This window comes from Herpailurus yagouaroundi, unplaced genomic scaffold, assembly GCF_014898765.1.
Source record: "Herpailurus yagouaroundi ecotype Mexico unplaced genomic scaffold, PumYag 29, whole genome shotgun sequence".
Lineage (NCBI taxonomy): Eukaryota > Metazoa > Chordata > Mammalia > Carnivora > Felidae > Herpailurus > Herpailurus yagouaroundi.
Window position 1 is genome coordinate 3,803,816 of NW_024412377.1, and position 72,089 is coordinate 3,875,904.

General features: G+C 48.2%; 2 long non-coding RNA genes across 2 annotated transcripts; one reads left to right on the top strand and one right to left on the bottom strand.

Moving 5' to 3' along the window:
- Window positions 1-13,743: 13,743 nt before the first annotated feature.
- On the bottom strand, window positions 13,744-27,358 carry LOC121042364 (uncharacterized). Its single transcript, XR_005796142.1, has 3 exons — window positions 20,944-27,358; window positions 17,606-17,871; window positions 13,744-16,114 (listed from the first exon to the last, which is right to left on the bottom strand). It is a non-coding gene; the product is annotated as an uncharacterized LOC121042364 (long non-coding RNA).
- A 3,913-nt stretch (window positions 27,359-31,271) lies between these two features.
- LOC121042367 (uncharacterized) lies at window positions 31,272-31,797 on the top strand. The gene is made up of 2 exons (XR_005796144.1): window positions 31,272-31,376; window positions 31,508-31,797. It is a non-coding gene; the product is annotated as an uncharacterized LOC121042367 (long non-coding RNA).
- The last annotated feature ends 40,292 nt before the right edge of the window (window positions 31,798-72,089 follow it).

Sequence of the window (72,089 nt, forward strand, 5' to 3'; positions counted from 1 at the left end):
GAATGGTCCTTAACTCTTCGTGAAGCAGAGAGAGGATGCCTCCTTGGACACGGAGTCGAGTGTCAGAGTGAACCTGGCCTTGTGGGGCCTTGGAAAAGAAACAGACTCTGAGGTCCCACCCACCTGCCTTCAACGGCTGGCCCTCCTACCACCTCCCATGTGAATTTGAGCATGAATCTCTCTTTGCTTCTCTTGTTAATGGGGAAAAACCCAAATATATATCCCCTGAGAGGTAGGGAGAGACAATAAATGCCAACAGGCTTACTAGAGAGTAAGTGCTCAGTAAATATGAGTTTCTACCTTTCCACTGTCTTTCTTTCCTCCCTCCCTCCCTTCCTTCCTTCCTTCCTCCTACATTCCTTCCCTCTCTTTTTCTCCCTTTTCCTTCCCTCTTTCTTCCTCCTTCCACAGAAAGGAGAGGTTTGGAACAGACCCTGTTACGAACATCAGAGGGAATCAGTATTTTCCTTTCTATATCTTTTTGCAAGCCCTGCCCTCACAACAAAAGCCACACAGCTACTGAGATGTCCTGCCTGCCATTCTTTCATACATCCCGTGTATTCATCCGCAGCCGTCCTGCTAGCTCAGTTTCATAAATAAAATTCCAGAATGCAAAGGATACATTGAGTATGCATTTATGTACAAGAGCTTAACTATGCAATTGCAGGCACCCTGTTGCCTTTGGGAAGAATCCCAATAAAATGTTCCAAGCAAATTAAAATCTATGCTCCTTTTAAAGACTTCCAGAAAATGTTAATTAAGAATCTATTCTGGTGTTTAATAACTCTATGTGTGAGGAAATCTTCTCTGTAAGTCCTCTAAACCCCATGCGCCGAGGTGAGAGTGCCTCCTTCTGAGGCATCAGCTTCTATCGAGATCCCTCTTGCCAATCATTATCTATCAAGTGTGTGACCGGAGTCCACACATGGTGTTAACGAGTCCCCTTCCGCGTTTTGTTTCTCCTCTCTGACAAAGAAAAATGACACAGTGTGACACGAGGCATCTAGCGGTCCACAGGTCTGCATGTGAGTCTGACGCACACCCTTAACTCTGCATCCTGGGGAGGAAATCTCCCTGAGTTGGTTGACAGTAAGCAGCTCAGCTCCCTGGCATCATTCTGAGTGAGGGAAAGCCCGAAAGCGAGTTTGGGGATTTGCTCAACATGTACAACCTGCCCAGTCTTGCGCTCTGCGGTGGGGCCGTCCTGAGGTCCTTCTCCGTCTATGAGACAATGACCACGTCAAGGACATGAATTATTCAGTGAAACGCAGCCCAGCTTGGGACACCATCCGTTCTTACTTCGGAAGGTGATGTCTCGGAGGTGTGTTGTTTTCACTTCGTGAATTATCTCAGGCTACCATCCGAGGGAGTTGGGGTCACAGGCAGGAGAAAAAGTGGCCCGGTCTGTGACGTGTGGGTCAGGAGAAGCCTCAGCCAGATCCGGGGTTTTGCTGGAGTCTTCCACAGTGAGCACGCGGCTTGGGTTGATGAGTCTTGTACTTTGAAACGTGTTTGGAAACACCAGCCACACTCTCCCTCTGTCCGCCATATTCTGCAGCATTTGTGGAATGACCGCGGAAACGAAGTCCAAGTACACATTGTCCTGAGCACGCCCCACCCACGGTGTGCCAAGCAGTCCTGCAGTGAGGCTCTCGCGGCCGCCGGTGTGCGGGCCACTCCATCCCCACTGGGCTCACCTCTCTGTTCAGATTCTGCATTTCTGAAGAGCTCTCCCAGGTGATGGGTGTGGCCCACGTGCTGAATAGCTAGGCTCTAGACGCTCCAATTAGCCTACACAAAATGAACACGTGTTTATGACATGCGCCCTTGCCACATGTTCATGTAAAATTTGACTTTCATGCTGCAAAGTTAGCATGAAATAAACTACACACACACACACACACACACACACACACACACGGAACATCTCCAAGGTAACCATACAAATGCTAGCTGGCTATTATGGGCACTGGAGGGTAGCTGGGAGGGGAGGAAAGACTTTTGAAAACACAAACACCCCAGCCACACTCCTAGAAGAATTCAGGTCGAATATCTGGGAGTGGGGCCCAGGCTTCGGCCAGGGGGAAGCTCCCCAGGTGACCTCAATGTATAGTCAAGGTGGTGATCCTCGGGCACGACATGGCACACATCAGTACTACACGCTCTGTGTGAGATATTAAAACCAAAGTAACTTCCCAGTGCTAGTTCTCCAAAACACTTAGGAACTGGTAAGCTTTTTCTTAATCCCTCACGGCCACTATTTCTGAAAACTGCCCCCATGAACAGCTGAAGAAGGGGGAAATCTGCCTGGAAGCCCCAATATTTCATTTTGCCCTGGAAGAGTTGGACAAAATAAATAAACTGAGTCGCAATTTGCAGTCATGTGTCCTTACTTTAATCTTGCGATTTTCTATTTCTTGACATTATTTGAATATTCTTTCCTCTACTTAGAAGACAGGCGCTCAACTGGGTGTTGTATCTCAGTGGTAAACCACGGGAATCTACCCCCAAAACCAAGAGCACACGGTACACCCTATATATTAGCTAATTTGACAATAAATTAGATTTTAAAAACAAGAAAGAAAAGAGGCTTTCATTTTAAAAGGACCTCACTGATAATGAGCTTGAGTCTATGTGTCAAAGAGCTTTTCTAAAGGTTCTCAGGAGAGACCTTGACAAATGACTGAGTGCATCGATCCCTGCCATCTTCCTAAGTTGAGCCAGGATCCTCTGCAAGTGAAATGTGATGCAGACAAGTACCATTTGGGCAAAAGGATGAGTCGCCATGTTTTGAGGTAGAAGGAGCAAGGGTAGCCCGAAAGGTTTGGAACCTGTGGTCAGGGTGGTAGTCAGGGACCCTGCAATTCCACTCCTATGCGCATGCTCCAAAGAAACGAAAACCCAAGCACCTACTCGCACACATTTATAACAGTACTTTTCTCAAACGCCAACAGGTAGAAACAACCCACACATCCAGCAATGCACGAACGAATCAGCCAGCCTGGGGCTTGCCACACAGTGGAATATCGTTCAGCTCTAAGAAGGAATAAAGCACTGGTCTTGCTGCACCATAGATGAACCTCAAAAACATTATATTAAGTGAAAGACACCAGAACCAAAAGCCACGTACATACGGTCCCACACAGGTGAAACACCCAGAATGGGGAAATCCACGGAGTCAGAATGTACCCTGGAGTTTGCCAGGAGCAGGAGAGGAGGAGGAAGTGGGGAAGACTGCTTCAATGGGTAAGGGGTCTCACCTGGGAATGACGGAAATGTGTGGAAATGAGATAGAGGTCGTGGTTGTGCAACATCGTGAGCGCGCTAAATGCCGCTGAATGGCTCATTGTGAAATGGTTGATTTTATGGTGCGATTTCAATTGGTTATTTTTTTTTAATATGGAGAATGTTTGGTTTATCTGATGGAGAGGAACAAAGCTGGAAAGGCAGACGGCGAATGGTGGTGAGGGTGACATTTTAAATGGAGTCACTGGGGAGGCATCCCTAAAAGCTGAATTTGGGTAGATCCTAAAGAGCAAGGGAGTGAGCCCCATGGACATGTCTGAAGAGACCACTGGAGGCAGGAAACCCCAGGCAGAGGGACGGCAGGGCAGCCCAGCTGGCTAGGCAGACGTGCCTGGAATCTAAGAGGCGCAAAGGGAGTTCCAAGCTCCGCTGGGAGCCACAGGGAGTCCAGAAGGAATCAGAGGCTGGCGACAGTGGGGAAATGAGAAATCCAGCAAATTATATGTAAAGCGTTGACTTTAGGTCTTGTTTGTTTTTTGTTTTTTGTTTTTTTTTTAGTTTATTTATTAATTTTGTGTTTTGGGGGTAGAAGGTTGGGCAGAGAGAGAAGGAGAGAGAATCCCAAGCAGGCTCCACGCTGTCAGCACAGAGCGAGAGCCTGGGGCTCAATCCCACGAACCATGAGATCATTGACCTGCGACAAAACCAAGAGTCAGATGCTTAACCAACTGAGCCCCCCAGAGCCCCTTCATTCTTGTTTTTAAAAGCTTTGTTCTTAAGTGGGTCACCGTGCTTTTACAGCTTGATCGAAACTTATGACCTGTTTTAATAATGACCCAACAATTAAAGAAACAGCATAATTAGGTTAGAAGCACTTTAATATATATTGTTAACTTACTGTGTTTATTAGAAATCAATCTCTTCAGGCCGTGGCCACCCCTGCGGGCCAGGACTAACTAAGCCTGGGTTCTGCGCGGACAGCACACAACAGAACAGCTGGCAAGAACACACCACCACCGAGGGGTGGCCCAGCTTGCGTTGGCGGTTGTGTGGCCAGGCTTTCCTAGAGGGGCTGGAGCCAGCTCCAGGGAGGGCCGGGGTGGGGGTGGGGGGGGCGGCGTGGGTTTCAAAGCCAGGAAACCCGGCTCGACAAGAGGGTATGGCACCCACTACCTGTGCAGCCTTGAGCACATGGGCACACCCGACTGAGCCCCAGACAGCTGGTCTGTAAAATCAAGCCACGCTAAACTCCAGACCTTGGGCGCCCAGCAACAAGCCCCATGCACATCGAGCACCAGCTTCTCTTACCTGCCCCCCCACCCTGCTTCCACCAGCTTCTCTGCTCCTGCTCCTTCCCTCAGCCCCTCTGCCAAGGTCATCCTCCCTCACTTCCACACACGCCCCTGCATTTCCAGCCCGCCTCCACTCCCTCTCTCTGCCCCTCCCGGGGAGCTGCTCCCCTCTGCCCACCGACCCCAGTCCTTCTTCCACAGACCCTTCCTGTTGGCCCAGCTGCCCCCTCCGCCGGGAAGCAGGTCTGCGTGGAGGGGGACCCTCTGTTGCCCTGCTACTTTGCAGACTCAGAGAAGCAGGTAGTGGGACGGCCGGGGTGCCAGGGGGACCCTTCAGCTGGTCTGATTCGACCCCAGACGGTCCAGGTAGGTGATGAGATATATTTAGGGAACGGCTAGATTCAAAATAGCTCTAATAACTGAAAACTGGTATTTTGTTTCTCAGAAACAAACAAATACCTCCCCCCAAACACAAACATGATTACGTGGCAATTCCTACCATTAGCCAGGTTTTTTGTTTTGTGTTTAACTGTTTATCACTTTGCGTACTTCTCTCAGAGCAGTGTTTCCCCTCCTGGTCTGGTGCATGAGGCTCTATGCCCACAGAGCTGCTGAGACCCGTAGACACAAGGGATTTACCTGGCTGACGTCTGGCCCCTGGGGCTTCCCCTGTGCGGCTCAGTCTGGGGAGAGCACAGCAGAGGGGGGGCCCTACTGGCCTGTCCATGCAGACTACCCTGGGGCCCCAAATCCCAACGGCAGGCTCACTCACTTTGGTTTGGTTGCACAGAGAACACTCCAGCGAGCCTCCTAGAAACCTGCTCTCTGTGACAACAGCAACATCACACAGCAACGTGCAGAAAGTTTCATGCTGGCCTCCTCCGTCCTTGGAGGTGAAGAGTACGCTTCTGTGAGTCCACTGCCCGAAACGCCCTGCCTACAGCTGTCCCCGGCGATCCTTCCTCACTGCCCTCAGGGCTCCGCTGGGATAAAATCTGGACAGACTCTCCCCGCCCCCACACTTCCTACTCCTGTCACCTGGCCTTGCTCAGGTCATAGAACTCACCACCACCAGACACGCCACACCCCCAATATCTGCTAAACCTACCTCTGTGTCTGCATCCAGGTCTTTGTGACCCAAACACATGCACGTACATTTACTACACTATACAGTTGACACTGAACAACGCAGGGGTTAGAGCCACTGACCCCCCAACTCCCCCGACAGTCAAACCAAAAGTAAGTACCGTAAAGGAAAAAGAATACAGTAAAAAAAAAAAAAGTATTGCGTTCTGACAATAAAGTAAGCTAGAAAGGGGCGCCTGGGTGGCTCCGTTGATTGGGCGTCCGACTTCGGCTCAGGTCATGATCTCACGGTCTGTCATTTCGAGCCCCACATCAGGCTCTGTGCTGACAGCTCAGACCTTGGACCTGTTTCGGATTCTGTGTCTCCCTCTCTCTTTGACTCTCCCCCATTCATGCTCTGTCTCTCTCTGTCTCAAAAATAAATAAACGTTAAAAAAAAATTTAAATAAAAAGGAAGCTAGAGAAAAGAAAGTATTATTAAGAAAATCACAAGGAAAGACATATATTTACAGCACCGTACTGTAGTTATTGAAAAAAGTCTGTACGTAAGTGGGCCTGTCCCATTCAAACCAGTGTGGTTCAAGGATCAATGGTTAAACGATGTTATATACGATATACGTCATTTATATGCATATATGGACGTTTACTATACAATGTGTGCCTACATAGGAAAGTCAAGTGAACTGTAAATACTCATATATTTATTGGTTTTCTGCCTCCTTTAAAATGCAAGCTCCATGAGAAAATGTCTTGTTATTGGTCCTCGTTTCCAGCCTGTGCTTACTTAGGCTCCCGAGTGATTAGCACCAAAACTTATTTCTGTAATGTCAGAAAAAAAGAGATCTCTGACAGATAGCCAAGATACAAAGATACCTCGAATGGATAGCCAGGTTTCCACACAGTGACAATTAGGGGGAAATGGCAGGAAGTAATTCAGAGGGGCTTTCAATTGGATGGGAGAGATTTTAGTTAGAACAGATGGATGTGAAGGGTCTGCAGCTCAAAACCACAGAGGACTAAGGGACAATTAGCAAGTGCGTAAGCGGTAAATGGCTTGAAACCCCGTGACAGACATTTATAAATGGGCACGCGTGAGAAATAAGGAGTTCCCTGTGAAGAGAGTGAAAACAGCCCCTTGCACTACTCCTATTAAAAGCCATCACCCAAAAGCTGGTGACGATGCTGTTGTGTTAAGACAGGCGACTGTAATTGCATTATTGTGTGCAGCCCATTGAAAAGCTTCTGGAGCAGAGGCAGAAGGCTAATTTGGAGCGGCGAGTGGGTTAGCATTCATTTCAGAAAGTCTTCTCCCAGACACACATGCTACGTCAAAATGGACAGCCTTGTTCTAGTCCGACTGTTCTATTAGATAAATTACCCACATTTGCATGCATGCTGTTTAGCTCCAGGCGGGGGAATATTTGCAAGTAACACCTGGTGCCTTGAAAGACACACACTGCCTACTATATCTTACAAACTTTATATGTTCTTTGCTTCCAAGTTCAATTAAAACACTCTCCAGTGAAGTTTCATTGATTTACTTTAATATATGCCTAAACCTCAGCCAGGGCGTAACTGATTTCTAAAGCACAATATCCTGTTGATGAACAAAAGATACCACAAAGTAACTGTCAAGTTCTGCTGACGGATCATTTTGCTCATGTTCTGGGAGACTTCTTTTTTATAATTTTTTCCCCGAGTGTCTTCAAGATTGCTGGTTTTGTGGTACAATCGATCACGTAATGTGTGCCATCAAAAAAAAATGGGGGGAAATTCCATCCTTCTGAAGAATCACATTGAAATTTAAAGTCTGTACGGTTTTCCTTCAAAGAAACTAATACGTCTACCCTTCCGAGATGAAGTTCTTTCTGCAGGTTGTCAGGGATGGGAACATTTCCCATACAGATCTGGTCGTATCAGTGAGAACATCCATGTTCCCTTCCCTTGACCCACAGCTCCGGAACCATGGACAGACCCCCGTTTCCAGGGAGCCATGCTCACTCTGACAGTGGGGCAGGTGATGAACCCCCCCCCCCACAGCACCGGGGGGTTACACCCAAACACAGAACCCACAGCAGGCACCTTACAGAGGCCTGGAAGGTCAACACACCACACAGGCATTCCATCCAACCGACAGGAGGGATTTGCTTTCCTTCTTTTAAAAAAATCAGGAAGTCAGAGGGCCTTCAGGATAAATCGCGAACCACATGATTCTGGAAGCTTTGCCTTGGTTCAGAGCCTTGCTGTGTGTTTGTTTCTGATAAGCGCACAGAGACACCAGCCTCAGGGAAGGTCCACAACCCACACTGGAAGTGAAAAGTAGTCCAGAGGAGATCAGCCACGGACTGCGAGCGTCATGGGGAAAGAAAAAGCCCAAGAAGCTTCTCAGGCCCCCACGTACGGATGCCTTCCCTGCCCCGGAGAGCTGGACCACGTGGACGTCTGACTGGGTGTGGCTCAGCTATCACTGCAGCCAGAGAATGACCAGGCTGCCCCTAGAAAAGCGTGTGCTCTACGCCTGCCGTCCTCCCACGAGGCCCAAGGTGGCTGCCAGGGCCGTGCTGGCATTGTGTCCACGTTTTGCCAGCATCTGCTGTAACCTACCTGGCATGTCGTTGCCAGCTTTTGCTTGTGTGTTATCTCTCCATGGGCTGGAGGTGACTGGAAGGCAGGGTGTTGGTTGTTACGGCTTCAGGCTCATGGTTGGTCCATCAATGCCTCCGTGAGTTCTACACACAGCGCATCGCTCAGGAGAGCCGTCGCCTGTTTTCGGAATCCTCAGAAACCGTATTGAAAGACCCTTAATAAAAGCCTCTACAAGCCAGACTCACATCTTAAAATGCCGAATGCTTCTGTTTCCTGATCTCTTTGAGCTATGTTACAAAAGGATTAAAATGAGTATTTTTTTTTTAATTTTTTTTTCAACGTTTATTTATTTTTGGGACAGAGAGAGACAGAGCATGAACGGGGGAGGGGCAGAGAGAGAGGGAGACACAGAATCGGAAACAGGCTCCAAGCTCCGAGCCATCAGCCCAGAGCCTGACGCGGGGCTCGAACTCACGGAGCGCGAGATCGTGACCTGGCTGAAGTCGGACACTTAACCGACTGCGCCACCCAGGCGCCCCAAAATGAGTATTTTTAAATCGCAAGCATGACTCTTGAATTTACAGCAGAATTCCAAATGCAGCCCGTATCCACATGGACTCAGCTATCTTACGGACAACCTTCGACCTCAGAACAGAATAATTAAATCCTCTGCAACACTACCTGCCTTGATCCTGTTCCCCAACGCCGCATTTATAAAGTGTTTGATGTGAAAAGCATGTCCAAGTTTAACAAGACCTGGTACCGCTAGAAATATTCTATGGAAGTCAAGACTTCCTGTTCTGAATATGGGCTGTAGCGTCTACAAGAAAATGAAATCAGGAGAAAATAGTTGGGAACCATTTGCGGAGCCCAGCTCAAAATTCAGAAAGCACGAATGGAAGCTAAAATTTGGAAAGGGCAGTTCCCTAATGACCCTCTGTCCCCTGTGCCTGGGACTCTGACCATCTTCTGGCAAAGACAGCACAGTTGTCTGAGCACAGGGAGTGACATCTCAGAGATGGGACACTTGCTGAGGTTGGTTTGTTTATTTTTTTTTGTTTTGTTTTTACTATTATGAACAATGCTGCTCTAAGCATTTGTGTCTTTTTATTTTTTAATGTTTATTTTTGAGAGAGAGAGGCAGAGTGTGAGTAGGGGGAGGGGCAGAGAGAGAGGGAGACAGAATCCAAAGCAGGTTCCAGGCTCTGAGCTGTCAGCACAGAGCCCAATGTGGGGCTTGATTCCATGAACTGTGAGATCATGACCTGAGTAGAAGTCGGATGCTTAACTAACTGAGCCACTCAGGCACCCGATTTTTTTTTTTTTAACATTTTTAAAAATTTTATTTTAGACAGAGAGCACATGGGGGAGAAGGGTGGAGAGAGAAAGAGAGAGAGGGAGGGAGGGAGGGAATTTTTTAAAACTATTTTTTAAAGTTTATTTATTTTGAGAGAGACAGAGACAGAGTGAGCAGGGGAGGGACAGAGAGAGAGGGAGAGAGAGAGAGAGAGAGAGAGAGAGAGAGAGAGAGAGAGAATCTTAAACACGCTTTACACTCAAGACCAGATGTGGGGCTTGATCGCACGACCCTGGATCACAACCTAAACTGCAATCAAGAGTTGGAACCAGGCGCCCCCCTTTTTAAGTTTATTTATTTATTTTGAGAGAGGGAGAGAGAGAGCACACGAGTAGGGGAGGGGCAGAGAGAAGGAGAGAGAGAACCCCAAGCAGGCTCTGTGCTGTCAGTGCAGAGCCTGATGCAGAACTCAATCCCAAGAACCGTGAGATCATGACCTGAGCCAAAATCAAGAGTCTTAACCCACTGAGTCACCTGGGTGCCCCTGCCAAGGCATTGGACATTATTCTATCCGACATCATTGTTGACTCTGTTCAATCTTAATCTTGCCGTGTGGGTGTAGAGTGAAAGAGACACCTCTCTCAAGAAATGGGGCTCTAGTGGGAACCATCCATGATTGACATTAATTAGCCCCATTTCTCCACATCCACAGAGGAGAGAACTCACGCGTCCCTTCACTCTCTCCCCTTCACTTATCCCCACAAATGAGGGTGACCTGTCCAGCAGCTGATCTGGAGTAGTGACTACAATGCCTGACCCTGTCACTTTAGCATGGACTCTTCCAGAGCTGCATCCCTGCATGCCTGAGAGAGATCGGCATTCTCCTCTCTTCTCCAGCGACCTTGGGACATGCCCTGCTGGTTTTTTGAGAACAGCCTCCCCCAGGTGCTCTGCCCATAGGTGGCTGGGCCAGAGCAATGGAGTGTTAAAGGTGGAAGGCACACTCTGACCTTGAACCCTGGCATCACTCTGCACCATAGCTCTCCCAGCACACCTGTGTAGCCTTGTGTGGGCCACTCACCTGTGCACACCCAGGTATCTCCATTGGCAAAAAGCGTTCCATAACCGTATCTACTCCATGCGGTCACCAGGCCCTGGTGTTCCCATCGGTAACATGGGATTCATGGCATTGCTGTGATGTGAAACTGAGGAGAATGCCTGGCCTTTACAAGCCCTGCACACATGTCTGCAGTTGTCATTATCTTAAATAATATGTTTGCTTCCCTTTCTGGTGCCTGAGACTATTTATCAATGAATCTAGAACACAGAGGGGAAGGGACACTGTTACTTAAGCCCCTCACACACCCAAGTCAAAGGGCATGTCAGCCATACCGGCGAAGGAGATGGTCAGTAAGGAAAGAATACAACACACACAGAGGAAGGGTCCAGAGTACAAGAAGTCAGCACTGAGGGGTGACAGTTGGAACACTCGTGGTCTGCAAAGCCCCAACTATTTACTATCTGGCCCTTTGCAGAAAAAGTCTGCTGACTCCCTGCTCTAAAATAAGCAATACCCTGTAGGCCCCTGTGCTCCTCATAAGACCTCACTCCCTGTCCACCTGCCCAGGTGTGCTCTCCTCCAAGGCCAGGGGTCTAACAGCTGCCTCCTCTCTGAACCCTGGGCTGCACTGCTGTCCCTTCTGTACCCGACACAGTGTCTGCGTGACCTCTACTAGGTCACAGTAATGTCTCCTGGCTGCAAAATAAATGGATAAATGAATGTAACACATTGGACAACTACTTCAGATCTTCATTCAAGTGGAACTTTCCGCCAGCTAATAGCACTGTTATTAATGATCTCATTCCAGATAGCGTTTCAATAGAAATTTAAAAGAACTACAATATGTCAACTCATCCTTAAGCAGGAAGTCTGGTCACTCTTGGCGCATGGATTGCCAGCATTGTGTGGGCTGATCACGCTGATACAGGTGTGCATAAATGGTGCGCACTTCGGGTACAAACGAGAAAGGCATGGTTGGGGCTTCTAGAAACTTCCTCAGCCCGTCTACACTCAGTTACTGTGTCAATAGACCTGGTCCCTGAGAAGAATACTACATAGATTCCCAGCTCTACTCACGGATGACTGTAGCATACACAAATAAAACAGAATTTCATGGTTTCCCTTTCTCAACTTTATCCGCAACCCATGGATGGACTTAAAAGTTAGTAGGTGGTAATCAGACATAAGTCAAAAATGGGACGAATCCATGACAGCAACAAAACAATAAATCACCCTGAACATATTTCAAAGCATTCACAGGTCAATGGGAGAAAAACACTAACCCAGCCACAGAAGATCCTAACAAGGTCTGTCTTCCATTTGTGACCTAAAAGACAAGCGCCCGGAATAGAAGCAGATTGCCAAGACATCCTTAATTCACTTTTTCATTTTGATCATAAAAATCTGGTACTCAGTTACAAACAATCTTACTGCATCTGGAAGCCATCCATTAAATGATTATATAAAGCACAGATATACCTGTCAGTTTTCCTCCTGTAAAATGCGCCCTGGTCATCCTCGGAGGCTTAATTCATCACTGTTTTCCTTAAATCCAAGTGATTACAAGTTGTGGTAGCTCATCTCCAAAGATGAACCCAGTTCAACCACTTCCCCAACATTCACGGCCTTGTGTAGTCTTTTCCCCATGAATCTGGGCTGGCCTATAATTCATTCTATCCAAAACAATGTTTTGGAAGTGATGTGACAAATCTCTGCCTAAACCTTAGGCCTCTCTCTCTCTCCCTGCCCCTCCTCTTCTCAAAATAAATACATAAATAATCATTTTTTTTAAAAAAAAAGAGAAAACAGGTCTAATGATGTAATTGAATCTTCTTCAAGACTATGTATTTAGAAACTATTTGCTTACATTCCACATAGAGAAAACGTGTTTGATCGTGTGTCACTAATGCACATGTGTGTTGTGTTTGCACTACTGTAATCATGTGTTACATATGCTATAAATAAATATTAACATGAAATCTACAAAGAGGGATGTCAACAGAAATTCTCATACTTTCCTGGGTCACCTGTGTGGCTCAGTCGGTTAAGCATCTGACTTCGGCTCAGGTCATGATCTTGCAGTTCGTGGGTTCAAGCCCCATGTCAGGCTCTATGCTGACAGCTCAGAGCCTGGAGCCTGCTTCGGATTCTGTGTCTCCCTCTCTCTGCCCCTCCACCTCTCTCTCTCTCTCTCTCACATACACACACACAAAATAAAATAAAATAAAATAAAATAAAGAAGGTCTCATGTTTTTTATAACATTCTAAAGCATTTGAAAAGTAAACTTCAGACTGTCAACGGTAATTATTTCCAGTGGATTTTTGTTTGTTTGTTCTTGGTTTTCTTCTTGCTTGTTTGTTTTTTGGCTAAATGTGTTTTTCCCCCAGATTTCCAAATTAATAATATACTATGTAAATAATTAATGTTTAATCTTAAATATTATTAGGGTTTTTAATTTATCATAAACCCTAATAAATTATATTTGGATTGAGAGTGAGCAAGACGAGTGCTCCCATTTTCCCCGATCATCTTTCTCGGTCAATAAATATGTCCCTTGGTGACCAGGATAATGGAAACAGAGGACAACTCTGCCCTCCCACCTTTTACATGCTAGCCAACACCTGCCAAACCCCTTTCTTCTTCCATGACTCCCTGCTTGGAGCTTTAGAAAACATTGAGAATTAAAGAGAGTGCCAGCAAAGGATCACCCCATCTCACGGCCTTCTTACCACATAAGCCACCCCACCCATGGACCTCTCCACTACCTCAACCTCTCTACCATATAGACCTCCCCACCATATAGACCTCCCCACCCCATGAACCTCCCCTCTCCATGGACTTCTCCCATCATATGGACCTCCCCACCCCATAGACCTCTCTATTGCATGGACAACCTCTACTATATGGACCTCCCCAATCATGGATAACCCCCACCCCATGAGCCTCCCCACCTATGGATCACCTCCGTCCCATGGGCCTCTCCACCCCATGGACCTCTCTGCTCCATGAACAATCCCCACCATACGGACCTCCTCAGTCATGGGTCACCCCACCCACAGACCACCCTACTGCACGGCCTTTTAAAGTTTCAATCCAAGTAGAATCCGTGTTTTCTTAACTCTTCACAAGTTTTGCCTTCCCCTTAATGTTCTAAATGCCAACACTGAAAGGCTAATTTCTTGGACAAAGAAGTGGTCCAATTTATTACACTTCATGTTGTGAACAGTACCACATGGAAAGTTCTTTCACAGAAACCTACTTAGGAAAATAAGGTTGGGGCTGAGTGGAGAGAGATTTCTCTCATGAGGCAGCAGACAGACACTATAAAAGGGCTCCTGGGATGTGGGATTTGTGGTGAAACTTGATGAGTCCATGCTTGCTCTGCATTGGCATCCCCATGGTCTGAGGCCACAGGACCCTGGGAGCCGAAGCGTCAGGGAGAAGTGAGAAGGCACGAAGGTTCAAAATTATCTTATTCCATCCGGACCCAAAATACAACTGCGGAACACTGGGACTACAGATGGCGGTTTCCCGTCCTGTCCAGATTCCTCAGCAAGTGCAGTTCACCCGACCCAAGATTTACATTTCCCATCTCATACTTAAGGCAGAAAATTCTATTATCTTCACTTGAAATATAGAAAATCTATGGTGATGATAAATTATAGAACTAGCCTCATTCATACGATAATGACTTAATTTTGATTCAGCCTTCACTGTCTACTCTCTATGTGAAATATGGCCTACGACTGCAGGAATGGAGAGACTCAGAAGACGCACTCACAGACACACACACAGATGCACACTCACTCACAGAGGCACAGTCTCACAGCCTCGCACTCAGACTCATGTACACTCGCAGACACGCACATAGATGCACACTCACAGACACTTGCAAATGCACACTCACAGACACACTCACAGGTGCACATCCACTCGCTAGAGTCGCCTGCACCTTGCTGGAGGCTGTGAGGCTGTGAGGGGAGGAGAGTGGGCTCAGGGGCTGACCACCTGGGGCTGCTGCATCCTGGCTCGCCTACTTACTAGCTCTGCCACTGAGCTGGAGCAAACTTCCTGAGCTCCCTGGGCCTTGGTTTTCTCATCTGTCAAGTGGGGCAACCGTTGTAGGAGGAAAGCTGCTCGAGAAGCCCAGCCCACAGAGCCGGCCCAAGCACACCTGGGTGCCATTACCTGTGACAGACGCTGAGACAAGACTCTGGAAACCCCTCCGCAGGGCACACACTCAGTGACTGTCATGGGAAGTCAACCTCAAGACCTGGAGGAAAGCGTCCAGGGGCCCGGGACTGAGACAGCCAGGCCGCCCCCTCACTGAGGCCCGGCATCGCTGTGAGCCATTCTCCCGTCTCCCCTTCCTCAAACAGCAAAGCCCACCGACGGAGACCGAGGGGCCTTCCTCACAGGGACCAGTTCACACCCTTCTTCATCACGGGCCTCAGCAGCGCAGGGCGGAAGGGACGGGCCCCGTGACGTTGGGACTGCCGGCCTCCAGAGCTGCGACAGAATACATTTCTGTTGTTTGAAGTCATCCCATCTGCAGTACTTTGTTATGGCAACCTCAGGAAACGCTCCAGAGGACATGATGTGCTCCCCAGTAGGGCCCATTTGGGGCAAGAGCGTTGCGGCCTACCCTAAAAGCCCGCGAGGGCCGCTATGTTTATGAAATAACATCACCGTGTGAGCAGTCCCTGAGAAACGACGGTCACCGCAGCTGCCTCTGTTACTGAAGGTGGGGGGGAGCCACGGGGCCGGGTGCCTGCCCTGGTGCGTGGGCGGAGCGCGCTCAGAGCCAGCAGTTCCCCCCCAAACCCAGCCTCCCCATCCCACCCCCCCCCCCAGTGTGGCAGGGAGGGCAGAGGTGCTTGTCAGTGGGAGCCACAGTTGGGCAGTCAGACCACGCTTCCAAGGACTCCCGAACAGCGACCTCAGCTTGGCGCATACGTTAATGTGCCATCGATCATCCATTCTCCCGTCTCCAACGCGCTCCCCTCTCCTCTCCTCTGTCGCAAAACCCCGTGGCTCTCACACCCAGCCATCACCCTCTCTCCTAGGGTGCGTTCTATTACGTTTTCAGCCTGGGTTACTGTTTTCCAGCCTGGCAACGGCAGTGCCCACACATCCCATCGAACAGATGCACGTAAAACCCCAAGCTGGGCAGGGACGTCATTACCCTTCCAGAGGAGCCCCACGAGGGCCCCAAACTTCCTCGCTCATTGCTGGCTGTGAATCTCTGCCAACCTACAACAGCTGGAACACCTCGCCAGGTCTCCATATGGATTTTGTGTTAACCGTCTCCTCTCCCGGCCGGGTCCAGCTCCGCCTGCCCGAGCCCACAGCTGAACCTGCAGCCTTCCTGAAGATAATGGCTTTTCTCTGCCCAAGCTGGTTCTGAGATTCAGGCGTGTTGAATCCAATTGCTTATTTCAGGGATAGAAGAAGCATGCCATCCAAACCTTCAGCGGGGCCTGGATTCGGTACACCCTTTCCAGGGGCAGTGTTCCCGAAACACAGCTATTAATTAGGTAGCCCATCTGTAGAAGCCACAAGGGGATAATAATTAAATCGCTGGCAGGAGATTCCAATGAAATAATGCAGATGTTAAAGAAGAAATGAAGAAGCAAACAAGGTTAATGGTTCTGTGGAACTAGGCTCTAGAAGGATTGTGTTATGGTGTTGTAGCCACCTCAGTGCCATAGGAGCCTGGAGCCATAGCCTTACTACTGCCTCTCGACCCTTGCAGGACTTGGTTTTTCCATCCGTATGATGGACACACTCATGCTAACCATCTCAGACCCCAGTTGGGCTAAGAAAGTTGCTTGGACAATAATTGTAAAAAGTTTAGAAAACCAGAATGCTCTGATATAGGAATCACAATAATCTATTAAATATTTTCAAATCACCAAAGATAAACCTAACTCTTGCTCTTAATTAAAATCCCATTGGCAGGAGGGCTGGACCCATAAAAATAGGGGGCATTGGCAGGAAGAAGGGTGCTCAGTGGCTCTACCCCTACCCCACCATCAACATTAACTCATGCATATAACTGAAGTGTTGGTTCACAGCCGGCCATTATTTTACCCCAGGGGACATTGGACAATATCTGGAGACACTTCATTGCCATTTGCTTTGGGAGAGGCGGCTGCCAGTAGTACGTTCTGGTGGAGGCCAGGGAGGCCGCTACACTTTGTGCGACACACAGGACAGTCCCACAGCACAGAGTGACCCGCTCAAAATGGCAATAGTGCTGTGGGGGAGAAACGGACTAGAGTTACCTTATGTCTCTCTAGCCTTCTGTCCTCAAGGAGCCTGCTCGCTTCTTGGCTTGAGGCCATGCTCCTGAGCTGGACCAAGAGAAACAATGGACCCGCCCAGTACCAGAGAGACGCCACCCCGTCAGCCTTTTAGCTTAAAAGACCCCCACATTCATGCGCCATCAGCTGTAAACTGCAGAGACATTTCTTGGGAAATACCAAAGAAGGAGGGGAGCAGAATGGAATACTCTTACCAGACCTAACTGTCTTACATCCTGGACCTGTGTTCTACCAAGTGATACCTGCTCTACATGTGTGGTCATACAGTTGCGGGGGAGCAGGGGATTGAAGACAGGAGCTTCTGTGACCCGAACAAGATGGTAGCCAAGACAGGATGGGGAATTTCGTACACGACTTGGAGCGTTCTTCACCCAATCTTCATTTATTAAGCACCAACTATGCATGACCTATGTTCCATGGAATAACCAGACATGGTGTTCCCCTCTCAGGAACTTACAGTCTAGTGGGGAGAGATCATAGATCGTTCATGCACAGTAAGAGCTAAGAGAAGCCAAGCTTGGTGAGGGGCCCAAGAGAGGGGTGTGTGAGGTTGGGCAGTCCCCTCAGATATGACGACATTTGGTCTGCTGAGGACAGGGGCATCCATCTAGGAGGTCAGCCTGAAGGACGGCCCAGTGACTCAGGTTACTGGCATGATGTTTACCACGATTCAACTAATCCACATCCACTTTCCACCATGGTTGTGCCCACCTCCACGTTGTGTGCAGGTGACGCACGGCCATAATACTTCCCAGCCTTCCGCTCAGGGCTGGAGCATCTGAGAACCCAACTGCCAGGGCCTGGCTGGCTTCACCCCAGTGTCAGAACTCAGTCTACACTCAGCCAGCACCCACACGGCAGGTCACAGCAAGCTTTTGGCAAACAGCAGCATTTAGTTCGTGGCCTTTCCTGTTTCCCCCCAAAGCAGCGCTGCGTCTGGCACTCGTCCAGATCACTTAGCTAGGAACAACACACGGCTAAAAGAAAAGAAAAAGAATTAAAAATTGCAACAAGTTTAAATAGGCAGCCATCCGTGGGGCCGTGCGTGTTTCCAGACAGCTTTATCTCTGCAGTTCACGCCCTTTGGTTGTGAGCAATTTCAAGGTTGATGGCGTAGCAACTGCCAGACATTCTTCCTGGCTGGTGGTGATCATTCCCTGGGTTGTAACAGGGCCGCACCGTTGCTTTGGGAGGGAGAGAGCGTATGTTCGTCTCCCTCCTCATTAGGTCAAATCAAGCTTTTCCAGGGCCAGGGCCTGGATCCCGGCTAGAAAGTAAGCACGTCCTCCATGTTGCTGTGCTATTCTGATGCACTAGGCTCTTGTTTCCAAGGAACCCACTAGAATAGAGCATCTCTATTAGAGAGGGAAAGAGAGCTAAAGCCACCAGAATGTCCCCAACCCTCACCCGCCTGGCTAGAATGGGACAGATCTAGGGCATTTCTTCTTGACCGTTTTGTACAGCCACGTTTCCAAGGCCACAGCACTGAGACCAAAAGGTGTCAGTGGCCCCAGGCACGGAGAGAGGTGGGTGGTTCCTGGTTCTGTCTCTGCCCCAGGGTGGGCCACCTTACATGAGCTCCCAGCCTGCTGGTCCCCATTTCCCCATCTGCCACCCGAAGGTGACTGATGGGGAGGACCCACTTCAGGTCCTGGAGCCCTGTAGATACATCAAGTCCTTTCACGATAAACGCCAGGTCCTCAGTGCTGGCAGCAAGGGACCCCCCCCCCCACATGTGTGCCCATCCCCAGGGCTCTTCGTCCACATTGTGAACAACTGTGTATTTCAGATTTCCGACAGAACTGCCCCCCTTGTATTAACCCCAGGCCCGTACGGAGTCCCGCTGCACACCCACCATGGACTCAGCTGGCATCCTTATAACATTGTGACCCACCATTTACTGGGCACTTCCTGTGGGTATTTAAATTTTTATGGAGAGAAATTCCAATGGCAGGAATTGGACACAGAGAGGAAAAGGTCTCAGGTGACATCAGTGTTAGGGACAGTTTCTTAACATTCTTCTTTTTTTTAATGTTCATTTATTTTTGAGAGAGAGAGGCAGAGAGAGGGAGACAGAGAATCCAAAGCAGGCTCCACGCTCACAGCCGAGAACCTGATGCAGGACTCGCACCCATGAACCGTGAGATCATGAACTGAGCCGAAATCGGACACTTAACTGACTGAGCCAGCCAGGCGCCCCTAGGAGGGTTTTCCTCCGGCCCAAGGAGTGGGGACAAAGAGCAGTTTTAACTTTACATCCTACAGCAGACTGGATTTTTTTGTACGAAGACAGGGATCATGTATTATATATGTATGTATATCATAGACGCACATCTCTGCACATACACGCGGAAAGATGTCAGAAGCAGCCCTTTCCCATTTAATGTAAATGGCACAACGGATCCTTTCTTTGACTTCCCCTTGGAACTTTCAGAGGAGTCAGGGGAATCTCAGTGGCCGGTGTTTCACCTGCTGGACAGCTGGACCCCAGGACCTCAGCAAGGGGGGGTCAGCTACACTGGGGCCTGGCCCCCAGCCAGGGACGGCCCCCACCCCAAGCTCCCACCGCAGGCTCTCCGCTGCATCCTGCATGCAGAACTCAGAGTCCCTGGCAACTTGTGGGGGTCCCCATCTGTCCCCTTCTCCCTAAACTGAGGCCTGTTCCCTCTGCCTGCCCTCCAGTCTCCAGTGGGACCTTCTCTGGGGGCCTCGTCTACCCTCAGCACTGTGGGTTCCAAGCCTGTCCTTGTCACCAGCTGTCTGGGGACCTCGGGCAAACCAATCTGAGCCACATCCTGTCGTGAGAAACAACAGCCACGTATCAGATCCTCTGGCTCCTGCAGCAACAGCTAAGAGGCAGAGCTAACCAGGCAAAGGCAGTTCGGGAGCCCTCGAGAGTTCGGCAAGGAGTCATAGATAATCATCTCCCACACTTATCTACACCTCATTTTTCGAAGGACATCTATGATCTCTTCTTAATCCTGCTACGAATTTGTCCCCCGGGTAGGATCGCAAGGATTTATCTCCACTTCCTCTGCCTGTACCCAACCATCACTGGAACCACTTGGAAAAGCCCCTTCCTTTTTCTTTTTCAAGGACAAAATACATGCAGAGATGGGCCTGAGCTAGCCTGAAATCCCAAAGGAGATGAGAAATATTGGTGGAAGGAATGGATTAATAAGAGGGTGATCTAAAGTGCCCAATAGTGGCCTGGCCGTGTTTTATCGTCAAGCTGCTAGGGGCACGGGGGCTCCTGAATTGATCAGGACAGACCCCGGGGACACTTAGAATTCCAGACGGAGTCTAGACTTCATTGTCCACTTGAGAATATGAAACAACCCTCCTCTGGGGCCTACAGCACAAGTCCAATCTATCTGTCTGACATTTACTAAATCCCTTCTGTGCTGGGCATTGGAGACACAAATAAAGGTGGATAAAGGCAGAAGCTTGTAAGGACAGTGCATTTAATGTCAGGCAACTTTGGCGAGCCCATGGGCATTGGTTCATTCATTCGTTCGTTCGTTCGTTCCTCGGGGAGTACTCGTCAGCTCCCCTTTGATTCTGCTGTATTTCTGTCTTTTTCCATAGGACTGATCATCTTCTAAAATACAGATTCATTTCGGGGACGCCTGGGTGGCTCAGTCGGTGAAGCGTCCGACTTCGGCTCAGGTCATGATCTCGAAGTTCGTGAGTTTGAGCCCCGCGTCGGGCTCTGGGCTGACAGCTCGGAGCCTGGAGCCTGCTTCAGATTCTGTGACTCCTTCTCTCTCTCTGCCCCTCCCCCACTTGTGCTCTGTCTCTCAAAAATAAATAAATGTAAAAAAAAAATTTTTAATACAGACTAATTTTTTCACTTATTGTGTCTCCTTTACTTGTCTGTGTTTCTCTGCTGGGGCGTAAGGCCCCAGAAGACAGGGACCTTTGTCTGATTCATTCACTGATGTTTCCCACGCCCCTGGACTACGGCACGTGGAAGGTGTGGGTAAATGTTTCCTAATAAATTAAGGCCCTCTCCAAGGCTGGAGCCACAGACACAGCCTTCAGCTTACCTGGACTGCGGGGGTCTCTTTCCTTCCACTCTGGCTGGGTCTCTCTGGTCCAGGGGCTCCTGAGGCTCCTGAGTTCTGCAGCTCTGCTCGGCCCTTTGGGATGGACAGCCAGGGCGGACTCTTCCTGGACATGATCCAATCCCATGGTGCCGCCTCTGCCCACAGCCTCCTGGGGCCAGCGTCCGCGAAATGCCAGTCTGGGAAGAACAGTCACGTGCCTCCCTGGTGTGTCTTTCTAAACCTCCCCTCAATTCCCAGCCAACCTCCCTGAATGCTTCGGGCCCCTGGAAGAGAGAAGGGCAGGGAGTTGAAGAGAAAGGTACAGGAGGACCAAGGAGGGACATTTGTGGGGAGCCCTCCCGGTCGTGGGCAGTGCAACGTGGGCTAATGGAGGGCAGGCTCCCACTTACATGTCTGCAAGGGGCCCCCCCTCTGTCTCTGAAGGCATGTACAACACAAAGCCACTCTGTCTTCTGTCACCAGTCCCTTGCTGGTGACTTGATCTGTTCCACTGCCCACAGGTCTGCCTTGCTGATCACGCAGTGCGTTCCAAGCTCAGGGAAGGGAGCTGCAGACACACGGGGCATCTGCTGTGCTATTCTGACTCTCCAGGTCTAGGAAGGGCCACAGAAGAAAACCAACAGCTACACCAGGGAAGAAGGCCACAAAAGGAGGCAAGCTATATATAGGTGCTTGGCCAAGAGGGTGGGTCGGGGAGGCATGTGGAAGATGTGTAGTGAGCTGCACTTCGAAGATGAAGAGAACAGAGCCGGTTCTGAGGTGAAGCTTCCGAGAGGGTCAGGGAGAGAGGAGGCCCCCAGCGGCCGGGGGAGCTGGTCGTGAAGAAGGGGGGGCCCTCTCGCTGAGGAGGTTGGATCTTATCCTGGAAAGACTTTCATGTTTAGAGGCACGTCATCAGATTGGGCTTTGGGATATCCAGAGGCCTGGAGCAGGGATGCCTCGGGAGAAGATCTGGTGTCTTGTCACCATCCTGCCCATAAACAGGAGGGAAAAAACGAAAGGCTCTCCACCTGCATTCAGGGCCAGGAGGCGCTGGCCACACCGTTTGTTGTAAAGCTGCAGGAAAAGGGAAGGGAGGTACAAATATGTTCCAGTCTCCTGTTTCGTGATGTCGAGTACAATTCATAAAGAACAGTTCTAATAAATGAAAAAGAAAAATTGTGCTCTCGGGACCAGAAGCAGGTACTGGCCAGGGAGGTGTCAGGTACATCCGATGTCTGAGACACAAGAAACGGTCCCGACCCTCAGCGGCTTCTTGAAATGCGTCTCCCCCCGCCCCCCCCCCATTGCTTTTCACATGTATACTATGTGTTAGGCAAACTTTACATTATGCCACTGAATTAATAAAACCCTGTATTTCGTGGACTGATATTTTTACACCTTTGGATTGGCTTAGATTTTTTTTTCCTCAATGCAGAAGTTGCACCTAAAGTGTTTGCTATCAAACTGTTTTCCTAATAATTCTCTTGGAAACTTGGGAAGTCAGGCTCAAGTCGAATATACAGTGGATGAAATTCCTTTGTTAATATGGCATGTTTAGGGCTGGGGTTGGTTTTGGAGCCTGATGCCAAGAGCTGACCAGTGTCTCCAGCAGATTAGTGGTTCCATTTGGTGGCATAGTATCTTACTCTCTTACTCAGTGCATTCTGTGAAATTCACGTTTGATCACGTGTGCACCTGTTTCAACCATTCATTTCTCCTCCTTTTCTGACCATTTATCATATAATTTGTAAACCAGAGTTTCCACAAAGGACATGGGTGAAAGCTGACTTCTTAGTAATGGGCTTCAGGTCCAGCATTCAGAAAAAAATAAATTCAGCATCAGAAGGGAAACTCAAAAGCAACGGGTCTATAATTTGGTACAAAGAACATGTTGGTACCTAGAGCATTTTGACTCAAACAGAAATCTCTTGTACTAGGTTTTTGAGCGTTCTGGGAATTAGGCTGAGGTGAATTTGCTCCACCATGCTTCTCCTGTGTGCAGATGGAGGCGGAGTGGGGGAGGATCAACCCGCCTCAGAGGGGAGGAGCCTCAGGAATCTTGCCCCCTTACAGCCCTGGATTAAAGATGGAGAGGAGGACTTCATCAACCAAGCACGACACCGTGATGTTGTTTGTAACACTTCAACCTGGACTGGTTGTCCAGGGCCATCCGAAAGCCAACTAGATGGATGGCATTTCCAGAGGTCTCGCAGGTGTGAGTCATAATGATGGGGCCGTCGTGCCGTGATTCACACCATTACCTCAACATCCTTGAACTTGTGTGTGTTCAGATGATGTGAAATAAAGTGTCAGGTGTTACTAGTGTCAGCAGCATGACTTCTGCAGCTACACTGCCCAGTGCAAGTCCCTGCTTTGCCACAAGAGTGTGACCTTGTGTAAGTTATTTGACCTCCATTTGCCTCTGTTTTCTCACCTGAAAAATGGGGACATAGTAACACCTACTTCCTAGGTTGCTTTGAGGATTAATGAGTTTATGGCAACGTCTGTCACATAGGAAACACGGTCCACATTTGCTATTCTTAGAATGAAAGAAAAATGGGAAGACATTTGAGTAGTCCTTTATTTTTTGAAAGTATGTTATTTAAAAAAAAAGCACGTGGATCCTGAGAAGGTGATAAGGAATCAGACGGTGAGAGAATAATGCCAATGGATCAGACATTTAAACTGCCTGTAGGTACACAGATTTTTCTGGATTCCCCGGAAGAACCTAGCACAATGTTAATGAGCTAGCACATCAATTGATGGTGATCAATCACACTTGACCAACCGTTCCAGGAAGTCAAGCTTGGGAAAAATCTGCTTTGGCGAAATGATTGGGTCCTTGGGCTACAAATCAATTACAATGGTGCTAGGCGAAGTGCCTCGCGGGGACAGTGGTTTTCACGCCAGCTCTTGCTTCGTGGGCTTTTGTGTTCATCCTCTAACACCCAGCTGTACAATATTCACGTATGACCCGCAACCGACATCTTATTTTGAGGCTCTGACCATCGGTGGCCCACCTGTTGGGGAACCACTCCCCGCACTACTTGTCGAGCTCACATGTACCCACGTGTAAGTTTCAGAAATGGCATCACTGTCTCCGAGAGCTCTGACAGACCAGGTCCGTTTCCCGTGTTGCTGCCTCTTCTACCCCTCCACTTTTCCCCTTTGCTGATGCTTTCCAATAGACCACAAGCCACCAATGATGGGACTGTGTCTGTACAAGATGGGGCGCTGGACACGACGTGTGATGTGCAACGGATGCCATGCGAATATTTGTTAAATGGATTGTGAGAGCTCTCCAGCCAAAACTCGCCAGGAATGAGCCGAGTTGGGTTTGTGGACTTGTGACGAGGGAGAACGTGCACCATGGGGAACTGGAGGGTTTCTCTGAAAGAGGGGATTAGAAAGAACTTACAGGATTTGAGCGTTTGTTGGGTGATTCTGGGGAAGTTTCACGAAAGTTGGACTTGGTTCTGGATTGGATGCTGCCAGGATGAAGTAATTCTACCACGGGCACCTTAATAAAGCTTATACGGATGGTAAAAGGGATACAGCGCAGCTAACCCTGTAATTAACCTCAGCCACACCTATCAGCCCGGGCTGGACTCTGTGGCCACCTCCATGGTTGGACAGTGCTCACATTGGTGTCTGTGCGCAGATGTGCTTATGCAGTGGTCTTGTCAGTTCCGACACCATTGTGGTCACAAAGCAGCCCTCTTTAATCCTGCCATTCTGGAAGATCCATATCCAGCAGGGGAACACCCACGCTGGTTGGGCAATCAGGTCACATCAGGTGCATGGGGCTGCTTTTCTCGTTCTTGGAATAAAGCGCCTGTCTGAAAGAGGTCTGTGCTCTCTTTCTTGTTCTGTTTCCTCCTCATCTTCAGTCTGGGCCGAGCTCCTCTGCAGACCTCAGGCTCCTGATGCTGCGTTGAGTTTCTGGATTCTTCCCCCAGCAGAAACTGAGCTACCTACTGGACTCCCTTGGAGTGTGTGTGTGTGTGGGGGGGGGGGTGTTCACCTTCCACTCTTCTAACATTTTCCCTCCTCCTTCTGTTTCTACCTTTTGCAGAGTGGATGCCTACCTCGTTGGTATGAAAGGGTAATTTGGAGAGATTTTCCTTCTGAAGAATTCTACCGCCTCTTAAGTGATGTGATGCAGTATTCGCTACTTTAGGTAAAGCTGGGCTCTCCTCGACCATCCGGGGTGTCTTTCCTGATGTGGACACGGCACGGCGAGCACTCGGGAGCACCGCAGAGTTGCGCGGCTTTCGCTACAGTTATTTGTTCTGAATCACTTTGAGAAGTTCACTGAATTAGAGAAGAGTAATTTACGTCTTAAAAAGGAAGGGGAAAACAGCTTGCCCCCGATGGGCGGATGCTGAATCGAGCAACTTGCTCCACAGCCAGGGCCCCCAGCCGTGGCCTGTGCTGTCGGGATGCGATGCCGGTGTGGTTGGCATAAGGACCCTCCCCCGAGGACAAGCCGAGGCTTTGGAAGGTGCAGAAATCAGAACAGAGTGCAGGCTGCTGACAAGAGCGCAGAGGAAACCAGCGCCACGTCTCCCGCTATTTTCTCTACCAGACGCCTAACGAGGGGCATATCTGCTGGGGGGCCAGTGAGTCCACACTAGTGTCACCCTGCTGGTGCCCAGCAAACGTGTGTGTGTCACCTGGGGGGAAGCTGGAGAGGGTTTCACTGTCCTTCCTCCTCGGCAGCCACACATGGCCCCACCCTCCTGGGCTCTGGAAGGGGCCCTTCGTGGCTCCAAACACCCCATCCCTAACTCTCCCCTCATTGCCCCCAACAATGATTTCATCAATGGACAAGGGAGCTAGGAAGACGCCCCTGGTGTGTCATGTCATGAGGACAGCCCTCATCCATGTCACCAAGAAGGGCTGTCCGGGATTAGCAAACGCTTGGCATGCCAGGCAGGAAAGATGGCTCGGGGAAGGCGGGGGTCTGCTCACTTTGGAAGCAAACTTGAGTTTGCCAATTGGAGACAACCTCCATCCTGGAAGTTGGGGCAGGTGAAGGTGCATCCTGTCCCCTGGACAGTTTTCAGTGGAATCTGGCTTCTTTGTGAGGGACAGAACATGTGGGGGCATGCTGACTCCTCCCTCCTCTGGTTATTCTCTGTCCAGAGTGGGTGAGGCTGGAGAGGCGGGGGAGGCCAAGTACAGCTGGTGGGAACAGGGGCCCTGCGTGTGTCCGAGGACCCTCCTCCCCTCAGCCCAGGTGCTCAGCAATCCACTAGGGACTCTGCATATACTGCCTTCCCAAGGGACTCGAGGCCATGGCCCCAAGGGGGGGATCTGTGGAGTGGGGCCCTGGCCAGGACAGGGAAGGCCACAAAACTGATCGCCTCTACATAAAGAGCTGGACCACCAGCTCCGGCTTTGCCAGGATCGTCCAGAAGGAAAGACAACCAGGAGCGACGATCCTAGGCCTGTTTGGAATCGAAATGCGTCAGCCACATTAGTTTGAGGTTGTCTTTTTTTCAATTTTCTGAATTTAACAAGCAAGAACCAACTATTTCCAAAAAATCTGAATGACCTCACGATTTGCAAGAGAACAGGGTACATGAACACCGACACCTGAGACGCAGGGAATGCTTCTCTTTCCAGACTCATTAAGATGTCAGATGAGCGTCTGCACATTAGCGCCCTGCACACACATTGCAACGAAGAGATAACATTAATTCATGGAGGTTTGTTCCCACTCTTGAAATTCAGAGCAGCCTGTGTTTCTCTGCGGGCCTTCCAGAAGGCCTTCACTTATTTAGGCTGGGAAACACCTTTGATGTGGCTGGTGCCTGACCCAGAGGGGAGGGAAGGGATTTGGCTCTAGAATCGTACAAGATGAACTCGGGGTGTTGTGGAGATAAGGCGCACTTGAGTCACACGTCCCGTATGCTGTTCTCTCCAAGGCTCCTAACATGCGCTACTCCTTTCAAATGTGAAAGACGGAATTTCCCAGTCGCTGAAGCTGGCTGGAAGCTTCTGTTTAGGATTAAACTGCTGCTGAACTTCACAGAAAACAAAACACACAAAGCCATGTTCTGTAAGTAGGTGGGACTTGCCTCTCGGCTTCCGCTTGCCCCTCAAGGGCTAGATGCTTTCGTGAGAATTTCTGTTCATCAAATTGGCTTCGGCAAAATATCCTGGTTTCAGTAATCACAGAGCAGTCAGTTACATCTAGGCAAACTAACGCACACCGCGTTCATATGTTGTATCCATTTTTGTTATTGATTGCTCCATCGATAGGATGCTTAGGAAAAGTAACATGACGAGACCAGATTGGTGTTACCATAATGATCCTCAAGCATGATGGGATGGTTTTTGCTCGTTTGTTTCTTTGTATTTTAATTTTATTTTTCAAGTTTCTTTATTTTGAGCGGGGGGAGAGAGAGTGAGAGCAGGGGAGAGACAGAGAGAGTTAGAAAATCCCAAGGAAGCTCCGCATTGTCAGTGCAGAGCCCAGCGCGAGGCTCAAACTCACCAACCGCAAGATCATGTCCTGAGCTGAATTCAAGGGTCAGACGCTTAACTGACTGAGCCACCCAGGCGCCCCATGATGGGATGTGTTAAGTGGAGTAGACATTTCAGTCACCTAGGATGTAGACTCTGATGTTCTTTTCTGTTTTGTTTTTTAATTCGGAGACAGGTGTTTGCATTCCCAAGGGAGCCCACGGCCCCTTTCCTGCCTACATCAGTGTGGCTGACCTCGTGTGCTTTTCAGGAAAGAGTTTACCCTCCTTTATTTGGTTCACAACCATCTTCATTAATTAAACACATCAGGCTCTGGGGAGAAATCCACATCTCACAAAAAACAGTCCACAAGGTCAAGACAAAAGGACTCTAGATTTGTGCCCTAACCATCCACTCAAGCGAAACAAAGCATCCTCATTAAATAAATCCTTTGAGATCATTTTCAGTAAAAGCATTTAACACTAAAAATGTATGATGTTAAGCAAAACCAAACCAAAAACAGACATTCTGTTTGTAAACTAAAGTCTATTCGTAAGTCTTTTCAAAAATTCTTGCCCTCACATATTTTAAATGTAAGTAATGTACCACTGTTTCCTACTGATTGGAGATCTTCCTATTTCGAAATAAATGTGGTGTAAAAGCCGCTTCGAGAACATGCAAAACAAACCTTGAACTGTCTCTCTCCTCCCAAATTATCTGTATTTTTGGCCCGTTTCTTAAAGAAAACCCATTTCTTCTTGTTTGTTCAGGGCTCCAATCCCAAACCCCAGCCTGAGGGGGAGGAAATGTGCACTTTCTCTTGGGGATGGAACCCACCTTGCTGCTTCCCTCGGCGATCCTGCGTCCCAGCTTCCAGAACTCAGAACAGAAAGTCTCCTTGGCTCTGCTCGGTGCTGGGACCCTTCGAGCCACCCTCAAGACCACGCTTCGGGAAGAATGCAGTGACTCGACTAGCTGTTGCCATTACCTCATGCAGGGAAAGTTCCAGGACATCCTCTGTCCCGTCGAGTCTGGCCATCTCTACCTAAACATTGAATCCAATTTGGTGAAGGAAGCAGAAACTTGGATCCAGCCACTACCTTGAATTGTGTCAATGAGGGACCTCGAGAAGAATCTGGGGCGATGTGAGGGTACACCCTGGGCCACACTCCCTGTTCCACTTGGGAAAGTTAGGGTCATTTATTGGTTGGAGGAGGAGGCGGCTGGATGAGAAGCGTCTATCCAAGACATGGCAATAATCCAAGACCTGGAGGCAGATGTGGCCAGCAAGGGGTCCCCCACTTTGAGGCCCGTGTGCCTTGCTTGCTGGGCAATGGAGTCTTTCCTTCCCATTTATTTCATTTCTGGAACAAAACTCACATTCTTATAAAATTCAGGCGATGTGTCTATTACATCATGAACAATCAAGGGGCACCCAGGCAAACACAGGAACAGCATTGCATACAACACAGTGGACACACACTCACAAACACACCACACACTCGTGCACACTCACATGTCACACCATCACACCCGCATGCGTTTTCCCCCACCCATGCACAAACACTCATGCTCACACACTCGGACACACACACGCTCAGACACACAACCGACAACACACGCTCACACAGCTCACGCCTCCCCACGTGCACACATACACCCCAGTCACGATCATCGTACGGTCCTGACCCTGTACAAAGTGCCTGGAACCCCCATCGTGTGTGACTGGAGCTACCGCCATAACCATCCTTCAGGACCAGAGCTTGAGACCCGGGTCGAGGAGGCGTCTCACTGGCAGTGAAGCAGCAGCTGAGGGGGACCCGGGACCAGCGGGCTGGCAGCCCTGTCCCGCTCTACCCAACCGGGCCTGCCCTCAAATCCCGCGCAAGGGAAGCGTGATTGTACCGTGTGCACCAACAACCAGCGTAGAGTCTCAGGAGCAGAGCCCAAAATGTGCCGTGCACCAAACAAAGAGGCTTCGTGCAAATCCTCGAATGTTCAGTCAGTAGAGGACCCATTTTGCACTTCACTTTTTATTTCAGTTTATGTATGTATTTATTTTTGAGAGAGAGAATCCCAAACAGGTTCTGCACTGTCAGCACGGAGCCCGATGCGGGGCTTGAACTCACGAACCGTGACATCATGACCTGAGCCGAGATCAAGAGTCGGAAGCTTAACCCGCTGAGCCACCCAGGTGCCCCTCACTTCACTTCTGCCTCAGAAACCAAGACCTCTGTGCCCGGGAAATTAGGTTCAAAGGGCAAAGTCAACGGGTTCAAGAGTCTGAGTGATGTCAGAGACCACATGGAGGCAGCAGCAGCTCCGGAAGGGAATCCAGATGGTCAGCCACGAGCGCCCGCAGGACCCACAGGCGGCCCCCTGCCACCCTCAAGCCCCCTGGAATCCCCTTTTCCTGCATCAACTAGTTGGCATGGCCCTGGTGTCCTTCCGGACAAGCAGGTGCCTGCAGGAGGCAGTGCTGACTGGCAGTCCGCCCTGCCCCCACCTCCCCACCCCCACGCACCCCACCGCTATACCCTCCAAGTTCCCCACCCCAACCCCCCAGCCCCCCACATCCCCACCTCCAACCCCTCCACATCCACCCCCAACCCTCCTGCCCACCTGTATTGGTGGCCTCACCAGATACCATGAGCCTGCATTACAACGGCAAGGCAGAAACCGTCCGTCCTGCCTCAGATTACAGATGAGGAGATTAGGGAGTCTCTGCCCATAATCACCTGGAAAGCACTCGTGTTCCTCTGGCTCTCGTGACACTGATATCCCAGAGTGTCAGTAACCACAGGCAGAGCGCCACTGTCCTTGCACCTGCTGGGGCCCGACCCTTAGAATCCCGAGCCTCCTGGTCCATGCCTTGTGCCATGATTATCTTTCACCTGCCTATCCCAGGGGAAGCAAGCCCTTTCTCCCTGAGGGGGTCCCCTCTGAATCACTGGCTGGGTCCCCCGCGAGCCGCCCAGATGCACCCCCACGGAGAAGCTGGAAGCCTCTGTGATGGGGACTTGCTGGCATTCCTTCCCTGTCGGGTCTCCTCACACGCAAACGTCCGAACTTCTGAAGCAAAGTGCTCCGTGGACGATGTCAGGAGCAGAGCTTCCCGTGGGGTCCAAGGAGGGGCGAGGGAAAGAGCCTGTCTAGAAAGTGCCGGGTGCCTGGGACAGAGGGATCGGTGCCCAGAGAGGGTGAGTGAGGGCCCCACGGTCACACGGAGGTGGGACTCCAGCTCTGCTCCCCTGACTCAGGTCCCTTCAGTGACACCAAGTCACAGAGGAGCAGAGAGGAAGCCAGTGCGTGCAGAAGCCCAGGGCCCGGTTTCCCGGCAGCCACCCCATTTATGGTTATGACGAGCAGCTGCTCAGAATCACACGGCCTCGTGGGGCACCGGGCCCCTCTTCGGCGGGGGGGGGGGGGGCGGCATTCTGGGCAGGGCAGAGTTCTGCAATCGAAAGCCAGCAGGACGCACGCACTGTAGGTTTAACGGCAGAATCAGAGCAAAAGTGCGCAATCATCTCAAGAGTCTCTCTCTGTTCTAAATGTGAAAATGAGACTTCAGACACAGGCGCATCATAGAATTGGGAGAATGTCCCAGCCCATTTCTGGGCAAGAGGGATGGCCCCGGTGAGACCTGCAGGTTGCCCTTGTTAACACTTGTAAAAGGTAGGTTCAGCTCAACAAAGAGGAGGCTAGGTCTTGCCCGGGTGGGGGGGGGGGGCACGTTTGTGACGTATTCCTAGGGGTGGAAGGAAATGTGAGTCGCTTTTAATACGATTGGACGGTTTACGTGGAAAGGCCAGCTTCCACTCCAACCTCATTGCTCTGGAATGAAGAAGCAAACCCGAGGGTCCCAGCCAGCACGGCCAGGCTCTGGGTGGTCTCCCCGCCATGATGGTCCGCTCATTGCTCAAGGTTGAGAGACTTGGAAGTTGGATCCAAAACAGGTGTGTGTGTGAGAGAGACAGAGGGACAGAGAGACAGAGGGACAGGGAGACAGAGACAGGTGGGGGTGGGGGGAGTTGCCTGTTGACTCCTCCACCTTCCATTAGACTCAATTACTTATTTTCTTGGACAGATTCTCCTGAACACTTTCCCCGGGACCCGACTCTGCACCCTCCGTGTTCAAGCTCACTCAGCACCCACAGCACAGCAGGCATCAAGCTGAGTTCTGGAGACACAATGGAAAGAATACTGAACCTTTGTTCTCAGAGGGTCCAAAGCCTGCAAACTGAAAAAAGCTCTGATATCTAGAATTTCCTGAATTTGATTCTTGACAAATCAGAGGCCATTTTGATGTGAAGTTTAAGAGGAAAAAATCAGACGCTCTTGTAATAGCTTTTAATTCAAGATTCGATAGGATAATGCTGTTGGTCTTATTTTTTTCCGAAACTTTCGGCTTTGGCGGTCATAATCATTACTCCTCTGCTCTGCGTTGCTTGTGAAGACATTGTTTCTGGGGGCAAATTACTATCCTGTCTGCCCTGAGTCACTCTGGGCTCCAGGGTCTACGGCCTGTCTCCGGTTGTGGGCTACCTGGCCCTGGGGTGATTAAGCAGAGGAATATTGCCTCCTGAGTATAAACCTCACAGACAGAAGATAATTAGGACTGTGGGCTCTGGATGGTGTAGTTTGCATATGAAAAGCACGCTCACAGGGGAGTTATTTGCTATTTCTAAGAATTAGCCAGCCTTGGGAGGGGCGGTCTCTCCCTGGTAAGGCCCCCCTTGCATCATAAAATAAAATAAAAACAGTAGCATAGCTATGAACCTGTGGGAAGCTACAAGAGGAACCCGCAGGAAGACGTTATGGAATTATTCCAATAGGATTTGATATTAAGCTGAGGCTCAAACACCGAGTCGGCCTCAAAGGCAAACAGTGGGAGGAAGAGAATTCTAGATTTAGGGAACAGCTTATCGGATTTCTGGAGTAAACTGCAGTGGACACAGAGGTTTTGTGGAGGGGCCACGGGCTGGTGACTCCTGGGAGACTTCCAGCAAGTGACAGCTCGTTGCACGTTTATCCGCTCATATTTTTATGTCATTTCTTTTTGCTTCTCTATAAAACTTTTACTCAAGGACAAAGTACCCGCCGAAAAGTGAGCAGATTGTAGGTAGATGCTGCACAAGCCTTTAGACGGCGTCCTTCCCCAGGTGACCACCACCCCCAGTCAAGATACTCAACATGGCCAGCACCCCAAAAGCCGCCCAGGTGGCCCTGCCATGACTTACTCTCCCTAAAGATCACCATTTGCTGCCTCCCAGCCCATCCTTTTGGGGTTTTTTTTTGCTTGTTTTGCTTTTTTTTTTAAATTAGTACAAATTGGTTCATGCACCTTGTGGACTTTTGTGTCTGATTTTGTCATCCAGTGTTCTGTGTGAGACTGGAGCAGTGCTTTCCTCCTCTGCTTTGCTGTTTCGGATTATACTGCACGAATTATCCAATCTGCTGCTGGTGGACTTTGTCTCCAGTTTGTAGCTGGTGTTTATAAGGCTGCTGTGAACATTCCTTGATACGTCTTCTGTGCATACAGATTCTCATTTCTGCTGTGTTGATTTCCCTGCAGTTCAGATGTCTCTGGGTCACGGGGCATGTGCAGGTAGATGTCCTACCTACTTTTGAAAGATGTTCTCAAGGAGCCAATGTTCAAATTCTTGTGACAGTTTCCACTCCCACCACCGGTATCCGAGGAATGGTGTCATTTCCTACATCCTTGCCAACACTTAGTATTGTCTCATTGATTTATTTTTAATTTTAGTCATTTCAGGGGAGTGTGGCATACGAATTGTGAGTCTACAGTCCATTTTCCCAAATGAATTTCTTAGCAGCTCAAGAGTCATTTAGATATCCGTCACCCCTTTATAAATGGCTGTGCAAGACTTGTGCGCAATAACTTGAGTTATTTGTCTTTGGCCTATTACTTTGTAGGATTTCTTTATATATTCTGGATCCAAGTCTTTCAAATATCTTCCCCCTGTGTCTTTCTTTACTACTCTCTCACTGGTGTCTTTTGGTAAATAAAACTTCTTAATCTTTACTTAATACTATCTACTGATCTCCGATGTAATGGTTAGTATTTATAGTATCCTGTTTGGAAAATTTGCTTGCCCTAAGGACAGGTATTTCCCTGTATTATTTCTCATGGTTTATCATTTTACCTTCCACTTTTAGGTCTTTGAACCACATGTAATTTTTTTTCTATAAGGTTTGATTTGGAAGTCAGGTTTCATTTTCTTCCATACGGATATTCAGTTGCTCTACACCACTTATTGAAGAGACTATTCTTTCTCCCACTATATTTCATGGTCACCTTTGTCATAAAGCATGTGGGTCTGTCTCTGCTCTCTCCATTCTGGTCCATTGTGCCACATTATCTGCATTATTCCAGCTTTGAAATACTTCTCACCATGTCATACATGATGGTTTGCTCTTCCTGAATATGGCTTTGACTGGGGTCAGCCCTTTGTATTTGTTTCTCAAGTACAACCAACAATAAGACACACACACACACACACACCAATAAAATACGCACATTAGCTTTCAAGAAACCCAGAACATTTACGGGAGTTGACCATATATCAAATCAGAAGGCAAGTTTCAATAAATTTCCAAGGAGGAATCCAAGACATGTTTGCTGATGACTTTGGAATAAAACTGGAATATAACAACAAAAACATAACTAGAAATTTCCTCGTGTCTGTAATTTGAGCAGTGCTCCATGACATAATCCACAAATCAAAGAAGCAATCAAAGTGGAAATTGGAAATGATTTTTCCCTTTTTTTAAAAAAAAATTGTTTAATTTTTAGAGAAAGAGAAAGAGCACAAGCCGAGGAGGGGCAGAGAGAGAGAGAGAGAGAGAGAGAGAGAGAGAGAGAGAATCCTAAGCAGGCTCCACACTCAGAACAGAGTCTGATGGCAGGGCTTATCCCACAACCCTGGGATCATGACCTGAGCCGAAATTAAGAGTCAAACGTTCTGGGGCACCTTGGTGGCTTAGTAGGTTAGATGACTCTTGATTTCAGCTCAGGTCATGATCTCATGGTTTGTGAGATAGAGCCCCACACTGGGCTCTGCTCTGATAGCTCAGAGCCTGCTGGTACTCTCTCTTTTCCTCTCTGTTCCTCTCTCTCTCTTTTAAATAAATAAACATTAAAAGGGAAAAGTTGACATTCAGCCGACTGAGCCACCCAGGCACCCTATTTTTTATAAAATGATATTAAATACATTACACATCAAAGACTTGAGAAATGTATAAAAAGCTATATGTAGAGGGAAATTTATGGGCTTAAATGCATGGTTTGGAAAATAAAATCAGATGAAGATCAGTAATGTAATTATCTGTTTCAAGATGTTAAAAAATGAACAAATTAAATGCCCAAATATAGAGGCAAATTATTACTTAGATAAGGTAAGATAATATGAGAACATAAATCAACATAATAGAATCACAAGGGCAAAAGATTGATTTTCTAATAATAAAAATGAATTTCTGGCAATAATACTAAGAAAAAGAACAAATATGTGAGAGCAAACCTGTTTGCTTTAGGAAACCCACATACTTTGATATCAATCTCTGACCAGAACATGGCAGAAAGTAAAATTAAAGAACAATTCTTTTTGAACATAAATGTGAAAATCGTAAATAAAATCTCAACAAATAAATGATAGTGATGTATTAAAAGCTCACAACGAAGTTTGTTTTAATCCAAGAATACTAGGTTAATTTAGCCTAAGAAAAGGTTTTTGATGTATTTCACAAAATGAACAGAATACAGCAAAAAAAAAAAATGATCACTTCTGTAGTTGCAGAAAAAACACTTGGTAAAACTCAATATATGTTTATGATAAAACTATTAGCATCCTAAACATAGAAGAACACACTAAATTCTACTCCTGAAAACAATATTACACTATATGTTAACTAACTAGAATTTAAATAAAAATGTGAAAAAAACATGAAAAAACAAAAATAGAAGAACTTTTCCTTAACTTGATAAAAATTATCTACAACAAGCCTCCAGCAACACCCGTTCTTTGTGCTAAAATACTGAAAGATGTATCCTTTCAATAAGAAACAGAACAATCATGTCCACTGCACCGTGTCTATGAAATATTTTATTATAATTCTAACAAGTTAAATAAAAAACAAGGAAATAAATATAAGGTTTGAAGAAGAAGAAATAGGCTGTCATTTCAATTATTCAGAGTGCTTTTGTAAACAGAAAATAGAAAAGGATCTATAGAAAAACAGTGTTAAAATTAGTAAACAAACTCAGTAAATTTGCTGGATACTAAACCAGCAGCAGATGAATAGAAAATAAAAAAAAAATTTAAGATATTATTTACAATAGTCTCCAGAACATAAGACCTCAAGGCAGAAAACCACAAAACTGCCAGTGGAAAAACAAAACAAGACAAAACAAAACAAAAAACAAAAGAAAGAATATTTACATAAATAGAAGGCTACATCTTTTTTTGCATTAAAAGATTTAATATAGTATGCTGTCAGCTCTCTTCTCAAAAATCTAAGAACTTGATGTAATTACGATTAAAATTAAATAAATATGTATTTTATTATTCATTTATCCTGCTGAAATTTTGATGAGGATTCTACAAACTTTTAAATCAGTTTGGAGACAACTAACATGCTGGCAATATTTAATTTCCTGCCCCACGAATATATTCATATCCTTATACAGTTATCTGTAATTTCTTTCAGCAACTGTTTTTTGGAGCTTTTAGAATACAGTTCCTCCATATATTTGTGAAACTGGTCTCTAGATATTTTCATGTCTTTCCACCCTATTTTAAATGCTACTGTGTATTTTCTTGAATATACATTAAATATACATTTAAATTCTAGATGTGCCTAGAAAAATATGAAAAGTTGAATTGGTAACAAAATTACCTACACCTGGTCAAGGAAGAAAGTCTTTAATATCTGAAAAGACTGCTAAAGATTTTCTTTTATGTTGGCAAAAAAATTGCATAAAATTTATTTCAATCAATTTATAATTATTGTTGCTATCACTATTGCTATTATTATTACTGTTTATAAAACTTAGATCTGTAAAATTGAACTTGGCAGAAATAATGGCCACAAACAGTAACTCTCAAAGACAGAAATCTGATTGGGTAAGTTTCATATATACAATAAATTACTGATGGACCAAACCTCCAACATAAAATTTTCACAGAATAAAATTTATCCCAGCATAAATAATTTTACTAAAAACAAATTGTGTAGGTTAATAAAAAGACAACATTGGAAAAACTCATAAAGTGCACTACATGCAAATTTGGTCAAGGTTGAGGAGGTGAGCTCTACGGAATACTTCCACCAATAAGATTTCTTCAGTGTTGGCCTGAACCTGGTAAGAATATTTTGCCCTGACCATGATGTCCAGATATTCTAAGACAAAAACCTTGGGTTGCAAGTGCCTATAATCCTCCTTGTACTGCAGCCATCGCTGATTGCATAAAGGATCCACAGCCACAAGCCAACAACCAAAAGAAGCAGGGACGTTGAACTTACTCTACAATAGGGAAATCACATCACAGCTTGGACTCAAATGAGGTGCAGCTTTGATGGTCAAATGCATACACGGAGCAGGGAGGAAATCAGAGAAATAGAATGCAAGACCATGGGTTCCCAGAGGAGTTCTAAAATGAGCCGGCACGGATGGATGATTAATGGCCTCATCAATGACCACCAACCAAGCCAAGGTATTGTGGGCCGAGGACCCTCCTGGGGACCAGGCAGTGCCCATTACTGCCACGTGGACAGAAGCTTCCTTGGTTAATTGAATGTTCACAGGAGTTCCTGATCCCTGCTGGTGTGTTCATTAGTTATACTGGGGTGGAGAGGAGGGCGGTCAGCAGTCTATTCACCCAGCAGGTGGGAACAGTGCCTCGGCATTGGAAAATCACTGCATGCAAATGACCGTGCACCTAAAACTTAGAGGAGACCATAGGAGGTCACACTGGAAAGAACAGATCTTATGAAGCCAGCTCCTGTTTTGCAGGGGAGGAAGGAGCAAAACCTTAAAGGTGGAATTGTCCGAGTCACCTGCCTCACCAGTGAGTGGGCGCTGGGACACCAGTGACAGCCAGAGTCCCTCCTCCCTGTTCATCCTGAAGCCTCAGAATCCTGGGATTCCAAGGGCGAGAGTCCCCACATCAACTATGCACTTTCAGTGAACCCAATAAACACACAAACACTCACACACACACACACACACACACACACACAGGCACACACACACACGCACGCTGTATTTTTCAACTATACAGATGCTACTGTGATTAATAAAATACAAACTCTTTCAAGGTGTTACTGAAAATCTTTTATCATAATGTATTCCCTCCATTAGTGTTTATTAAAAGTACAACCATCCCACGAATCCTCCCCAAATTGGTGATAGAATGAAAAGGTTCTACTGGAAAGGTTCAGAAGCCACTGCCCTGCGCGATGCTTCAAACTCTTACGCATTTCTAGCATCCCGTTCTGAGAGAAACTAGACAAAGTTGGGTGAGAAGCAAGAGTATTTGAGAATCCCTTTGTTTTCTCAGTATTGGACGATATGAGTGTCTGTGGATTTTGTTCATTAGCCCATCTGTATGGTAAACAGCGAATGCCCAACACTTCTTCCTGGAAGGTAGCGATTGCTACATTGACTTATAACCACTAGTATTGTACCTGTGGATTAGTGTGAGCACAAAGCTATGCAGGAGAAAGCATTCTATTAGGAAGGAAGTCTGGAGCTCCAAACTATTCAAATGCTTTTTCAATTCACAAATTACTTTAAATGCATCTTTAAAATAGACCAAATAAAAGAACAAAATCATGAGTGTTTTAAGCATTTGCCATTTAGACTCGATTGTCTCCTACTACAACCAGAAGGACTACCTTTGTCCAGAGAGAATGTCATCTGTATTTTTCACAAACAACACTGAGCCCTTTTGAATGACAGAATATCCTGTGCAGTCTTAGATCGGGGGGTATGTATTCTAGCTGGGACCATCTCCAGACAAGTTTACAACTGGGAACATAACCTTAAAATCAGCCAAGAACCACAGCCTGAGAATCTGCTGTTTCTTAAATAGAATTCATAATACTTCCAAAGTCGGGGCCACGCGGACAACGGAGGTAGCAATTTGCTCATATTGCTGAACAGACAGTGTGGAGCCATTATGTGAACTAACCATTACATAAAATCACAAGAATTTCTGTAGAATCCGTTCTCCTCCCCCACCCATGGACCCCATACTTGTGCAAATCTCGCTCTGTGAAACCTAAATGCAGGCTTTGTATGTATTTCAAAGTGTCAGATTCGCCGGGGAGCCAGAATTTGAGACAGGGAATGTGTGCAGTGGTTTCGGAGCCCAGGTCTGGGAGGGTGAGGGATGTGGGACCGTGCAGAGGGAGCAGGTGCACTGTGCGTGTCACTGTCACACTGGCCTCAACTGTTCCTCTGGAAGCGTGGGAGTGGGGATGGTCCCTGGGAGAGGTCCCTCTGCTTGGCGATCACTAAGGAGCCACCCAGGATAACCCCCAAAGCCTGCTCCTGCCGTGGGGCTCGTCACCTACAGCAAGCTAAGCACAGCCTGTGAGAACGAGCTATAATCGACATTACTGGTGATGAGAACAGCTCTGTTTTAGTGAGAATGGGCACATGTCCGGCACCGAGCCTGGTGCTCCACAGTTGTTACCCCCACAAGAGTTCTGGAAGGTAGGCATCCTCCCATGGCTGCTGTAATAAAGGACCACGAGTGAGGAGCTGACCACAACAGAAATTTATCATCTCACGGCTCTGGGGTCCAGAAATCCAAAATCAAAGTGTCGGCAGGACTGACTCCTTCTGAGGACTCAGACAGAGTCCTTCCATGCCTCTCTCCTGCTTCTGATGACATCTGCCAATCCTTGGTGGTTCTTGCCTCATAGACACATCACTCCAGTCTCTGCTCTGTCATCAGACGGCGTTCTCCACTCGTGTCTGTGTCCTAACCTCCTCTTCATATGAGGACACCAGTCCTAGAGGATTAGGGCCCACTGTACTCCAGCCTGACCTCAGCTTAGCTTAGCCGATTACATCTGCCATGACCCTATTTCCAACGAAGTCCACATTCTGAGGGGGTTAGGACTTCTACATGTGGATTTGGAGGTGACACAACTCAACCCATAGTTGAATAAGTGTCCATTTTTATTGCCATTTTACATAAAGAACTTGGCGTGAATAGCCAGGGTTCATTCAGGAATCTAGAAACCACATCAGTTACTTCAACAGAGACAATTTCATATAAGATTGAGCTGGCAGGGTGTTCGTCACTGAGAAGGTATGAGAAGACCCTATTACGGACAAGGAATCCTGAAGCTACTTCTCCTGAGATGGGGGAACCGAGGACACTGTACAAAGACTGTTAGAGTCTAGAGACTTGGATGAAGGCATAGAGAACTTGGGCCCAGGGGTGTGCAGAGCTCTGGAGCTTTGAAGGTGGGGCCTTGTGACACTGACACTTAAACTTTAGAAGGGGGGCGTTTCTACCTCTGACGGGTGCACTGGGTCTGGTTTGGAGAATGTGGGTAGAAACCAGAAACTGGAACCAACAGGCACAGCCATGGTGCAGGCCTTTCACCAGAATGGACAAACCAAGAGGGCTGAGCCCCTTTGTCCTGCAGCCTTGAGGTCTCCCCCCAGCATCCTGTTTGGCTGAGCTTCACAAGGAGCACTGGCAGAGCAGGAGTGCAGTTCACAGAGCCCCAGCCTGCCAAGTCCAGAGGGTGAGAGAGCAGCTCGATCACCAACCCACCGAGATTCTGAAAAATCTCAGCACGCGGCGAGAAAATCTCAGCACTCTAAACTCAGATCTTGGCCATTTGATTTGCTTCCCCTCAAGACAGATATTTAAGAATGGGTAAATGAGGGGTGCCCAGGTGGCTCGGTTAAGCATCCGACTCTTGATTTTGGCTCAGGTCATGATCTTGGGGTCCATGAGATTAATCCCCTCAATGGGCTCTGCGCTGACAGCACAGAACCTGCTTGGGATTCCCTCTTTCTTTCTCTCTCTCTCTCTCGCTCTGCCCCTCCCTCGCTCTCTCTCTCTCTCTCTCTCAAAATAAATAAACACTTGAAAAGAAAAAAGAATGCATAGATGTGAACTGCTTGCATTAATTAAATCATAATCCAAGACCTAATGCTGGTAGGACAGCAATTTATTAAGCAGAAAAGCAAAGCCATCTTCTCGGTGACCAGGCTCTTTAGCAAACCTTGAATCACAAGTAAAAAGTAGACAGTGCTCCCTCACACAGACTATTTTCAATGGCAGGGCTGAGTGGAGGAAATGTCCTAACGAAAGAATAGCAGTTAGAAATCTACTGGCCCCCAGAACTATGAGGGCCACACGGGGCATAGAACCCTAGCAAAGTCAATTAGCTGTTCTCAGTGAAATAAAGACCAGAAAAATCGGATTTAGATCGCAACATATTAAGTTAAAAATCGAGGAGAAGGTGAAATGCTCTTACGATAGGGCATAAGGACTAAATAGGCCAACTACATAAGGCCTTTCTTTGCTAAAAAGCGAGGGCATACCAGCATTCCGAAACAAAAGTGCAGCTTCTGAATGTTACCAACACAGGTATCTTGCTAGGGCTGTCTTACCTCTGAAGCAGATATTTTCTTGACATATTTAAGCTGAATGTTTGTAAATCAAATCATATTTTGCTAACACTTCTGTTCTGTCGCCTGGGCTCCCTAGTTTATAATAAATGAACTCATAATAACGCCATGCTTAATGTCTACGCAAGAATGAATTCAAAGAAACACCAGAATTATTTTCTCGTTCTGTACCAGCGACCTTAAAACAGGGGCTTTGTGTGACTGCCACACTCTCTCATTGTTTTCTACACGTGGTAAGTCTTGGAGACACTTAAGCCTTCTTTTCTGACTTTGCAGGACCATGACAGGGTCTATCTGGGACCTGCTCATTTATAATAATTAAACCACAAGAATGAAACAGCACTATCTTTGCACAAAGGAAAAATGAGAGGCGCTAACAGAGGCTGGTGAGAAGGAGGACGCTTTGCTTGATTTCCTGCCTTCTGAATGCGATGAACCTTCGGTCCCTACAGTCCACAGAATTTCCAACGTTGGCTTCTTTCTGTCTCAAGACATAAACCCAGACCATCAACCACCCATGGTCTTCCGTCAGGATCCGTAAACCCAGACTCCATTGGGGTCATCGCTGGGCCCCTGATTCTATCACCCTCATCCCCAGAGAGCACAGCCCTGCACCCTTCCCGCCCACTGCATGTGGATTTGGTACTCAGACCACACTCGAGAAGAAGGGATATTGGCTTCAGAGGTGGGCAGAACAGGTCTCAGAGTCCCGCTCTATCACTTTCTCCCACACGAGGCCTCTCGTAGCTGTGTTCACTTGCACAGAGAGTATTGCATCATGCCAGCCTTGGAGGGTTTTTGGTTAACTGGAGGGCTATGATTAAATGAGGCTGTATGGAGACGTGCAGCGTGCAGCAGGTGTTGAACAAACACCCCTCTTTTCAGCTCATGATCCTGCATCATGGCTGCTGTGACTTGGGCTCCTGCTCCAGCGACGACACACGTGGACAGAGGGGAGGAGTCCTTCAGGCAGCTTAGCTACCACCTCCCTGTCTTCTGAGCTTCCTTGGAGACACTGAAGGAAATTTTGATATAAAATCCAGGTATATTGGGGTGACTGGGTGGCTCAATCAGTTGAGCATCCGACTCTTGGTTTCGGTTCAGGTCGTGATCTCATAGTTCGTGGATTTGAGCCCCGTGTCCGGCTATGCATGGACAGTACAGAGCCTGCTTGGGATTGTCTCTCTCTCTCTCTCTCTCTCTCTCTGCCCCTCCCCCACTTGTGTGCATGTTCTGTCTCTCTCTCAAAATAAATAAATAAACTATAAATAGAGAGATGATAGATAGATAGATAAAATCCAGGTCTATTTGTACAAGCCATGTTGGTAAATACAGACATGTGAACTCTGATCTGACAGTTTTCAAGTCGTTTCATGTAAGCACCAGAGAAAACTACGGAGACCACCTGCACCAGGGTCCTTGTCTCTCATGTAGGGAGAGCAGCTCCCTCCGATTAAACCATGACTACGTTTCTCAGTCCACGCAGGCCGTTTTCACACCGGAGCAGAGCTGGGACGGTTGTGAATAACACACATGTATTTCTCACAGTTCCAGAGGCTGGGAGTCTGGAGGTCTGCGGTCAGGTGATGTCCCTCTTCTGGCTGCAGGCTTCACTGTCCTCACGTGGTGGGGACAGCAGAGAGAGTCACGTCTCCCCTGATCAGGACACTAATCCCACTTGTAAGGGCCCCACCCTCATGACCCGATCATCCCCCAAAGGCCCTGCTTCCTGACAGTAATCCTACTATCACGTTGGGATTAGGGGGTCAGCATATGAATTTAGGGGGGACACGGTCAATCCATTGCACCATGAGCTGGGCAAGTGCCGAACATTCATGCTCTTCTTCAGTCCACTGTCTTCCATGGCTGGACACTAATCTTGCCTGGTGCTTCTGGTCATCTAACAGAGGATCAGGTGAAAATGGGAGGCTAATCCTGTGCACATCAGCTGCCTGACTGCAAAACAGACAGCCAGACAAATGCACGCGTGCATACATGCACACAAGCATACGTACGTGTACGTACATTCACATGCATACAAGCACATTTGCACATGCATGCAGCACACAGACATACATACAAAGACAAGTGTGTGTCAGATGTAAGCCTGGGTGGGTAGCTGACCCTGTGGAATTCCCTTCTGACAAGGAAGCCTTATAATGTGGCTCCTGGTGGGTCTGGGTCTACACAGGGTCCCCTTGTCAGCCAATATCGGGGACGTGGGATTAACGTCCTCTCTGACAGTGAGTGGTTTCAGGAGAAAGAAGTCAACCCAAGGAAGAGCAAGAAAGGATGGAAGAATGGATGTTGCAAGCCTGGTTAGCTGAGCCAGCCTTGGGGTCTCCGGGTGAAAGGGTCCCCAAGCTCCCCCTCAATGCTGGAGAATGAGGTTTGGAAACATTTGTCTGTCTGAGAGCTAATGGTTTCCGTGGATTTGTCTCCTAGTGGCCTGGGAAATATAAAAGAATGAAGAGATAAGACTAGTCGACAGGGAGAAAGTTGACAGACTATGAAAGCCCCAAGCCTCTTATTTCTTCCAGAATAAATAGGAAAATAGTCAATCACCAGAGTGCAGACAAATGAACACAGGTCAGAACGCCAACGTTCCGGGAAATCAGATGCGGGTTGGCTGTAGCAAAGGGGTCTGTATGGATTGATGGATTAAAATTGTTCCCCATGGACACACTTTTGCCGCCTTGTATACATCCTGGAAATCGATGGCACTCTACCCGCTCACCACGCTGTCTGTGAGCATAATTAATTAATCAGGGCATTACGCTACTGGAATGAAATCTGCTTTTCATTACTTGTGTTCTTAAAAAAAATTACGACTCAAAGGTTGTTAATGATTGTAAAGAGTTTTAAGGTGACTCTATGTAAGCGGAAGAAAATTGGTTTCATTTATTTGATGTTCTCATTTTTGTACTAGTTTTTTTTTTTTTTAATGTGGACAGATTATATGATAAAACTGAAAAAAAGCCAAATTCTTTTTGTTTTCGGGAAAAATTCAGATTACCATTGTGACCTCACAGGCTTATTCTTCAGAGTTCTGACCATGGCTACAAACTTGAAGAATTAATATTAGAAATCTCGTGCTTTGGGGTTTTCTTTTTGAAACCTCTGTGCTCAGCATTCAGTGACATGTTGAGAAGCAAGGTCATTTATTCATGTTTCATGCGATGTCTGAGCTCCATTCACGTATGACCACTGTCAGCCCTGAGTCCCACCCCACCCCAACCCTGGCTCCTTTATCTAAGCTTCGTGTGCTGATGGCACGTTTCCATTTTCTGCCCCTTCCTCCCACACCTTATGAATCTGCTCCTTTCTTTCTGATGTCACTTCCCACAACTCTCCCTAGCTTCACGAGCGCTTTTGTCATAATTTATCTGTTTAGGTTCAAAAGTGCCATCAATTTCAAGCAGGAAAAATAAATGCAAATCCATACTAAGATCAGAATGAAACTTTAAAAACTCCAAAGAAGGTAAAGCCCTAAAACCAGACAGAAAAAAACAACAACGTCTGTATATACACACAGTGTATGTGTGTGTGTGTGTGTGTGTGTGTGTGTGTGTGTGTGCGCGCATGTGTGTGGAGAGAGAGAGAGAGAGAGAGAGAGAGAGACAGAGTCCTTCTAATGAATAACAGTTGACTTCTTGCTAAGAGCCTTAAAAGCTAGAGACACAGAACTGACTTCTGCAATGAGTGGGGGAGAAATGATTCTATACCCAGTGAATACATCTTTCAAGAACAAGGGCTAAATAAATACTCCTTACACAACAGCACAAAGTGAAAGCACTGAAAACAGCACACAAATGAAGGGTATAATTCACATAGAGTGAAAATTTCCCAGACAGAAGGTTTGAAATACAAGAAGAAAATGAGAACAGAAAAAGTGGCAATATATGTATAAACCTGATAAAATTTACGGCATATATATGACATCTCTGGAGGATTAAAACAAAATAAAATCTTAAAAAACAACAATAGGTGTAAATAAAGCAGGAGAGGATAAAAAAAAAGTGTTCTAAATTCCTTCCATTGTTCAAAAAGAGGATAAAAGTAATTATTTTAGAAGTGATAAGTTGAGGGACGCCTGGGTGGCTCAGTCGGTTAAGTGTCCGACTTCGGCCCAGGTCACGATCTCACAGTCCGTGAGTTCAAGCCCCGCGTCGGGCTCTGTGCTGACAGCTCAGAGCCTGGAGCCTGTTTCAGATTCTGTGTCTCCCTCTTTCTCTGACCCTCCCCTGTTCATGCTCTCTCTCTCTGTCTCAAAAATAAATAAACGTTAAAAAAAAAAAAAAAAAAAGAAGTGATAAGTTGAGTAGGCACCGTGCAATTTCTAGGATAAGTATTAAGAGAGTAAAAGCAATGTGCATGACTTTAAACCACTGAAGAGGAAAGACAGATTTGAAAAATACTCTGTTAATCTAAAAGAAGTCATAAAAAGAGAAAAAGATATATAGGACAGGTGGGGGAAATCCAAATCACAAAGATGTTACATTTAAATCCAAGTACACCAGTAAACCCAGTAAATGAATTAAATGTAAACAGAAGTTTTCCATAATAAGGAGTTCAAAATATCCTCCTAAGGAAAACTCTAGGTCCAAATGTCTTAACTGGCCATTTTCTTCCTGACATAAAAAAATTAAATGTAAATAAATTCACTTGAAGAACAGGAAATGTCTCGTGTCATTTTCTGAGGTGAATATAGCATTGATGTAAAGTCTGACAAGAAAAAATGGTGAAAGAAAATCACAGGCCAATCTCTCCTGAATATATTTGCAAAAAGTCTAAACAGACTAGGGACAGACTGAATCCAGCAAAAAGTATAAAAATTATTACTAAATTATGTTTAACTCCACAAGGCAAGGTTGGTTTGATTATGGAAAATCAGCCAGTGTAATCTGGAAGGGTTAACAGAACGAATGAAAATCACAGATGCAGAAATAGCATTTGATAAAACTTTTCATGATAAAAATGACAAATTTCCTATTAGATTAAGAATAGAAGAGATCCTTCTCAGTCTCATAAAGAGCTTCTACAATTTTTTTTTTTTTTTTTTTTTTTTGCAAAACATATTTAATGGCCAAAAAGTTGTAATCTTTTGAGATCAGGAACAAAACAAGAATGGCTTGTATTGCACGATCCTTTCAACATTGTGCTGGAATGCTGGCTACCCAGTAAGGCAAGAATAACAAAGAAAGGGAAAATACAAGAGCTGGAAACAGAGGTGATAGGATTCTGGAGGTGGTATGGATTTTTTATGAAGAAAGAACCCATAAAATTTCATTAGAATTAAAAGGAAGATTTAGCAACATTGAAGGTTTCCTCAAATCCAACGTATACAAATAAATTTCATTTCTATATACCAACAACAAAAGGCTACAAAACAAATACTAAAAATGTCAATTATAATAGCAGTTTGGAAAACTGGACAGCTACATGGAAAAGACAGAAACTAGACAGCTTCTTTATACCGTACACAAAAATAAACTCAAAATGGATTAAAGATTCAAATATAAGACCTGAAACCATAAAACTCCTCAAAGAAAATGTAGGCAGTAAACTGGAGGTGCCATGAGATGCCCAAGTTCTCCCCAAACTCTTGCACGGGGAAGAGTTCACCCAGGGGAGTCCTACTGCCTTTGGGAAAACAAGGTTTCCCAGAGTTGTTATTCTTCACCGTCTTCCTTCCCACAATCTCACTCCCACTTGTAGCTTTCACTGCACCTGCAGAAAGGCGACTCCCTACATCCATTTTGCTGGTTACCCATCTCTCACCACTCACCCATCGCATCTGCTTATTGTACCTTTAGCTCCTGGAACTTACCATCTGTAAACACACACAATAAATTTCTCTCTCAAACTGCATCCTCCTCCTGACTTCGCATTTAATCACGTTTCTAATGAGGCAGACATGAAACCCTCAAGTTCTTCTTGATTCTTTCCTCTCCTTTCCTGCCTCCCTCTACAGCCAATCAATCACCAAGCCTTAGGAAGTTTTCTTTGTATGGATAAGTCTGCTCTTTCTATCCCTTCCTTTCCATTCCCACCATCCACTCCGGATCGTCACGTAGTCACCACCTCACTCCTGAACTCCCATGAGACGCTTCTAAACCATCACGCTGCCTCCGGTTCATCCATTCTCAGACCACTTCTCACGTGACTGTATCACTTCCGTGCTCAGGAATGATCAAGAGCAGCCACTGGCGAGTCTGGCTGCATCCTTCCACGCACCTAGTCCCTTAAGTGTGTTCTGGGTCGTCATCAGTCACCATTGGATGCTGTTCCTTCCTTTTCCTGCCCCTCCACCTCTTTGCGTATACACCTCCTGAATGTTCTCCCTCATTTGTTTTCTTAAATTCTGTTTATTTTTTTAGAATCTCATTGAAATGTGACCTGCCCATGTATCACCCAAGCTGAACTAGCCCTCATCTGAAATGCAAGACTTGGTCATATCTCTCCTGACGAAACTGGTGACATAGTAGTTTGGTTGCAGTTTCTTGTGCGTGTTTTAATCCTGACTCACTAGATAACGAGCTGTCTGTGGTCAGAGACACAAGGTCGTGTTACTTTGTAGCCTTAGTGATACCCAACAAGGTATTTTCTGCATAATAGATGATGAATAATTATTTAATAAAGAATCTATGCTTTTAACTATCATCTCATACCAAAATTTTTACTTAGTCTGGAATGGCAATTTTTTCTAAAGATTCAGATGCAACTTGCCTTCCATGAAAAAAAAGGGGAAATATGTTATGAGTTCCTGTGAGCACCACATTCGACACATAAAGAGGACTAGTTTTAAAGCATTCTTGCTATGGATTTGCATACCTTGTGCATGCATATCTGACTGATGAGCACATTGCCCTACCCTACATAATTAATGGTTTTAAGAAATTGTTTAAGAAAACCCAACGGATTCCTGATGTGCAGGGAGGTTCAAAATTGAAGTATTCGTTGCCCCCCAAACTACTAAGAAGTGCAACAAGGAAGCAGGATTTACAACGGTTTTGAGGCCATTAATCTTTCAATCTTCTCTAGACGAGGATGATGCCTACTTTTAAAATTAGAAAAGAAAGCATTATTTGGTACAACTGCAAAGAGATGAAGGAGGAGGAGGAGACAAAGAAGCCACGATGGGTTTTAACTACACCTTACATCAAATTTTGCCTTCTTTCTTCTTTCTTTGGAAATAAAATGCTTCCTGCAAAACAGCAGGCTTTGCAATGACAGGGGCTACCTGGGATGGCTGTGCTTAATTATCTGACGAATCGGGATAGAGAAGTAACAAACAGAAATTCATAGATTATCCACAACACTCATTTCAGCTATTAGCTCAGAGTTGGTCACATCTCAGATCGGCACCTAGCAACATCTAAGTGTCTATGTGTCTATGATCAGTTCAACAGAAATTACTTCTGTCTTATGTCTATGATCAGTTCAACAGTTACATACAAGCAAGCCACAACTGGCAGATAGAAACCCAGCTATAAGCCCATACTGTATGATAAGCAATAGATTGTATAAATTGAACAATTGTTGGAAATGTCCTAAGGCACTGTTAGCAGCCCAAGGTCCCAGTCTGCACTGCGTGGGAAGAACAAAACCATTGGTGCTTTTATTTTCAGTCCGTAAAGGTTTAGCTGAGAAGGATCGTGTAGGACCTAAGGAGGTAGAGAGTATCTCTGGGCTGGCACCATTTCTGGAGCACAAGAGCAGATTAACTCACACAGATGGTGGGCTCAAGTCTTTCTCCCAGTCTCATCCAAGTTTAGGTAAAGAGCAATAGCTTTGACCTAATAATTCCTGCATTCTCAGGGAAACTGAGGTGACAACGTTGCTCCCCCAGGTAAAAACTGATTGTTGGAGGGAAAGAAATCTTATATGTTGCAATGGTTTGTGGCCCTTCAAAGCTCAGTGCTACTTGACCAAAATCCATTCCTCAATATTTAATTCATCTCGTTAAATAAATTAGAATTTTCTTCTTAATGGTTGACATTGAAAACAAGTTCGGAAACACTGACCTAAGCCTTTTTTTAAGTTTATTTATTTTATTAATCTCTGCATCCAACGTGAGGCTCAAACTCATGACCCCAAGATCAAGAGTCTCACGCACTTCCAACTGAGCCAGCCAGTTGACCCTGACATAAGACCCAAGATGAACATTGACCAAGCTTTCAGCAAAATTAAAACCTTATATATATCAAAGGACACTATCAAGGAAGTAAAAGGTAATCTAGAGGTTGGAAGAAAATATTTGCAAATCATGTATCCAATATGGGTTATGTATCCAACATATAAAAAGAACATTTAAAACTCCACGATAAAAAAGACAGCCCAATGAAAACATGGGCAAAGATTCTGAATAGGCATTTTCCCAAAGGAGACATTTTTCCAAAATGGCCAACAAGTACACAAAAATTATGCTCAACATCATTAACAGTTGAGGAACTGCAGATCAAAGCCGAAATGAGATACCATTTCACATCCACTTAGGATGGCTATCATCTGAGAAGCGGAAAAGAAGTGTTGGCAAGGATGCAGAGAAATGAGAACCGTCATCATCGCTGCCGGGAGCATGGAGGGGGGCACCCACTGGAGAAAGCAACGGGCAGCTCTTCTGAAGTTAAACCTAGAATTACCCTATGATCCAGCAATTTTCACTCTTAGGTATACATCTAGGAGGATTGAAAACACGTGTTCATGCAAAAACCTGTACATTTACGTTCAAAACAATGTTATTCTTAACCAACAAACGGTGGCAAACCATAGAAACAATCCAAATTTCCATGAGTTGATAAATGGATAAACACAGTGTGGTCTATCTCTAAAATGGAGTGTTATTCATCCATCAAAAGCTTGAAGGCATTATGCTAAATGAAAGATGCCAGATACCAAAGGTTATACACTGTACGACTGCACTTCTATGAAATGCCCCGAATAGGTAAATGTACAGAGACAGCAAATAGATTAGTGATCGCCAGGGGCTGGGGAGTAAGGAAGGGGAAAGTGACCACTAAGGGGTATGAGATTTCTTTTGGGAGTGATGAAAACATTCTGGAGTTATTTAACAGTTACAGTAGCACAACCTTATGAATATACTTTAAAAAATGCTTTAAGGGGCGCCTGGGTGGCGCAGTCGGTTAAGCGTCCGACTTCAGCCAGGTCACGATCTTGCGGTCCGTGAGTTCGAGCCCCGCGTCAGGCTCTGGGCTGATGGCTCGGAGACTGGAGCCTGTTTCTGATTCTGTGTCTCCCTCTCTCTCTGCCCCTTCCCCGTTCATGCTCTGTCTCTCTCTGTTCCAAAAATAAATAAACGTTGAAAAAAAAATTTTTTTTTAAAAATAAATAAAAAATGCTTTAAGTGGTGAATTTTATGATATGTAAATTATATCTTACTTTTCAATCGACCAAAGTGCTTTTCCTGGACAAACTTGTAGGTGCTCACAATGGGTCCAAGATTCAGGTGAAATGGGGCGGTAGGCTCCTCCTACCGGCTCCTGGACTGATGGAGAGATGTCAGCCTGGTCATAGGCCCATCTCTCCCCGGACACCACACCACATAGTAGACCCCACGCCTTTTCCAGCAAAACCAACAAGATCATCTCAAGCCAACGAGGCATTTGGCTGGCTAGGACGTTCTTTCTGTCATCTACTTGCACACGGCTCAGGGACGGATCTATTGACTGTTCCCGTCCCGTCCGTGAAGCTAGCACGACCATGCCTGGGGACGGCTGAGATGAGTCACCGAGCGGGTCTGGTGCTGTTAGCGACAAACACAGAAAAGAGACGGATTTCTAGGCGGATCACAGAAGAAAAGCAAGCCCTGGCTGTATTGACACTCTGTCCATCCTAGGCAAGGCTTCAATAAGTGAATTTCGCCTCCCATTATAGCGCCCCAAGCCAAGAAGTACGGAGACAGGAGCAGTGCCTTGAGGAAGCAGAAGCTCGCAAGACCCAGGAGGGACCCTCCACTAATCACAGCCTCTCTGAGGCAGAGGCTTTGCCGCTTCCCAGGAGCTGAACGTACAGCCTCTGCTCTCAAAAGAGTCGAGAGAGATGACTCCTGATACACCGGTAGCCAGCACCTCTGGAATCGAAGTGCACACTTGCTCCTTCAAAAGTGATTCTGAAAATGGGTCTCCGCTCGGAGGTGTTTGCTCTGTTCTGCTGTGGGCTGCTGACACTATTGCAGACTTACGAGGCAGGGTGTTCCCAGGCAGTTGGGCTGGTAGAAACAGGCAAGGTGAATTGAACTGGACCTTGTCCTGGAAATAGGGCCGGAAGGAGGTGGAAACACGGGTGAAAACCTCAGCGTCAGGTCAGGTCTTGACCTGTAATGGGACGTGGGGAGGTCTGAGCCGTGCACCTGTCCCCCACAGGTGTGCCAGCGCTGGGGCCTCCGACAGCCACCACCCCTCCCTCCCATGGGTCCTGCGGCCCCCACCCCCCCCCAAGCAGTGCAGGCCTCGACCTCCAGGGGGTGCCCTGCCCCACCCCGCGTGCAGCCAGTAAAACCAGCGAGCCCTCGCGTGTTTCCCAAGATCCGGCAGGCTAGTCCGCAAATCCACCCTGAGAACTATAGCTGGCATCTCACCACCCCCGCCGCAGGCCCTCCCCCTCTCCCCCCACATGCCACCCCTCTGGCCACCACCCCAGCCGCTCACTGCCTTTGTTGCAGCCTCACTGGAAGGAAGGGACAGCTGGTCGCCATCCTCAGCATGGCAGCCCCTTTTACTCTCCCTTGACTCAGTCTTCCTACTCCGTCCTTCCCTCAGACTCCCCGTCCTTCGAGTGCCGAAGCCTTGTCCCTGCTCTCTGCAGGACCCTCCCCGTCCCAGTGGCCCCTTGCCCTCCATGTGTGGACTCTCGGGTGGGGCGCTTCTATTTGGTGGCCTCTCATTACAGGAATGGGCATAATGATTTAGCTGCAGCCTTTCTGTCTGCTTCTTAATAACGACTCGTCACTGATGCCTTGTCTGTCCCCTTTAAAGGGACTGCTGCCTGCTTGGCTTCCGCCAGCCGCCCCTCACTGCTAATGAGCCGGCTCTTGGTGCTAATTAAGGCCCACCTGCTCCTTCCCTCCCATCTGATTCCTGGCCTGCGAGATGCTGGCGGGTCCCTACAGGTGCACGGAGGTTGTTGCCACAGCCGGGGGTGGGGGGTGGGGGGGGGTCAGCCGGCCACCTCGCAGAGGTCTTTAGACAGAATGACAGCTGAAGGTGACCGCGAACTCTCAGCTTCAAGCCAGCCCCACCCCCACCGCGAAATCAAACCTCCTACAACAGAAGCCAAGCAGAAAATCAGCAAGAGCTCTCCCTCCATATTTCAAAAGCGGTCTAACCGTAACGATAGATTCATAGGAGTCGTAAGGGGTAAAAAAAGTCACGACTCTTCTCATGATCATTAGGATTCTTTCTCCTGGCACCCTTGAGAGAGGGTGTGCCGTCTACTGGATACCCCTGGCCCCAGGAGAGCCCACCGAGACCCCGCCTGGTTCACTCCATCCCCCAGGGTTTCACCGAGGACCCCGCACCGTCTGTGAGCATCCTGTTCTGACCACGGCCTTGTCTTGCTCAGCGTGACCACCAGCACACGCGCCTTCCAAAGACACCCAAGGAGCCTCTTGACCCTCAGTCCACGTGGATACTCTGTCCCATGATCTAACGCTTTTCCCAGCGATGTCCTCTTCTAGTTCAGGCTCCTGCCTTTTTTTCTGAAGTTCATCTCAATCTATGTAATCACAGGTCTGTGTCACGTGACCAATTGATGTAGTGCGTCTGTAGCTATCTCGTGTCTTCAGCCTTCAGGAGGACGTTCCCTACCTTCTCTTCATTTTCTCAATCCACAGTGAGAGCTGCAACCCCGCATGTCCTGTCAGCATCTCTGTTTCCAGAGACTGGAGTATTGCAGTGCCTTCCTTTACCAGGTGTTCCGATCGGGGCTTTCCTATCCACACCGAGGGGATCATCAGAATGATACGTGCTTCGTTCACCAGGACGCAGCCCTGTGGCGAGGTCTGCCTGTGAGGGGTGGTCACTGTGGGTTGACTTTCATACCTTCTCTTGCTTTACTGAAACCAAACACATCGACTGGCAATAAACTGGCCAGGGACGAAGCGCTTTCTCGGGACCCAAGGCGAAAAGGGAATACAACTGACCCCACGAGGACGGTGCCGGACGGAATTTGTTCCAGCCAATTAGCTGAACTGGCATTCGGCCCTGCTTTGTCTCAGACGCTGGAAAAGGCGTTACAATTCGATTTCCCTGTCCTTATGGCAGAATAAGGATCAATTGTCTTGTGTGCCCAATCGTGAGCTTACCACCCTTATTGCAGGCTTAATCCACATGCCAAGAAATTATATGGGGATCAAATGCGTGCTGGCTTTGGAGAATGCCTCCAGACTGTTCTCAATGGTAGGATTTTATCTGAAAATAAGTGCTGATTTACATGAATTTACATCTAAACTGCAAATTACAAAATTCCCCAGTGGAGAGCAAAAGGAGAGTTGAAGGCAGTGCACTTCCCCCCTTATCTCAAAAGCAGAGGACCCATTGGTGTTTGTCGGGGAAAACCCCCAAAGATGTCCCCCGTGCACAAAGTGTAAAATACTTGATTACGTACACCCGGGCCCTTTGTGTCCCCAGTGGTAACTCTGAGCTCCGGTCTTCCATTTGCACCTGATTTACGCGGCAGATGCAGTCGGCCCTTCCCCACTGCCCGGTAACCAACCGCTCAGGAGAAAGAGCAGGGCTGGGGGCGGGGGGGTGGGCGGCACTGGGTTTTCAAAGAGGTTGGCCAGGGTCATCTGGTCACTCCCGGGAGAGGAGCCCGCAATGTCTGTCGGATGCCTTTAGTTGGACATTCACATAGCAGTGGAGGAAGAGGCTACAGTGTCTGGAATCAGAACTGACATGGAAAGTAAGGGGAAGTGTGTGTGTGTGTGTGTGTGTGTGTGTGTGTGCGCAAATTATGCGTGTGCACCAGCACCTGCAGCCAGTCTTTTGTACATTAAGTAACAGGCTGAATTCTTTGTGCCAGGTGAAAAGAAAATCTAGTTGTAAAACTCTGCGCTTTTTTTTTCTTGAAGGTTTATTTATTTTTGAGAGAGAGGCAGAGCACGAGCTGGGGAGGGGCAGAGAGAGAGAGGGAGACACAGAATCGGAAGCAGGCTCCAGGCTCCGAGCGGTCAGCACAGAGCCCGGTACGGGGCTTGAACCCACGAACCGTGAGATCATGACCTGAGCCAAAGTCGGACGCTTCACCAAGCAAGCCACCCAGACACCCCTGCTTTTTTTGTTGTTATTAAAGAAAACAGCCCACATATACAAATGGGTAACAGGCCGTATTCAGTACCTCCTGCCTTGGGTTTACCCCTTGTGGCTCTCCGGGCACGGAACGCAGGCTCACTAGAGAAGTCTGCCAGGCCTTGCTGGGTGATAAAGGAAGCAGAAAGTGGGGGTGCTAGGGTGACTTTGTTATTCCGGCAGCCACGCGGTGGGAGGGAGGCGCCTTCTTAATTAGGCATCATTTCTTCCTGCACACAAAATGAGTATTTAGACCGAAAATCTATGCCTGACCTCGAAAGACTGTGTGTGGAGTTGTTCGTACAGGCTGCAGGGGTACAAGCAGACGGGCGCCTGTCCCCACCAATGGGCATCGTCCCACGGCCGCACCGAGAGCTGTGCCTGAGAGACTAAGAGAAAAATTACCAGGTGTACTCACAACTGCAAAGAAAAGACCTTCCCCCCGCCGCGTTCCCGAAACCAGCCAGGGTGCACCCGGTTGTAGGCGGACCTAAAGGCGGGAACCAATCAAGTTCTGCTGAGCGTTCAAATTTAAATGTTAACCAACAACAGCTCTGTAACCTCAAGAAGTCCCTAACTTGTTTGTGCCTGTCTATAAAAGAAGCTGTAAGATCCTTACTCGGGGCCTTTTAGCATCACCGGGAACCAGTGCGTGGAGGACCCCGGGTTCGAACCTGCAATAAACGACCCTTGCCGCTTGGCTTTGATTCTGGACTCTGGTGGTTTGTTTTCGGGGGGATCTCTCGAATCGGGGCATATCATGCAGACAGGTGGGGCTGTCTTCCTCGTGTTGCCCCTCTCTGGATTGTGTCCACCCGGGATCTGCAGAGCTGGGACGCCTAGAGGTCTCAAATTTCAGACACAGCCGCCCTCTGAGAAGAGGAGGAATCTGATGTTTGGAATGCCTAAGGAAAAAATAGGATGACTTTTAGCAAAACTTCGTTTTTTAGGAGTTACAGCATTTCCACGATTTTCTAGCCGGAGCTTCTGTTATTAAAAAGTAAACCCGCAGCTTTAAAAATATGAATGTTCTGGGGCGCCTGGGTGGCGCAGTCGGTTAAGCGTCCGACTTCAGCTCAGGTCACAATCTCGTGGTCCGTGAGTTCGAGCCCCGCGTCGGACTCTGGGCTGACGGCTCGGAGCCTGGAGCCTGTTTCCGATTCTGTGTCTCCCTCTCTCTCTGCCCCTCCCCCGTTCATGCTCTGTCTCTCTCTGTCCCAAAAATAAAAAATAAAAAAAAAAATTAAAAAAAATATGAATATTCTGGCGCTTTAAGTAATCGCAAGCATATCGTATCTTCCCACATGTCCTAGGGTACCAGCCTGACCCAGTTCAAGTGCATCTCAGCCCTCAGCGTCCCAGAGAAACAGCGTTTCTTCCAACGTGGTACCTTTTCTGCTGAGGGAGCCTCCATCCTTTCTGGTTAGTGGCCTGGAGCTTCAGGTCCCCTCCTGCGCCCAGAGAGACCAGACAGCCCGCCACAGCCATGCGGGGCAGGGCACAGGGATCTGCGGCCACAGGGTCAACAGGGCGTCCTTCTGAGGACACCAAAACTAAGGGCTGCGGCCAGGGGGTCTTGGGGGTGTCCACCTGCCATCGTCCCAGATCACCAAGGGGCATTTGGCTGAGGGACAGGAGCTGATTCACGGGAGACATTTTATGTCTGAATTTGAGCTTTCACATCTTTACGGCCCGTTCGGACTTGCTCTTCTCCGGATTTGCTATTCAACTTTTTGCCCATTTGTCTTTTCCGTTGTCTTTTCTTTGGTGATTTATAAAGCTCTTTTTATTTTTTTGAATAGTGTCCTGGTTAAACTCCCGGTTCAGGAGCCCCACTGGGAAGGTATCACAGCTCTGCTGCTGCTCTGTGGCCGGACAACAACCCTCCTCCCCATGCCTCAGTCTTCTCATCTGTAGACTGGGGATAGGCATCCCCGTCTCACAGGGGCATGGAAAGACATGTTAGGTAAATAAAGATATTTAGAACACAGGGGTTGGTTACTTAGAACCATCATTTCTATTTATTTGGTTTGTGACATCTTAGAACTGGCCCCAGTGTTTAATTTTTACGTGAAAAATGTGTGTTCCTTTTTTATTTTAAAGCTTTCATTTTTCTGCCTCAGCTAGGGAAGGGTCCCTCTCCTTTAAATCGTGATGCACCTGTACCAGAAAGTTTGTGGACTTCTTAACCCCCCAAGTGCTATTTCCTCCTTAAAGCAGCGTCCCCTCCACTCTCCGCCTGCTTATGGCTCTGCCCTGCAGTTAGTTTCCATACTTTGTGCAGAGCTGAGCACATTTTCCCAGGGTTGGGCTTGCGGAATCCTGTGCAAGCCCTTCACAGCCAGGGTCCTGGGGCAGGATGAAGCCCTGCGATCCTGACTCCCTTCTTGTGTAACTCAGTAACTCCCTTCCTTGACGTGGGCGGGCTTACCGTATAAAGTGTGTGCAATTGGAAGTAATTTAAATAACTTTAATTTAATAGCACCAATGGTTTTCTCTTGGTTTAAAGTTTTGCTTCGGTTGTTGTTACTTTTTTCAAGTATTTAAATTTCTTTAATGTTTTGTTTTATTTTATTTTACTTTATTTTATTTTCTTATTTATTGAGGAAGAGAGAGAGAGAGAGAGAGAGAGAGCGAGCAGGAGCAGGGGAGGGGCAGAGAGAGAGGGAGACACAGAATCTTGAAGCCGGCTCCAGGCTCTGAGCTGTCAGCACAGAGCCCGATTGGGGGCTTGAACCCATGAACCATGAAATCAGGACCTAAGCAGAAGTCAGACGCCTAACTGACTAAGCCACCCAGGCGCCCCAACTTTTTTCAAGTATTTAAAAGGAAGCTTGCATCCGCAAAGAGCTTTCCAATTATTATCATGAGCTATTCTTTCTAGTATTTGCATGACAGGCAGTATGAAAACTCTTGTTTTGCATAAAATAAATTACTTAACTGTTAATACCAATACTTCGCCTTTTAGCAATGACTTTGTCCTATGCTTCCTCACTGCAGCTCATACTTTGATTTGTATCAATTTCTGACTAATCTTTGTAATTAACTGCTTTGGTAAGTAAAAGCAATGAAAATTAACCGAATTTCTTTGTGTTTAATTCCTGAATTACTGTTTTCACGGAGATTGCAAATCATTTTGGCAAATATACATTGTCATGCTTTTTATTGCCAATGACTCAAGAAATTAATGATTTAATTGATTAACTCTCATTAATGATGGTAATTGATATTGGCTGCCCCCGTGTTCAGATGAGTGGAAAGCACATGTTTCCATCTCATTGGATTTCATCATATTCTCTTCCATACTCAACGTGAAAAAAAAAAAAAATACCAGTGTCCAAAACAAAAGCCACTAATCCATCATTCTGCCAGGACTGCACTGCTGATTCGTTTTACATGAGACGTATCTATCTGCAATGCACACGTATTTTGTCTATAATTCTTCATGGCTTCAGGAGATGCAGTGACAATGCTTTGTAAGATGGCATTTGCTGTCAAGGCCAGGGTCTGGGGTCCACTCTTCGATACCCTCATGGAATTGACACAGAGTCTTGAGAAGCATTTGTCGATCCATAACTGGAGTGCTTCTCGAGCTTTCTGACCAGCTTGTTGTGACAGGTGTTGACTCTCCCCCCCACACCACTTTCGGTCACGTTCTTTGGTTGCCCTCCAGATCCCAAAACCTTTACAGTGTCCCTCCGGGGTCAAATAAACTCCAAACCTCTCGGTCCGGCCCTCGAGACCCTCCGCCACGGCGCACGCTCCTGCCTGACCAGCTCTGTTTTACCCTGTTTCACTAGGTGTACTTCTTAGCTGGGCTTCTAGAACCACCAGTTAACTAGTCCCTTTACCGCTCTCCTCTCCAGGGGCTGCGGCTCAGCTCTGCTCACGTCGCTTCAGTCCGAGTCGATGAGAAATATGCAGACTTTGGAGAAAGAAGTCCAAAGGGTGAGCCTACTGCTTACGCTTTTCCATAACCTGGTCTCAGCCTGGCTCTCCACGACCATCACTCACTTTTCCTCCGTCTCCTCACCTCCACTGTCCGAACAGTTGGGCTGCACCTCACTGTCTTTTCCCCAACCTTGTCCCACATGCCTTTGAAGCTCTGACACCTCCAGCTGATCACGTACCCCTGGGGCATACGATGTGCAAACAGTTTCCATGGTGCTGGGCCCATCTCAGAAGCTCAACCTTTCCTGGGAAGATCTTTTCTGGATTTGAGTTCCCCTAGAGTTTCTCTTGCAGACCCTATAGTACTCCTGCACGCACCGTGATGGGCTGGGCTGCAGCGAACAGCTCGACCCTCACCCCGTCCCTCACCCCGTGGTGCTGACAGCTGGCAGCTCTCAGCTGAGAGCCACTCTAGCATTGGCTCCTGGTTGAAGAGACCTACCTCGCCCAAGGTCATATGCCATGCACAGGCCCAGCTCCCTCACACCAATGGGAACTTCTTAGTTCCAAAGCTCCCCACAGGATTGGCTAAGGCCTTTCTTGGGACCGCAAGACAGCTCAGCTCCCCATTGTGTCCATTCCTGCTGCCCTCCCTCTTTGTCAGGTGTGGATCCCAAAAGTACTTCCCAATTAACTTTCTGCACACAAATCTTCATTTCAGAGCCATTTGCTGGGAAACTCAATCTGGAACATAGGACTCAGGACAGTCCCCTTGGGGTCAGGGAACATCTCATGGCCCCTTTTCATGCTATGGAGAAAGTTTCGCCTTAAATATTGGAAGATTCTATTGATGTCTGTTAAATGGAGTTGATTAGTTGCGTAGTGAACAAAGATGAGAAACTTTACGAACTGAATGCGGCCCGTGTTCTCTCTTCACACCGATAAACCAAGAAGGGTCAGCGAAATGACAGAAAGATCGAGTAAAACTCTAAATGCTGTTTCCATGTTCCCTAAGTCAAGACGAAGAGTGTTCATCGTTTATAACTATTACCAGTGTCACCGTAAACCAAGGTAGCTTCTTCGAAACACACAGAGAAGCCAGAAACCTTCCTTGAGAGACAGAGCTCGTGCACTGAGTGTTCTCATCTTCTTTTGCACTTTAATGTCTGAAAGGTAGCAGGTGGCCTGTACAAGTGCATTTGCATTTCGTCCTGAGAGGTCAGACTGGGTCCTGGTATTCCCCGGGACGATCTACCCTCCACGCAACAGGGCTGGAAAACGCATGCTCCTCCAGACTCCTGTTGTGAAACATTACGTGTGCAGGATTCAAAAGTGATTGTGGGATTTGCCCACACTGATGTGATTCTGGGGGCTCAGGGGGACATGCCGTAGAGTTGCCATCACACAAGAAACCAGTCAAGGTCTCACAATTCACAGAGGACAAGGAAGTGTCGGACAAAAATGCCCACCGCTCGGTAACCTCAGCCAGTCCAGGCCTCAGTTTCCCTCCTTTCCACACAATGGACACGCTCAGCCGGTGGACCCTCTCCGGCAGTGGCAGGTCCTGCTGTAATGACTACCAGCTGCCGTGCCCAGCACCTTCCACGGGCCAAGGTCAGTGCTGAATATTTCATATGCATCTACCTTGGCTCATTTAATTCTTGCAAAAGCCTGTGAGACTCGTACAATTGTGGGTATTTTACAGAAGAGAAAATTGGGGCTTAGAGTTACCAAGTAGTAACTCGAGTCTACACTGACAATAGGTAGAGCAGAGTGATGCCCAGTTGAGACCTGTACACTCACCTGCACTGCCTCCCTCACTTCGGAAGTCCCCTCCATCCCCAGATTCCAACATCCAGCAAGACTAGGTATTATTCCTCGTGGCAGGAGAAGTTTCCTGTTGGTCATTTTCATGATACGTCCCTCCATCTCGGGTGCCTAACGCACTGGAAGAAAGGAGGGGGGCACACAGGAGGGAAGGAAAGGAAGATAACGAGGTGTTTGGGTCGGTGTCCTAGTCTGTTTTTAAGAGAAAACCCAATGAGAGTAGGTATTATCAGGCATCTATGGCCGTAATAATACTGTGCAGCCAGCACAAAGATCTGAACTCCTATAACAACAAGGATTTATTGACCGACACTCCTGTGGGTCCCAGCTGGGCACAGCACAGGCTCCATTCCATGTGTGTCTCTGCTCCTCCTCCTGACCCAGCATGTTCCTCTCGTGGCGATGACGGAAGGCCGGGGAGCCAGCCCTGTGGCACCGGCATCTTCCAAGCCTTTGCCCACATGGCGAATGCCAATGTTCCACTGACCAAGAGAGAAGTCCCGGGGGTGTGAGGGCAGTGGGCGTGGTTCTGGACGACACCCGGATCTACCTGGAGGGCACGGCCGTGTCCCAGCATCACGACTATGTGCTGCCATCTGTCCCACACACGCATCGTCCACCCTCCAGATTATTCCCACAACGTCCTCGGGCCGTCCCTCCCCTCAGCATCTGTGGTCGCAGTGGAGTCAACAACCCACAGTAAATAGAGCAGCGTGTGAAACACGCTCCGATTGCAAACGCAAGATAAATATTTCAATTCGAAGCATGAAAGCGTTTTTATTATTCATTGTTTTGAGCCATCCGTGCTTCTGCTCTACTCTCTTCACACGATTCGTCAAGACCTGCCCTAGTTTTGAATTATGCCTTTGTCACATTTCAGGCCGATCCCCTTTCAAACATCTTGGCCGTGGTCAACCGTGCCAGACCAAACTAATAAAAATCGATGGGACTTATTCGTAGTGTCATTTTTCCAACATCAAATTCTCCCTCTTTTGACTGGTCCAAAACGTTACCATAGAGAAAAGAATTATTAAATGCATAGTGAGTAGACAATGATATTTTTGAGGATTTGTTAGCATGGTTACATTCATAAATGTTTCAGTGGTTTGAGTTTACATAACAGAAATGTTTATGACCACACCTAGTACATAGAGAGGATAAAATGTAACCCTGCTAACTTCCAACCAGAGCCGTGGAAAGTAACGAATGGCTTCCTGTGGCTTGCTCTTAAAATACTGTTGTGTCACCGGTGACATCAGCCAGTGCCAATAAAAAAGGGATCCCATTTCTCCTAACACAGGGAGGCTGTGAGCGAGAGCCCGACAGGGAAGAGACAAGGCTGGGAGACCTAACAGCCATCACCTAGCGCGTCAGTGCAGTGGGGAAACGGAGAATGGTGGCAGAGGCAGGGCCAGTACTGCCTCGAGGGATCATGGAAGGGGGACCCACGGAGGGACCGCAGGTCCTCCCACCCAGAGAGACTCTGGAGCTCAACATCCAGGCTGGCGGCAGCTCTGTGTGGTCCTGTCACCTGACTGCAGCCCAGATTCCCAGAGGACAGACCGTCTGGGTTGGAACTCGACCATGTGAAGGTTTGGGGGGTAACAGAGAGCTATTTGGGGTTCTCTGAAGTGAAGCAGAAGGAGTCACCGCAACATGCAGGCCGTCATGGGTGACGTCCAACCTCCCTCTTCCTTCCCCCGCCCGCAAAGGCAGTCGTGTGGGTGTTTGCTTTCGTTTTGTGACGCGTCCCGACACAACGTTACACATCAGGAAAGTGCCCCTCGGGTCTCCCGTCCCACTCCACCACCCTCAACTGTTAAGGATCCCTTTCTTAGTTGTTTTTTGTTTTGTTTTCTATTTTATAATAATGACAGCTGCTTTTCCGGAGCACGATTAACCAGGGTCTCTAGGTCTCTGGGCAGAAAGATGCAAAGAGCCGAGAAGTGAGGAAGAGTGACCAGGCATCTGTCTGTAAGGAAAGCCCCCCACGCCTCCCAGGAGGACGAGGGAGTCATTCCCATGGCGTCCAAAGCTGTAGCCCAGGACGTGAAGATCCCGGTGGACACAGCTGTGAAGCAGAGGGGACATGCGAGGCTAATGAAGCAAACGCGGACAAGAGCGTGAACGGTTGCCTTTGCCGGGGAGGCGAGGGGCACAGCTATGCTGGCTCCGCATTCACGGGGTCGGCGGCGTGAAAGGGTCAAGTACAAAACAGCGGCCCCCGAGATGCCCGTGTGCAGAGGCGTGAGCCTCCACAACGAGCAAGATGGGTACAGGTCTCTGGGAGAAATGATGGGCGCGTTGTTGCACAAACACAAGGTGATACGCGTGTATGCGATCTTAAGATAGAAAGCAACTTGGATGGACGGGATGCCTGGGTGGCTCAGGCGGTTGAGTGTCTGACTTCAGCTCAGGTCATGATCTTACGGTCCGGGGGTTCGAGCCCCGCGTCGGGCTCTGTGCTGACGGCTCGGAGCCTGGAGCCTGCTTCGGATTCTCTGTCTCCCTCTCTCTCTGCCCCTCCCCTGCTCATGCTCTCTCTCTCTCTCTCAAAACTAAATTAACATTAAAAAATTTAAAAAAAACTTGGATGGGGGCAGAGAACACATTTGATCCTGCAGTGTTTTCAGATATTAATGCTGGGCGATGACATTAATGTGTCAGTTTCACACAGGGTGAGCCTGGGAACCATGTCTAAGTGCGGCACTCGGACCCCTCCCTCCCTCCCCAGCAGACCCCGAGCCTCCACACAGAAGGCAGGCAGCACCCGGCGATTTGCCACTGCTACCCCCAAACTCACCTAAACAACACTGACAAGGGCCATTTCTCGTTTGGTAACAAAACAGAGAAGTCTAAATTTCAAAAATGGGCAGATACAAAGGAGAGAAGATCTCATGCGGAGGAAGATGTGGCAAACTAGCCGGAGGGAAACGATCAGCCTTGGCATGGAAGGAGGCACTGGCATTGGAAGAAAACAACACAGACGATGCCCTGGCAGGTCGGGAGGGTAACGGATCGCGCAGGAATAGGGCTCAGCCGTGCCGCCACGGGCGATGAATTCCCTCCCGAGGCACAGGGGGCAAGGCGTTTAGAATTAACGTGCAATGACAGCCCCTCATTGGGTCTTGGTAAGTCCATCTTGAAATAGTTTGTTCTCTTTTGAATCCCCTGTTATCTAAAGGAGCTTCAGACACTCGTGGGAAGGTCAGTACCGGAGGAGATTATGTGACCCTCGGATCCAACTGGAACAGAGGCTTCCTTGCGGGGGAAGACGTGGAGAAAGACGAGAACAAAATCGCTCTTTTGGGGTAAAGAGAGTGTAACATGGCCACGGATGCTGCTCCGGTTCAATGAGGACCTGAGTTTCAGCCGTTGCACGGTGGAGGGTGCCGTCGGGTCGTCGGTGCCAGCCTACGTCGGGTGGAACATCGAGAAATGGGGTTAGCCGGGTCCAGGCACCAGGAAAACACAGTCCTGGCAAACACGTACGGACATACCAGCGGCCGGCTCTCTGCTCTGCTCTAACAAGCCGCCCGAGACAACTGTTCCCAAACCTGTGTACATCCTGGAATCAGCTTCAAAACCCCTGATGTGTGAGTCCCAAACCCAGAGACTGGGATTTCACTGGTGGGGGGAGGAGCCCAGCTCTGGGACTTTGAGAAGATTGACAGGAGATCTTCTAAGGTGGAAAAACATTTTTTTTTTTTGTTTTATTTGCTGGGTGTGGGCGGCAGGACGTCCCCAGAATGCACTGGGAGGGGCAGGAGTCGCAGTAGAAATGGCAGAGGTAAGGGCAGCAGGGGGTAATGGGTCACCGTCACGGATGGAACGACTCACACAAGCAGGTGCGCCCGCCGGACCCTTACCTACTTCAGAGAGTTATCTCGTGTTGTTATTAATGGCCCCCGATTTACAGACAAGCAGACGGAGCCAGGGGATGGTTCTGCCACCTGCCAGGGACAACCAAGCCAGAAACTGGAAGAGCTGGGCTCAAATACAGCTTGGATGCTGATCCACAGGTGACTCTGCTCCCTCAGCACAGCCAGCTGCAGCCACCACTGTCCCCTCCAGGGCCCTACTCTGGGCTCAGGTGGCAGAGCACGTCCTGCTGGGCCTGAGTCCCAGATGGTGAGGGACACATATATTCTAGAGCCTAGAGGAAACGCCGGGCCTGCAGTGTTCTTTTCTCTCTGAAAACCTGCAGCCGTCTGGCTTCAGAGTATAGGAGTATGTTCGGGGCCAACAGCAGAAAACGGGGGAGTGGGTGGGGTGCACCTGCTGCTCCCTGAGGAGGCCTCACCCCTGCTCAGTCTTGGCCCTCTCCCCGCCCCTCTGCACTGACAGTGCGGAGCCTGCTTGGGATTCTCTCTCTCCCTCTCTCTCTCTGTCCCTCCTCCACTCACGCTGTCTCTGTCTCTCTCAAAATTAAACAAATAAACTTAAAAAAAAAAAAAACAGGGGCACCTGGGTGGCTCAGTCGGTTGGGCGCCCGACTTCGGCTCAGGTCATGATCTCATGGCTCATGAGTTCAAGGCCCGCGTCAGGCTCTGTGCTGACAGCTCGGAGCCTGGAGCCTGCTTCGGATTCTGTGTCTCCCTCTCTGTCTGCTCCTCCCCCATTCATGCTCTGTCTCTCTCAAAAATAAATAAACGTCAAAAACAATTTACAAAACAAAACAAAACAAAAAAACAATCAGGAATTGCTCTGGGGTGGGCAGTTCCCTGTGCAGAATGAACAGGTCCTGCAGAAAGTGCTAGCAATGAACAGCTCAAGCCAGAAGCTCTCCCCTGGAGAGCTGAGCAAGCCCCCCACCCCCACACTGGACATGGAAGCTTCCTACAAGGCACAAGGAAACCCTGGGCTTCTAGGACGGTGCCAGCAAGGACCTGCCCCTTCGACAGCAACTGAAGGCGTGTGTCCTTCGTGCACCCGGGGGAGTAGTGGCGGGGCGGGGGGGAGATGGCCCGCCTTTGCAGGCAGCCCTTTAGGACTCCATCTGGGAGGCGGCCCCCCACCAAGGCCCTCCACTAGGCAGTACAGCCAGCTCAAGGCCAGGGCTGGAATCTCTGTCCGACCGCACTCTTGACTCTCCTCGTCAAATCAGGGGCTGTCCCTTAACTCTGGGATAATGGGTGGTCCCGGCCACCCATCTATGCTTCTCCTGTGGGGTAGGTGGAAAATGACCATGGCACATCCCATGGACCCTGCTTCCTGGAAGGGGGTCACCAGGTGCCCACCAGCCATCAGTGGCCACCCAGCAAGAGAGTTGCCTGTCCCCTCCCTGATCACAGAAGACTGCCTGCATTGCCGTCTCTTGTTCCCTGTCCCGGGGGGGGATTTCGGCACCTCTTCTCCCTTTAGTACCCTCTCCCCCTCCCTGGGGGCAGCCCCGTCCTGCAGCTGTTCCCTGACACCTCCCAACCACCTCTCCCTCCCACTCACCCCAGCAAAGCCCCAGGACTCTGGCCCTGGACAGACCAACACAGAGAGACTGAGAGGTTTCTGGAACCACAGGCTGGGAGCATAGGCTACGAAGGGCTCAAGCCCCAGGTATGGTAACTAGACCAGGGCGAAGTAACGGTCAGATGGTTGTACTAACTCTGTCGTTCCAAGTGGCTGATTTCCAAATGGCCCCCAGAGTCCACAGCATGAGCTGTGACAGCAGACAACCGGCAGCAGGTGTCCATCCTGTGGAAGCACTTAGGGACACAGGCCATAGGACCAACTTTTCCTTGCCAGGATTGTTAATTTTTCATCCCATTGACACACAGAGAGTCAACACCTTCAAAACATTTTTTAGTCAGCACCTTCAAAGCATGTGGATCAACCTAGAATGTTTCAAAGTACAGTCCTCTACCAAGTATGTTGAAACTTGAAGAAGTATCCAGGTTGTATGTTCACATGGGGTACTTCTGTTCTCTGCTGGGATGCCACCCGGCTTTCCTGCCAGCTGCTGAGACCAGCATTTTCATCTTGCCTTTAGAGACAGAAAAGCTGACGCTGACCCAGGGAGCTGCCTGAAGTCACTCCAGTACTAGAGGGACCCACGTAACCCCATGAGGCTGGGGATCCAGGGGAGGGACAGATGACCAAGGCATATGCTGTTATGACAAATAGCAGAGGGCAATATCTTTTCAAAGAAAAATGACCTTTGTCCAAAAGAGATGGGGGGAGAGAGAGAGAGAGAGAAAGAAAAGACCTCAAGGTAAGCCGATTATATTTTACAAAAATGACCACAGCAACTTTTCTCATCGTACAACCTCTTTCAGAACCTCCTGCTTCACTGAGAGTTGGAGTCCGGTCTCCTTTCTCTCTGTACCTGCCCGTGTTTTCACAGATGCAGCAGAAAACAACATGTGGCAGGAACCCACAGACGACTTCAGGTCCCAGAAGGTGGTATGGACTGTGCTCAGCTCCCTCTCTCTCGTCTGCTCTCTCTCCCTCACGAGAGGGGCTTTGGAGCCCTCCAAAGGTGGGGAATCAGTGGCCGAGCTAGAGGGACCATGTGGAGAGACCATCAATGACTGTGGTCCCCAGCTGTCGGGGTGTCCCCGTCCTGGGCGGCACACACGGGAGCAAATCTGAGATGACCCCGGCAACGTACAGTAAACATTTTTAAATATAAATATCATGGACAGGGGGGAGCCTCGTGGCTCAGTCGGCTGAGCGTCCGACTTCGGCTCAGGTCATGTTCCCGCAGTTCGTGGGTTCGAGCCCCACATCGGGCTCTGTGCGGACAGCTCAGAGCCTGGAGCCTGTTTCAGATTCTGTGTCTCCTTCTCTCTCTGCCCCTCCCCTGTTCATGCCCTGTCTCTCTCAAGAATAAATAAACATTAAAACATTAAACATGTGTTTAAAATATCGTGGGCAGGGAGATCAGAGGAACCCGGCATGTGAGCAGACACCCTGCTGCTGACACACAGGGCACGATCCTGACCTGGGTGACCACGGGCCTCGCCACAGGAAGAGCTCAAGCAGCCACATTCCCTGGGAGCTAGGTTCTGGGGGAGGTCTCTGCCCGGGGCTGAGGCGACCACGGGGAAGGTTGAGGGGGCTCAGCCGTCATCAGGGAATGAAGTGAGGATCGTTCGCGAATTTCTGTATCCAGCGCAGTTACGGTGTGATGCTACACGTCTGCGGATCCTGACCTGCTTTTCTTTTATGAAACCTCACAAATGCTCAGCAAATAAGCAGCAAGAATGGCTGTTTTTCCTTCTCAGCTAAAAGCTACGGAATAAGCTTGTGGTTCCTAAATTTGCAAACGGCACCCACGATGCACGGAGTGAGTGGCAACTTGTTCCCTGCTACCCTTTTGTGCGGAGGTATTATTTGTGGCGGGAAGCTGGTGTCATACTGTAGCCTTCAACTTAGTAATGAAAAGGCTGTGCTGTATAAAACACTTTGGGCTCCCTGAGAGACACAGTAAAATAAGTCATCTGTGGGCCCAGTAGAAACAGCTGACACAAAGCAATAGTTTTCATAAAGCTCAGATACACAGGGTGAGGGGTGTTTCTGGAACTGCTGAGTGAGGGGGTTGGTTATTAAAGAGCTCTCAGTGCCCAGGCATCATCCTGCTATGAAGGAAAGCTGTTTCGGCTTTTAAATAGAATGGACACAGTCATCTTAGGTGATTTGGAACTCTCAAAAACAAGAAGAGAAAAGGTACTCAAGCACCCACATTTGCCTCTCTTCTTCCTGCTGAGACACCAATAAGGCTAGGGTAAAATGATTACCAGAGAGAGAGAGAGAGAGAGAGAGAGAGGACACAAGAAGGCAGAGGAATAAGTTCATAACGACAAAAAGAACAGGAAGGAACTCATCAACAAATGAAAAATTCCAACACATTTCAGGAAGCTTAAAAAGTGATAACACAGAACAGAACATCATGACCTGAAAGTTGGAGAGGGGATAAAGCAGAGGGTAAGGGTCACAAGAGCACTAATGGTAGTGATGGCAGCAACCACATTAGTGGCACACACCAAGTGAGGGTCATGTCCGTGCACAGTCAGATCTTTGACACATACTCCCACATCCAGTGCTCACAACAACCCAAAAGATCAGGGTTGAGAAGATGGGGGCACAGAGGGGTTGTGTAACTTGCCCAAGGTCCTGGGGCCAGTAAGCACAGAAGCCAGGATGGGTGCCCAGGAGGTCTGGCTTCTTATTTCACGTTTTGTCCTGAAAAGGGAGATAGTGTCATGCTCAGAACCTAGAAGAAGCTCTAGACCAAAGGTTGCGAGCATCCTGCAATGATGGTATGGAAGGAAAAACAACAACACAACAAAAGCGATAGAGGAGGGAAGAATCAAAAGTCCAACTGTAAAATGTCTGCCTGAGTTGGCCCTCCCATTCCCTGCCCAGATGTTGGTGAAAACAGAGCTCCAGTGTTCTGGACTCCTCCAGGCAAAGAGGATAAGATAGATGTATGGATGGATGGAAGGATGGACGGATGGATGGATGGATGGATGGATGGGTGGATGGATGCATGGATAGAAGGATGGGTGGATGGAAGGATGGATGGATGGATGGAAGGACGGAAGGATGGATGCATGGATGGAAGGATGGATGGATGGATGGAAGGAAGGAAGGATGGATGCATGGATGGAAGGATGCACAGATGGATGGATGGATGGATGGATGGATGGATGGATGGATAGACGGATGGATGAATAAATGGATAGATGAAGGGATGGATGGACAGATGGATTCACGGACAGACAGATGGATGGATGAATGGGTGGATGGATGGATGGATGGATGGATGGGTGGATGCATGGATGAATGGGTGGATGGATGGATGGACAGATGGACAGACAGGGGAATTAAACCTTTCCCCCAAATCAGCCATCCACGCATTTACTTGAAAGTAATCCCTGTTAGTCAACAAGCCTCTTCAACATACACAGAACTCTCTGGAAGTTTTCATATTCACAAGCCACATTTCTACACATAATAGCAGTGGAGGGGTGTCTGGGTGGCTCAGCTGGTTAAGCATCAGGTTCTTGATCTCAGCTCGGGTCTTGATCTCAGGGTCGTGAGTTCAAGCCTTGCACTGGGTTCAGGGCTCTGCACTCGGCATGAAGATTACTTAAAAATAAAAAATAGCTAAGGAAATTTATAACAGCTATAAATCAACCCACCCTGCCATCCTTAAAATAACTATCTTGTAAGGATTATGAGGCACATAAAGAAAATCAGCAGAAGGAAAGAAAAGGGACAGATAAGAAAGACTAAAAACTCAAATGACATTGGGGAGAGGTGTGGGGGAATGCGATACTTCAGAGAAGAACTGTCTTCCCAAAATAAAGCCCCTCTATTAAATTTCTCAGAGTGATTTTAAAAATCACTGTATTCATCAAATATGCTGTCCCTGCTTGCTCTCTCCTTTCTTTCAGTTCTATATTCCAATGTCACCATACAAGCGGGGCACACAAGCTCAAGAATGTGAAATGTAGGGGAAAAGTGGAGACAGAATAAGGTCCTAATGGCCATTTGAAAGTAACACTGAGGAGGCTGGTGAACTCTCATAAGAGAAGTTTCCAGAAGCTTTGAGGTTCTACCACAAACACAGACAAAATCTATACCCAAAGCACAGTATTGACTCTCCCTTTGAAGTGAATGCCACCTGTCCCTTCCCTCTAAGCCTCCTGTTGTCATCACTGTAATCCAGACCCCTTACCTCTTCCTCCACTGGATGATCCCAGGATTCCCCGAGTTCCAGGCTCTGCCTTTCCTCTGCTGATCTCCCCCATGACCAGAAGGAAACCACAGCCCAACCCCCCTTCCCAGAAATCAATGCCACTCTCTTCACAGGGTCCCACAGGCTGATGTGTCCTCCCTCCTTCTTTCTTCCATGTGTGTCCCTGGATGCCTGCAGCCGACACCAGCTGGGCCACACCACTGACCACCTTCTCGTGCGTGTGATTCTCTGTCACACGCGTGTTGGTGCTTCTCTGTGCTCATGGATCCCCGGTCTTACAGAGCTGGTGAGCAGGCAGTATCCAATTAAGATTTGTTAACTAGCAGAATGACAGCAGTAGAAAAGAGGAAATATTTCATTGTTACCTTTCATTTCAATCACGTGTCAATATATTAGATGAATGTATGTTTCCTATTTTAATTACAGGCTCCACCGCTCATTTCTGCGATTTTTCGTTTCTTCGATTTTTATAGCCATCTTAGATGTTATTTGGGTGTTACTAGATTACCAAATTCCCTAAAATGATACTGCACATCCAAGTGTTTCTGGATGGTCAGGAAACCACAGTGCCTGGGGGAAATGGAAGAGAAAATACAGGCAGTCCAGCTGGGAGCCCTTGGCTGGGTTTGGCCATCAGGTGCGTGAAGATCAGCGTTCTGTGAGGAGGATGGGCGGAGTGGATCTGAGCGTTCAAATGTCAGCCTCGTGACTTCCCCATCCGTGCAAGCCGGGAGGGCGCTCGTTGGCCCCCAACTCTAAGTCTTACATCAAGGACGACGCTGACAGCAGTCGGTTCCTCCCGGGTCTAATGAGCAGCTCTGGGAGAGGGAAGGGAAAGTCCGGGTAATTCTCACCAATGCCTCCTGTGCTTTTAATCAGCTCTAAGAAGCTTCCTGTGAAAATTGGCACTAATTACACATCCCTCAGAAACAGGGCTGGCTTTACTGCAGCTCTGCACCAACCAGTCTGTAAACAGGAGTGTTACTTCCTTCTGCATGGGGAGGGTAGCTGCCTTAGCGGTGGGACAGAGCAGGGGTGTGAGGATCGCACAGGAGAGGTGCCTGACCAAACTGTGAGAAGCCAGAGGTGAGCAGGCAATGCAGGGCAGTGGCGTAGGGGGGCAGCTCTCACAACCCCGCTGGGCCCCCCCCCCAAAACAGCCCAGCCTCACCAATCCCCAGAACCAAATGCAGCCCATGGCAGTCTTCCTGGGAGCCAAACTGGCAACTGCTGTAACTTTTTTCTGACCCCGAAGCTCACATCTAAGAGATGAAATCCCTGCTTCTGGTGTCAGTGGGCCCTGCACCTGTTGGCCTGCCTCACAGAGGCCCTGGGTCATCCTTTAGGGCACTTGGCTCTCCTCTTCCGCCCAGACACTCCCCAGGGGCATCCTAGAGGCCGGAATTGTCACCAGACCCCATTCAAGGTTGTCCTACAGGGCACACCAATGGGAAGTTTGCTCTGCTAGGCTCGCTTGAAGCTTTGTGTCTTCCGGTCCAGCAACACCACAGGGAGGGCAAGACAGAAGCATCTTGCGATCTGTCCCTCATTTCAGAACCCCCCCCCCCATCTACAATTGACCCACTAATTATCCTAGGGACCGAGTCTCATTGCAACTGCTTATTGAGATACAGGACCAACTCCCCCCCCCCCTCGGGATGTCCAAGGACCTGTAGAAGGGGGCCCCAGAAAAACATCCATTTCCATCATATTTTGGACTGAGTTGTGTTCCCCAAATTCACACGTCGAAGCCCTGACACCGAGTGCCTCAGACGGTGAGTGTATTTGGAGACAGGGCCTTTAACCAGGAAGTTCTGTCAAGATGAGGCTGTTGGGCAGGGCCCTACTCCAGCGTGACTTGTGTCCTCGCAAGAAGAGGTGACGAGGGCACACAGAGGAGACTCAGGGGCTGGACACACAGAGAGGAGACCCTGTGGGGAGGCAGCAAGAGGGTGGCCATCTGTGCACCCAGGAGAAGCCAGCCCTGCAGACTTCTCACTCAGGGACTTGCAGCCTCCAGGGCCAGGAGAACGTAAAGGTCTGTGCAGAAGCGGCCGGGACGTGGTGCTTCGTGACGACTGTCCGAGCACACTGGGCCATGTCATTACCTGCACACACCCAAACGCCAGCTAAACCTGGCTGCGCATCCTTTCCAGGCGACGTCAGACTTCGCTCCTCCTCTTATCCTTTCTTAAACCACACATCCCTGTCGATGTGCTGGAACCTCTGTCCCCAAAGTGTGTCAGAGCTG